We start from the raw sequence: 71,032 nt of genomic DNA, 5'->3' as shown, positions 1-71,032 counted from the left end.
ACAACAGAGTGGGTGCAGATGATGAAAATGATCTTTTAAAAGCACTGCCAGCATCCACATTTGAATTCTTCAAGCTGAATAACAGATGTCAAGAGAACGTAGGATGAAGGAGAGAAAGTTAATCTGAAACTGGATGAGATTTTAACATTAGGCAGGGGGAGAGCTTTCGGGTTTATGAAGTTAAGAAAAGGCACTTCCACAAGGAAGAATTACGGTGCACTGACTTGTCATTCCACGTGATGGCCAAACTCAATAGTCTGACACTGAAACGTAACTAACAGTGAAACAAAATTCAGGACAAAATAATATCAGAGAAAAAAATAATCAATAGAATTGATTGCGGATAGACAAAAAACATGGCCAATGGAATCACATTAACTAACCTATCAGAAAGTTGGAGTATTTAAACCCAGCAGATTAGGTTTTTATGGGGCCATGAATTAGTGTTTGACATTTGACTCCCAGCCACTCCCACACCCAAGAGCCCATGTGGAAATCAGGGCTAAGTTCTCCACCACGTGGCTGAAGGACACAAAGCCTGCCTGAAACCAACAGGTCAACCCCAGTGCCCCAGCAGAGCATGCAGTGCCCCAGCTGGCAGTGCAAGGCCATGGGTGGACTCCCCAAACTCAGCAGTTGCACTTAGTGCTACACTGAAACAAGAGTGTTCTGATGTTTTCCAGCGTGCACTTCCCTTCCAGGATGAGTATTTGTTAAACTGTTTTTTAATAACTTTTTCTGTCACAACACGAGGATACCATCTACAGAATCAGGGCAAGCTTTAAGGAATGAACCATATCCATATATGCAATGTAAACCTAATCAGACAAAGACAACAAAGCAGTGTTTGAGTATTAGAACCTGATATGCACAAATGAGCTTCTGTACTAACTGAAAACCAACTATATTTAATTAGGTCTCATTTGTAAAGACAATCATTGTAACTTATCTGCAGCAGTACAGAACAGCATGCTCCACCTTCAGGTAATGCTCCTCATTGGAAACAGTAAGAACTCTGCACCAGGGCCTGCTCACTCAAAGAGCAGAACTAGAGAGCACAGAATAAAGCATTACAGAATAAAGCATTTTCAGTTTTGTTTAGGATGATAACTTGTAATCAAGGTAGCAAAGCAGAAAATTATCTGGGCTCAGATATTCAATTCTGGAAGAAAATTCAAGTTTTTTTCTCTTATGTGCATGAGTTTTAAAATTCACTGCCATAACCAGCTATAGTAGAACTTAATGCATTGGTAACTAGTTCTTAATGGCTCTGCGCTCATACAGTGTGTCTCACAACTCCCAGTAACACAGGAGAAAATGGTTCTGACCCATAAGGGAGGATCTTGTCAGTTACTTCTAGCAGCACCAGGATGGCATTTCTAGGAGAACACAAAGAACTGAGGGAAGAGCAAATTATGTGTGCTGAAGCACACAAAGTGAGACCCTTGTCTCATTAAAATGAAGGCTCACTATGTAAGCAATTGCAGTTTTCCACCAAGCTTGCCCTTGAAGTAAGACCCATTTGCACTTTGAGACTTAACAGGCGCTACCAAAACACTTTTTCAGCTCCAGAGACCAACAAACAGCTCTGCACAGACCTGGCAGATGAATATGAGACAAACGCCTGCCATAAACTCCATGAAATGAAAACCCTTGAATTAAATTGCCAACTAAATAGTAATACTTCATTTCATTGGAGTGTTCTCACTTCTAGGGGTAGTGACAACCACATTCCCTCCCTGTGCAGAGTTCAGTGTCTGCATATTTTTTTGCTTATTTTGGGACTCAGCAAGAGCTGACGTGCAGACCAAGCACCTTTGCTTTCCCACTTCTCACACCTGTAATCTACTTTGTGATAACAGTTGTTTGTGAAAAGGCTCATGTTTCTAAAGGACAATCAAATACTTCTGGCTGAAGCAAGTACCAAATCTACTGACTGAACATACTTTTAAATATGATTTTGCTGCTAAATGAAAGTTTATTTTAGTAACTGAAGTTCATTCAAAAATAAAGGCTGGAAGAAGCAAACACCATTTTCAAAATCTAAGGAAAATTTAATCAATGTGCCTTAAATTACTTTTACAGTAACTACAATACTGACAAGCATTTTCAAAATGGTGTTTTTCTTGGAAGTACTTCAAGAGATTAACTCTGTCTACTAATTTGTGCACCATTAGGAAAAAAAACCTCTAGTTGAAGTCTTCAGAAATTCAAGTTAACACAGAGCTACTTCGACACCCAGATGTATTCGTATTTCAAGTGTGGCAGAATTACAGAAACTTCAAGTTTTAAAGCATCTGTTTTCTAATTCATGATTTCAGTTTCTGACATCCTGAAATACTGTCACATCAAATGAACACATAAATGATGCTAAAGAACTTAAGAGTGTATTTGTTAAAATACAGGAAGTAATTGCATACGTTCCGTGCACCTGGCAAGAGGGGAGAGTAATAGTTTATTGCTGCAGATTTATTCGAAGAGAATGCCAATCCCACACTGTCTGTGGCTTTGTTTACTTCTGCTAAGAAAAAATCTTACAGCCTGTAACCCTTCTCCCTCCCCTCTCCTTCGACCCCCCCCAAAACCTGAACTAGCCCCCTCCCCCCTCCCATCTTGCATAAGCAACCAAAAGTTACTTTTCTGAAGATATAGGAATGGGAAAAAAATTACATTAACTTGATAGGCATGAACACTTATTAAAGCTATAGACACCTCAGGTCAATTGAGAACAGTATTCAAAGTTCTAAAAAAGTGAACACAAGACATTTGTTTCCATTTTCCAGATGGTTTAAACCTGGTCTAATTTTGTGATGTCCCCACTATACAGGTGTTTGCAGCTGCTTCTGGTCCAATGAAATATCCCAAGTTGATGTCTTCAGTTTGGCCCACTGGAGTCCAATGATTTGGACAGTCTATTCAGAACACAGAAATGAGAGCAAAGACCCCATACAATAAAGCACAGGGATATGCTACTAGAAGTTGCTGTCCTTCCATTGCTAAGGCAGAAATAAAGATTTTGGAAGCAGAAAAGCTGCACCAGCCAATGATCCCAGCTGTGAAGATAATTCCCATCACTCCCCTGTAAAGATAAAAATAATACAAGAACTCATTCATGACTTGTACATACACTTACAGGAACTGCAATTGGATGCAACACCTTAAAGGCTAAAATCCTTTGAATTCAAATCTCTCTCTTGCTTTAAGAAAAGTCACACTGATTTCCTTTTGTTTGAAAAAATGGATTTCGCATCCAGGTAATTTACAATTACCTTTTAGACTTGGCAGGTACAAAGATCTATCAGATTCAAAGCTGACTAAAAACAATACCGTCATTTGACTCTGTGCATTTAAAAGCTGCTGACTGACTTAGAAGCAGTATTCCCACCTTCCTTTTTTTCCCCACCTGAAGAGTGTCAATGCTTGTAATTTTACACTTACTACAAATTCCTGTCATATCCAAATTGCACGCATCTTCACCACTGAACATCAAGATTTCTTTTAATAGATGCCTTTATCTCACAGGAGATGACTTTTTCCCCCAATCAAATTACAGTTTATGTACTTACTGCAATGAAAATACAATGGCAGAAGTGGAGAGCAGGATCATAGGAAGAAGACAGTATCCAAGGACACTGGCAACACAGCCAAACGAGACACCTGTCATGCTCATCAGGTTCAGGAGACAGAACATCCCCACGCATCCAATTGCACTTATTCCATACACGTAGCCAAACTGAATTTTACCAGCCTGAAAGTCAAGCAGAGCAGTGCATGTTAATTACCAGGACAGGTAATGCCCCTCACGAGAAAAGAAAGAAAAAGGAAGAATGAATGCTTACAGAACATCCTTATTTTCCCCAATGTCCCCCCAATCCCAACACATTCAACATCTTCACACAACCCAAATTCCAGCACAACAATACAGCCCAAACACCCAAGAAGCATGTTTTTCCTAAGATCACATATTTCAATAGACTTTGATCGTGTTGTTATTGTCTGATCTGGGCTGCAAAAGCCTATGAGCTTTCAAAAACCAACTTGTTAGTATGTTTCTTGCAAGATTTCTTGCAACAACAACCTTTGCAGAAGTAATATTTGAAGATTTAAGAAGTTTGGAAATCCTTTATACATCAATAAAATTCTTTATTTGGGATTTGCAGTAGACTCCACAACATGGCAGTACAATGTAGATCATGAATAAGCAGCAACCTTATCACACTCTGCAACTTCTTGTGGGGAGAAAGCACAAGGGGACATGACAGGCCCCAGCCCCTGCACAGATGTGTGGGATCACCCCAAAGCAGTGCCAGAGCAGGCTCAGATGCTAGCAGACACTTTCTCCCTGTGAGGGTGGTCAAACACTGAACAGGCTTCTTAGGGAAGCAAATGCTGCCTCACAGCAGTCAGGGCTCAGGAGGCGCTTAAACAACGCCTCCAGAAACATGTTTGTAACTTTTGGTGATCTGTGTAGTTTCAACTGAACTGTTCTATAGGAGTTCCCTAAAAGGCTGAAGCTGAGCTACAAAATACTGTATACTACGAGCAGAATTAAATTCTACAGATTTTCAAAAAACAAAGAGTCAAAATCAGAACTTGCTTAACTTAAGTGCGTTACTTTGTAACATGCGCATCCTTCATCAACATCTGTTTTTCCAACAATATGATCCTACTATCAAAATGCCACAATTTCAGCCCTGCAGAAAGACAGGGCCATGAGGAGAGCAGCACTCCCCTGGTGCACAGCTCCTGTGTCTGCCTCCCACTGCCTTCCAAAGTAAGGTATCTATAGCTCAGCTCTCCCCTCCCCCCAAGCACTTCAAAACCTGCTTTAACCCTTTCTTTTTTCCCAGCCTATGTTTGCTTTCTCTCACTACACTCTCACATTCTTACTATGTATTTTTACTTAAAATTCAGGTAAAAATAATAAAAGTAACATTGTCAGGGCTCAAAACACCTCACAGGAGAAAGTGATAATTTCTCAGCAAGAGTACATCCAAATTTACCTATTATGAACATGCTCATTAATTCTGCTGTCCCAGTTGCCATAAATGAAGTTAGTTATAAAAGTAGTTCCCCTTGGTGCCAAAGCACTGCGCTGCAGCAAAGTGTAGTTTCAGAAAGAAATAAATGCAGTGCCTAAAGACATTTAGAGAAGAAAACTGATGAAGAATACTGAGGCTTCCTATGACAAGGAATCCTACCTGCTGCTACTTTGTCACTTAATAGTTGACACTTGAGTCATTAAAGCACGATGTAATTTCAGTGAAGCTTAATTAAAAAGAAGATTTCATCAGATGCTAACCTACCAAGAAGCATAAACTATTTGAAAGCAGATTTACTTTAAAAGTGTTTCAAGACTGGCTATTCATACCAGCAGACAAACCAAATGTATGAAGTGTAACAGCATTGGTGAAGTAATAACAGGTGAGCCTCCTCACCTGGAGGAACAGTGTAGAAACAGTGAACAAAGTATCACATAAAAGACACAGGGAAACAAAATACAAGCCTCAAGCACTGAGCACAAGTGCTAGAAAAAGATAAAAACAAAAAAAAGAATATATGTTTAAATATTGAATGTGTACATTTTCCCAAGTCCTGATCAGAACCAGGTGCTTCACAATGACAGCGCGTGGTTCTGAAAGTCAAACAGCTCCATCTCCTAAAAGCTACACGTAAAATCTGAGAACATGGGTCACACATCTGTTCTGTGACAAAAAGGATCCACATTTCTCAAAAACAAAGCATAAAATATGCATTTCAGTTAAATAAACATCATGCAGGAAGCAACCTCTAAAACCTTCATTTAAACCCTGCAGAAGAAAAAGGATAATTAACTTATTAACTGCAACGAGAATTGTATTAAGCCCCAGTTCTTCTTCCACTGAGCTAGAAACACTCACCCGGGATGCATTTTTTTGTGCCCTCCAGGCTAAGAAGTCACTTCCAACAAAGTCACACATAACTTGGCTTTTTCCCCCAGCCTCTCCAGGCATGAAAGCATAAAAACTAACAGGAAACAATTAGTATCTTACCAGTAACAATGTGACTCCGAAGGCTAGACAGAAGACCATTGGTCCAGCCAAGTCAGTCTCATTCATGATGCTGCCATCTGCTACTTTTAACGGGTGCAGAACTGTTAGCGTCTTCTGCCAGATGTGGTCAAAATTGATCCCCAATTCTACAAGTATAATGAGAAGAATTATGCATACATACTTTTCCCCACCTTCTCCTCTTGCCCCATTTTCTTTGCTGTACTTTTCCCTGCCACTCCACTCTAAAGTCTTCTCCAGGATTTACCCTGCAGGAACCACAGAATGGAGTAATTCCACCTCTCCTTAAGCTGCCAAGTACGCTGCTTCTACCAATTCCAGGTCTCATACACACTGAAGTGACAAGCTGGCTTCTAGAGAACCAGATAAGAGCACAAAAGCAGGGTTCTGTGTCAGACCAAAGTTCAATTAGACCCATACACTGCTGTCCTTGTATGTGACCTAAAGCACATACATACAAAAATATCAGAACAAAATAAGCAGATTCCAACATTCCCCAGATTTCCAGTGATTTCTGGCTCAAAGATTTCTAATTCAAAGTAGTTCCTCTATACTTAACTTGGGCTTCTCTTTAATAAACCACCCATCCTACTAGTGAATCCACTTGAAAACACAGTCATCTAACACTGATGTCTCACGACACATTTTACAGCTCCCTAGAGCTGGAAATTATTTCAAGTCTCCATCCACACAATTTCACCACAGCTGCACACGCAAACCTAGTTATGAGCACAGTGATCGTCTGCACACCTTGGGCCCTGAGGAGCATCTACATAAACAAAAGCATTCTGTGAATAATATACACAAGCCCAGATGGGTGGAAGAAAAACACAATTCTAAATCAGCAACTAAAAGAGCCTCTTCAGTTATTTGGTAATTAACAATGATGCATGAGTTGGAAACTCAAAGCATCCATCCAGGCACTCACTATATATCCATTCTGGCATTTGGCAGTCTGTACTCTGGACAGGAATGTCTGCAGTGTTTAGCACTTGGCTTCAGCAATGAAAGATTTCAGTTCCAACCAGAGAATTAACTGAAACTAACAGCACCAATTTGTTTCCACACAAAGCAGACAATTTTAAGTATTGTTTAATTTACAATAGAAAAAAATTGAGCATTTTATCATGTTGCACAAAGTCCATTTAATTTAACCTGCCTTCCACAGAACAGCTATTGTAAACAAAACAATGCTACAGCTCTGTCTAGAAATTCACATAAGAACATGCATTCTGTATACTGGAATACAGTTAAATAAGATAATATCAACCCAACTGCTCACTTTCAGAAACAGAATCTACACCCTGCTACTCAAATCACTCAAACTGAGGACCACTGGAAGGAGTTTTTGAATTTGGCCATAAAGCACAAGTTATACCTTCTAATAGAGGAGGCTCATCCTCAAAATTACTTCCATAGAACGACTGTGCTGAAGTTGAAGTATATGTCTGTGTTGGCTGATAAATCTGCCCTGTGTAAGGCTGCTGCTGCATCATCTCGGGAGGGACAAATCCACTTTGTTGAGAGTACTCGTAGCCTCCATACTGCCTATAAAGAATTACATCAGATCATGGATGCATAAAGAATTTGACTTTAAACACCTCCATGCAAAAATCAAAGCTCATACACAGTAAGCAAACAATGCTGCCCATCTTCTTGTTTTAGTTACCTTCCACAACCCCTCTGCAGATCTAGGCCTGCTGGGCACTTAGCTACTTTCTTCTATTGAAGCACTTATAAAAAGTACTGATCAGCTAAAGACGACATGTTGCTACCAGCTAAATGAGTAAATACTGCTGCATGTGTTAGTATTGCTTTTTGCTCTCAAGTCGTAGGTCTGCACAAAGAAGCACTACTACTGCAGCACATGGGCACGTAAGAGTAGGAAAAGTATCAGAGACTAATTCATTTGTACCTTAATCACTACTGACATCTCATTTGATGCCATCATTAACTCATGCTACCACTTCTGCCCCCCTCTATATTTTAAAAACATTATTTAAAGGGCACATATTTAAAGGAAAAAAAGTAAAATGAAATTAAGAGCCCTGTTCCTTTCCACTGCTGCTTCACGAGTGCGAGTTTGCATTACAACGCAGAGGAAGGAACTACTAAATGGGAGTTAAATTCTTAATGATGTCTACCTACAAGATGCGATATGGAAGAAGAGCAACTTTCCAGTTTCTGTTTCACTTTTTCTCAGGTATTTACTAACAAGTCAATTCATGCCACCTTTGGACTTTCATTGTACATTTCGTGCATTAAAAAAATACACATTGCTGCACATTGTTTTAATTAAAGAAAATCCTCATTAGAGCCACGTTCCATTCCTTAACGAACTGCCAAGTTACTCCAGACACCGACTGCCTCCAGGGCCGACCACAGAGACTTCAATAAACATCCCTAACGGATTGTGAGCTGCAGAAAAGAAGGCCGGTACCAACAGCCGACCATAAGGAAGGCCCCGCAGCCCCGCTACCTGCCGTAGGGCCTCCCGCCGCCGTACTCGTAGGGCTGCGCCTGTTCGTCGATGCTGTAGCTGGTCTGGAAGAACTCCGTGTTGAAGCTGTCGAACCCAGACATCGCCGCCAGCCGCGGGGCGCTCAGCCCGGGGACACACGGATCTCCTCACGGGCAGCGGCCCTCAGGGCGCTCCCGCAGCCTCAGGAGCCGCTCCGGGAGCCGTCCGCCGCGACGGTCCGACAGCAGCGACTTACTCCAGCAGACCCGTCCCGGCACCCGGCCCACCGAACCCACCGAGCCCACCGAACCCACCGAACCCGGCACACTCCCAGCCGGCCCGCACCCGCCCCGGCCCTGCGACGTGTCAACGCGCCGCGCGACCGCTTCCGGGGGCAGTGACCTCGCGCATGCGCACAGGAAAGGCGGCGGAGCGCCCCCCACTGCACATGCGCTGCTGGCAGCACCGCCCTCTGCCTGCGTGGCGCCGCCAAGTATCGCGTTGCCATGGGAACGAGGCGCTGGGAACATGGCGCTGGGCCTCTTTGGTGTCATGGCGCTCCTCCTGCGGGGCTGTCCTCATGTTTTTAAGTCTCCCTGTAAGAAATGAGGCCTCGGAGCTTCTCTTCTGTGTCCTACCGTTTTGTCTAAAATCTGAACGAGAGCAAAGCCTTGGCTCACAGATATGCATGATCTATCTGGTTGTGTCCATTGGGCGCTGGAGCCTGAATAGGCAGAGCCTCCTTCACTGTTTGCATCGCTGCTTGTGCTGCGTGTCAGCTGTAGGGCAGAACAGAGCTGATGTGCCTGAGGTGGAGCTGTGAGCTCCCCGCACCAAACCACTGTGATGTATGGTCACGTTCTCCCCTGGTGCAGCCACCAGTGAAATGTAAGCACTTGTGGTTATAAACCCTTTATCTGTGCTAATCATGGAACTCACAGGAGCCCAGCGGGAGGTTTGGGCTGTGCTCCCAAGGGGCAGACACAGGGATGAGCAGTGCCCAGCCAAACCCCATCCCTTCAGCAAAGGCAGAGGTGGAAGTTGGCAGTGTGGGGTGCGTGGTGGCAGGGCAGGACAGCATGCTGCACGGCACTCTGTGCCCTGCTGTGTGTGCAACTGGAACTCAGTCTGCAGAGCTGTGAGGGGAGGCAGTGGGGCCCATTTTAATGGGTGATTGCCCCAGGAACAGGGGAGAACTGGGACAGGGTTTGGGCTTACCCTGTGGAGAGATGCAGAGGGGGTCATGTGCCATGCACCTCAGCCCTCGTCCATTGAAGGTGGTGGGTTTTGTTTATTTTGCTGGTTATGCATTTTGTTTTTTTTCTCCAAGACCAGAGCTTAATTACATGAGGTGGTTTTGTCTCCAGGCTCAACATCTTACCCCAGGATCTTCCTTCATCTCCCAGTTGGAATAGAATGTGCTGTTCACTGCATGAATGTGAGAGTTTTGTGTGAAAGGGACGTTGCTGGTGATGGTGATACTGAGAGAAAAGGAAGTAATTGCTGGCATTCAGGTAAATAAAAGGAAAATTTTGCTGAGACCAGATGAAATGTTTGCTAGAGCCATGGATCTTCTTGTCTGTACTAAAGAGCAGCTGTCAACATTTACCTTTTAGTAAGCTGCAGAAATTAGGATTACCATGAAACAGAGAGGGAAATAAAAATAAAAGAGACAGCCCAGAATAGAGATGAAATAGCCATGGTTTGGGAGAGAACTGAGGAAAAGGTCTATAGGTGCTGTTACATGGCAAATAGAAGAAGTGGGACAAGAGAGTCTAACTAAAGAAGAGACTGATATGAAGGAGCTCCCTTCATTCACAGACCAGTCTTTGCCAGTCACTCTGTTTATCCATCTAGTTCCATCATTTTGCTCCTTTTTTCATGCATGGCCAGGAGAAAAGGTTATACGCTGGCTGTTAATTAGAGTTTGTTTTTATTAACTACCTAAGGTACTGGTACAGAGTGCAGGAAAAAATAGAGATGCGTTGTTGACTCAGATAGGCTTTGTTATAGACAGAATCAGGGAGAAGCCCAACTGAGGTAATTTAGGTGAGGCTTCTGAATGAAATGAAACATAATTGCCACATTGTTGTTGTTGCTGAACAGGTAAACAGTGATGAGGTTTAGAAATGTGTTAGTTGTGCATACATAAACAGCTGCAATCCCATTCTCGATGCTTGCCAGTTGGTTACACATACTTCTGCAAACTTGAGTCCCTGTTTTCAAGTACATTTTTTTTTCTTTCGTGGTTTTTTTTTCTTTTATTATTATTATTTTATTTTATTAATATCATTTATTTATTGCTTTATTTATTTATTTCAATTCATCACGGCTTAGGGCACAATTGCAGTTATTTTGTTACAAACTCTTGGATGTAATCTTCTTCTAGCGAGATTACTGTATTTAAATTATAGTGTTGTTATAAGCTTCTGCAAAAACGTAACTTGTGGTGTGGTGTATACAGTATCTCCTGAGAACAGCCTCACAGAAAGCATGCATGTTTGTAGAACTGAATGAAATAATGATGGGGGAATTATAGTCACAGATAAGGCAGAGATCAGTGACTGTGGCATAAGCTGCTTCCCGCAAATTTATACTTTAGGTAATTTAGTGTTAGAAGTCTGACAAGATCCAAGCTTTCGTGGAAGGGCTGTGGAGTATGCAGGCTGATGTTGATGGCTTAGTGCCTCTTTGCTGAACTGTGTGACTTTGTTGCAGTTCACTAGACAGTGAAATGAGACCCAAATCCCAAGCAGTGGGCTGTTTAATTGTGATTTGCTGGTGAAATGCTCTTTGGCTAGAAATCTATTTGGATTTGCTTAGATTATTAGAATTTGCTCTCAGCTTAGGTTTGAGCTTTCATTAGTTATCTCTCTCTGTTTGCACTGAGCTTCTCAACATTTCTTTAGGGTATCAGTTGTCAGCTTCAGCTTTGCAGGACAAATTCACACTCATCTGTGTCAGAGTGTAGCCTAGTACAGGCCTGAGGGTCCAAGAGAAGGCAAGACATTGCAGCTACACAACCATTTCCTACTCGCATGACTTAGGAAGTGCATTGTGCTGGGCAGTGCTAATGGAACGGGGGGAAGTTTGTCCTTGGTACAGCTTTTCCACCAACATATTCTTTCTGGAGCTATGCATGTGAAAGAACCCCTCGTTTTCTGGTGAAGCAAAAAAGGAATGATTTTGTAAGGGTGCTGCATGAAAGGGATGCTTCAAAACAGTTAAGGAGATGTATCGATTTCTGCCAGTATGTGTCTCACAGTTCACAAGTTTTTTGCCTATAAGCCACTCAGAGACGAGTGGCTGCTAATGATGAAGTTTAACCAGCAGATTTGACAGTGCTCCACCTTGGAAAATACAGCACCTTTTACAATGAATTTGCTTTGGATTTGGTGTCTAATAAAAGGTGTAAACTGTTTTCTTTGCTGAAGCTATGCCCATGTTCTGTGTCTTACATGATAGGGGGAAAAATGTTGTCTCACGTTTTCTGTTTGAATTCTCTGCCTTGCTTACACTTGCTTAAGCCTGCCTATGCTTACACACTGAGCAGCCATGAAAGCTGTTCCTCCTCTGCCTTTTTTTGATGAAAGGGCATTATGCACTTGAGTTATAAATAAAAGATCAAGGGCAAAGCTGTATAATGCTTTACCATGTTCTTTGTAATAAACCTTACTTTATAGCACTCACTCTTTTGCTAGCAGATCTCTTTTTGGGGAGATTCTATCATTCAGTGTTTCCCTATGCTTGTTCTGCAAGGTGAAAGGTTTGTTAGGTCTTCACACACACTGCTGGATTTCAGCAGATGAGATCTGCACTGTGTGTAATTCGCACTGCTGGATCAGTGGATAACATGTTATTTTATCTCACTATTATTCTTTTTCTTGCCTGACTCAGTTCTAGGGAACTTAGTTTCTAGAGCTGCCTGGGGGATGTGAAGGCTCCTTCAGTCTAGGAGTTCAAGAAATCTTTCACGAAAGCATCTAGGTTAAAGGTCTCTGCTACAGCAGAGTTCCTACCAGGACATGGTTACTCTCAATAGATATGGATTGAGAGTGGGTTGAAAGTGCTGCCAGCTGCCTGCTGCATCTGGTGGTGGGTCTCTCTGGAACCAATGTCACTTTACATTGCTCTGACAGTAAGCCTAAAGCACCTGCTGGGGACAAACATTTCTGCTTCTCTTTGTCACATTACTCCCCTCAGCAACGGCGCTCTTTTCTGTGGTTTAATTGAGCCTTACCCTGGTGGAGTGTTGCTTTGGTATTTAGACAGGAGGCTGCTGAGGAGCACTGGATGTTGAAGAATATGTAGCTGAAGGCTCCTTGGGTGGCATTGTGAAGTGATTTCCAAATCAGAGCATCAGTCTGGAACTGAAAGTACAGCATTCCTTTTTTTTTTTTTTTTTTTTTTTTTTTTTTTTTAAATCTATTGTGTTTAAAAATCCCCCAGAGCAATGCAAGTTCCCAAGTGGCTTTTTAGCTGAAATCTTCTGTCCAAAATCCAACTTCAATATTTCTTTCTTCTCAGAATAATTCCTTCAATTTCCACTAGAAATTATTGCAGTATCTCTGAGTGCCTCAAAGTTCAGTGCGGTGCAGCTAAATGCTGATAAAGAGCTCCTACATTTCTCATTATGCGTGGGTGGCTTGACTGGTATTTATAGCTTGTGCTTTTGCACTTCGAGATGGGAGGTGAGATGCGTACATACCATTGCTACTACAGACCAAATTGAATACTACCCTTCCTAACATTCATTGCAGTTTCTATAAAGACGCTGACCCTAATTTAGCATCCATGAAATCTGATGAAGTCAGTAGTCCTATGATTAGTGAAAGCTTGAGTGCTAACAGCACTTTGTCATAAGGAAGGGCCTCAAACCTGTGAATGATGTCATATCACTGATGCACTGGGTTTTAGCATAGCTCTGCTGTGACCTCTGGAACATACGCTTTAAGCTTGGGCTAAATTTTCCCCTATCTAAATTGAAGGTTACGTAGGCATCTCTAAAAGTGGGACAAGCTTCTTCCTTCTGATAGATGCTGCTTTTCTTTTCCATCACAGAACTATAACTGCACTTGAGGTGAGCTGCTTTAGTTTTACAGCTGAATAGGTAAGGCCCTTCGTGTGGTGCTGACACATATTTTACATTTAGGTCACTGGTGTATTTGGCCCAGATTTTCAAGTTTCTCTTGTCTCAGGCAGTGTTTTGATGGATTTGGCCACTGGCTTGTATTTAGCAAGGAAGCATCACGTGATGCTTCTACAATTGAAATCACTGCATCAAAGGAAATTGTATTATAGTAAAATGATTGGAACATCCTGTGTGAAGAAATAAAGGTAGGAGTTGGATTCTTTTCATTTATTATTTGAAAAGTGCAGATGCTTTTCTAAAGCTGTTGTGATTAAAATTCTAAGGTTTTTGTTCTTTTCAAAGGACAATTCTGATTATAATTATTCAAAAAGACTTGGAGTTTAAGTATGTCTGTATTCACTAATCACACGGTATTGATGTCAGAATACTTCACAGAACCTTGTCAGGAATCACAGCTCTTTATAAGACTCATCCCCATGCTGTTGCCTGTGCATCAAGCCTGCCTTGTTTCCACTCTGCCTTCAGGACTTCTGCCCAGGGGATTGTATCAGTCTCCCTTGGGCACTTGGATCTGTCATGCTGTGTGATCACAAATGACTTTGGTGTTTGTTTAGACAGGATCAATTTTGTACTGGGCACAGTGAATTGATTATCCAAATCTTGCCAATAGAACAGCACTGGCTTCATGAAAATTGATTTAAATATTATTAAAGCATATTAACTAACATTAATAATTAAAGTATTTGAAAAAGATGATAGAATACTTCTTACTTTCAACCAAGGCAGCACTAATGAGTTTAAATCCTAAAGGAAGCCTATCATTTCATCTGCCTGGTCATGCAGATATTAAAGCCTGTACACTTTGACTCTACTAGACTTAAATACATGGTGAAGGAATCTAAGTTAACGTGTCCTCACACCAACCCTTTTAAATCCTCATTGTAAGCTTTACGGTTCCCTTGACAAGTTCTTCAGCTGGTGTGTGGGAACAGCAAGTGAAGATGCACAAAACGGTCTTTTTCTGAGATACAATGTACAGTCCCTGCAGCAGCCCCATACTCTGCTGGTTTGAAAATTAGAAGTCAGGTCCAGCAGTAAGAGAGAACCTTGGCTCAGGAGCCTCACAGCTGCTTCTGAATTAATGAATTGATTAAGGTCAAAAGCAAGGGTTTGATATACTACTTAACTCTCAGGCTTGAAATTGAGAAGCTTGTAAGCACACAGATCAGTGCTTTCCTCCCTCGGGCTATAGAACTGTACTCTTTAAGTTAATGTCCTCCTCCGTCCCTCCCTTCCTTCGTTCCTCCTGAAGTATCTGCAACTTCAGTGCAGCCAGCAGAAACCAACAGCTCAGTAACTTCCTTGCACAAAGATTTGACTCTAAAACTTCCCCTTTGGGTTTTCTTTGATGTGTGAATGAAGGGCTCTTTATCAATACATTCATCATTCCAAGTATCCCAGTTTTAATGAGAACTGGTGTCTGCCAAAATACACAACGCTGAACTTTTCTGATACTTTTCTGACACTTTTCAGACGATGATGTGTAATTATCTGTGAAATCGACTGCACGCTGTGGTGCCCATTTTGTGCACTAGTTGAGCAGCCCGGTCACTTCATTTCATTTTATGCTGCATACCGTATTTGTTTAACCCGAGACAAGTAGTTCACGCTGAGCAATGCTCACGGTGCCCAACTGGTGGCCGCAGCCCACGCCCAGCAGCGGCAGCCCGGTGCTCCGAAAGCCCATTTTTTTCTGGCATTTTTCAGCTCGCCTTTCCCGCAGCGTTTGCCCTGGTAACAGCACTTGGGAAGAGCCGGGAGCAGGGCCAGGACTGGACGCGAGGTGGCGGTGCCAGCACGGCCACGGCCGAGAGGAGAACGGGGCGCGGCGGGAGCCCCTGCCCCCGTCCTGCCCCCATCCCCATCACGGTCCGGCAAACGAAGTGAGTGCGGCAGCGCTCCTGCCAAGGCGCCCCACCTCCTCCCTTCCGTCCCCGCGGTAATTGCACAGCGCCTCGTTACTGGCTTCTGCCCTTTCTGGGTCACTGCTGGGGAGATGAGGAGCGCGAGCGGCACGATAAAACCGCACTCCTGCCGGAGAGCCACGGGCGAGCGTGCCGGGAGCGCCCACCCACCGGCTGCTCCCACCCTGCCCGCCTGCGTCGCTGGGTGAAATCACCGCCTCGCCTGCGCGGAGCCGCGGACAGGCACGTGTCGGCGGGCGGGCAGGGGCCGGGAGCTGCCGCCTGGAGCTGCCGAGAGGAGCGGAGCGGGAGGAACTTTACCCGAACTCGGGCGCAGAGGGCTGCGGCAGCGGCGCCCCGGGGGCGGCCAACCCGCGCGGCGGAGCGCGGCCCGGCGCTGTCCGCGGTGCTGGCGCTGCCCCGGCTTCTGGCGCCGTCTCCGGTTTCGGCCCGGTCCCGGCCCGACTCCTTTAGGATGATGCAATCGGCATCGCCCTCTGCGCTCCCGTCCTCGCGCCGCTGAGCGGAGCTGATCCGAGCAGAGCAGCGCGGCGGAGCGCGGGAGCGGCGCGGCACAGCGGGCGGCCCCGGCGGGGACATGGGAGCGCCGCGTTCCGCTCTGCCCGGGTGGCTGCCGCCGCTGGAGTCGCTGGAGCCTTTCAGCCCTTAGCGCGGGCTGCGGGGTTTCTGCAAGTCATCTGAGGCAGCGTCCCCCGCAGCGCGTTCCCCCGCTCTCCCTTGGCCCCACTCTCAAGGATCCCGATCGGATTTATTTGGGATTTTTGTGCTTTTCCCCTCCCCCCTCTCCCCTTTGTGCTGTGTGTCTTGTTTTCCCGTCACCTGCCGTGGTTAACTTTTTCCATGACTCGGTTTAACTCTCGAGATCTACACGAATGTTGTTAAGAGCACTTTTCTTGCCTTTGCTGTCCCTTGCTGGGATTGGATCTGATACTATCTGGACTCTATGTGCCTGTATGTGTGTTCTGAGTGTCTTGAAATTTTGCTTTCCTTTACAAGAGCTATGCATTATTTGTAACCAAGGTAAGAGCTGATGTTCTCATTGCCTCATCTGCATGTTTAAATTAGATGTTTGTTTGAAGATAAATTACACGTATTCTATAAACTGCAGGGTCACAGTAAGCCCTTGCATTGATTAGTGTTTCTGAAAAAGAAGGGGAGAACTTGGAAAAATTCGATATATTTAGAAGGAAGGCTAACAGCTTTCTAGAATGAGTTGTTTTTCTCTATTGCAATTGCTGGCATGCTTAAGAGGTTAATTTGAATCTTATTTTGTTTTCCCTTTTAGAAGACCAGTGAATTACCATAGGCTGGGCTTGACCTTGATTTTGATGGCTTTGTTGGAAGATCTAATGATGTGATTGTGTTTCATGAAGGGATTTCTCTCCAGCCCCAGTGGCTTAGGATATAAGACACTTCTATCACGTTGCTACATATGGACAATTCAGATATTTTTCTAGACATACCTTTTGGATTTTTTTTCTTTCCTTGCTTCCCCTTCCTCCCATTTCACCTTAATACTGGAGCCTTATTCTAGACTTTGATGTGACTGACCATCCTTCGTGCTGCTGTTTTCTTTTTTAAAGCACAATGGCTCTAAGTGGCAACTGCAGGACTTACCTCCCTGCCCGAGAGCAGGGGTCTGGGCTGCAATCCTTCCCAGAGGTTGTGGAGCTAAACGTGGGTGGCCAGGTTTACTTCACTCGCCACTCCACCTTGGTTGGCACCCCTCACTCCTTGCTGTGGAAAATGTTCACCCCAAAAAGAGACACAGCCAACGATCTGGCCAAGGACTCCAAGGGAAGATTCTTCATTGACAGAGATGGTTTCCTTTTTCGCTATATTCTGGACTATCTCAGGGACAAGCAAGTTGTTTTGCCTGACCACTTCCCTGAAAAGGGAAGGCTCAAGAGGGAGGCTGAGTATTTCCAGCTCCCAGACTTGGTGAAACTCCTGACTCCTGACGACAGCAAGCAAAGCCCCGATGATTATTGCCACAGTGACTACGAAGAGGTCTCCCAGGGCAGTGACACGAGAATATGCCCCCCTCCATCTCTCTTACCATCAGATCGAAAGTGGGGATTCATTACCATTGGGTACCGGGGTTCATGCACTATTGGCAGGGAGAGCCAAGCAGATGCCAAATTCAGGAGGGTCCCAAGGATTTTGGTTTGTGGAAGGATCGCTTTGGTCAAAGAGGTCTTTGGAGAAAGTTTGAATGAAAGCAGAGATCCAGACAGAGCTCCAGAAAGGTACACCTCCAGGTTTTATCTCAAGTTCAAGCATCTGGAGAGGGCTTTTGACATGTTATCTGAGTGTGGATTCCACATGGTGGCCTGCAACTCCTCTGTGACGGCATCCTTTGTCAATCAGTACACTGATGACAAGGTCTGGTCCAGCTACACTGAATATGTCTTCTACCGTAAGTACAAGACATTTCTGAGGGAAACACAGCTGCCTGTTTGAAGCCTGTCTCTTCTGACTGTGCACAGTTAGCAAAGCATGAGAAGTGCAGATTTCTTTGTATCTGCTGCAGATTGGAGCTTTATTTTGATGAGGTGATATGCTTCAGTTTAAGCTTCCAAACTGCAAGGCCAGACTGAACTCAGTGGCTTGGTCTTGGCTAGGTGGCAGCACAGACTGCCAAAAGCACCCCATCCCTGTGCCTGAAGATGCTGTATCTCTGGCTGTGTAAATCTGATGGCCTGAGTGCAAGCAGGATGCAATGTAAGCCATGCAAACACACTGCAGATTTAATTACAGAAAACCTTCACATTGAATTCAATTTACAAAGGTAATAGCTGCTTGATAATAGTCAAGCATAGTCAGCCAAACCATCTGTCAACAAGCCTGACACACTTACATGCAGGGAAGGGAAAACAAAATCCTGTCCCCCTGGCTGCTTTTCAACAGGGAGCCTTCTCATCCAACTGATGTGCTCTGAAATGAGGGCTTGGAGCAGAGAGAGGCAAGTTGCACTGCCCTGTTATGCAACATGCCTATGAAAAAAACAGTCCTTATAATGAGAAGTATCTGCCCTGCTTACTGCAATCACATTGGATCACATACTGTTGTGGTAATTTTAGCTGATCGCTCTAGCAGGCTCATTAACTTTCTAAGTTGATATTCAGGTAGAGGCACTGTTACCAATGGAAACATGAAGACGATTTTGATTCTGTACTCCTATATCAGAAAATCATTCCTCAACTGCGATGCATAAATGTGTGAGAGGTTCATGAAGATGTTCTTCTCCATTTTCATCCCAAGAGGGTGAAGAATGGAACATTCACTGGTCATTTGTACAAGCAGACTTCAGCTAGCTGCAGCTTTGGACAAAGGGATTTAAAGAGGGTTAAAAATTACTTGCTTGCAGACCTACTGTGCTGTGTGCAACACTTACAGTTGGTAGACTTGGTAATATGGAGAGCTGACAAAAGTTTTAGATGGAAGATGATGTATCAGGAATTGAATGGCTTGTGTGTAATATTGGATTCAGCGCCATCTACTCGTGTCTCAGCTCAACAGGCAGCCCTAATCTGCTTATGTAATGATGCTTAAGTTAGCATCCTGAAAAGCCATATGTATTTTTGACATGCATAGATTTACTTAAAATTGGTTTTCTAGCTGGATTTCTCATCACAAGTTTCAGAGGTCTTAGATCTGCTTATAAGCTAACAAGGATGGATGATTCCTATTCTTAGGCTTCTCATGTTTGAAGATCAGAGTCTTGTGCAAGACAGAAAAGAACAATTCATGTAGTTCAATAAATGAATTAGAAGGATGTGGTGCTCAGAGATATGATTTAGCAGATGGTTGTTAGAGTTAGGGTACTATGGTTGGGCTGCATTTGGACTTGATGATCTTTGAAGTCTTTTTCAACCTGAGTAATTCTATGATTCTATGAAGTGTAAAATCAGAAAAGTTTCTCATGGGCCCAATGTTTTACTAATTGAAGAGAGTGTGAAAGTAGACTTGACACCAATTACCGAACATGGACTAATAATGTCTATATTAGTCACATTTTTATCTTCAAGCATTGCTCATTGCTTCCACATCATTACAGATAGGGTACCAAGATAAGAACATCACAAATTTTGGACAGTAAAATTTCAACAAGCATCACAAAAATCTTCTGTCACCAACACAGAGAACTCCAAATCTAATTAACATTCTGTTATAATGGAAAAGATTAGCACAGTATTAGCACAGTGGAAGGGCGATACAGGAATATAACAGCAAAGGGACCAGCACAGATAGGATGGTATTTCAAAGGAAAGTAAAGGCACTCACCCATCCCTGAAGATCTAGGCTTACAGAAATGACTCCACCAAGGAGGGACCTCCAACCAAAGACCCTTCCCCAGTGGCAGTCAGCCCTTAAATGGGGGTCTAAGAGAGGTGCAACCAGGCTCCACCCCTTCCTGCCCCACAACTGAATTGCGTTCACCTGTGCTCCCAGGGCTGACTCCATCCTTTCCCCAGGTGCTTAATCAGTGGTTCAGGTCAGGACTCAACCATGTGAGTTCCTGGAAAGGTTTATCCAGTTGAATAACTTTTGCATTTGGCTCATACCAATTTTGTAAATTTTTGACACTGATGCTGTTTCAAAGATGGGTTTTTTGAAGGATCCTTCCCTTAGCAAGGACTGTGATTCTTTTGTATCTTGACCCAGATGTCTTTATTACCCTTTGCAGTGGTTGCTGCTCTCTTTGACAGAGATGCTGCTGGGCTGCAGGGCTCACCAGCGGTGTGTGTGAGGCTGGGCTGCAACAGAAGGGCAGCACAGTGCCTCCAGCATTCACCTGCAGCGGCAGAAGTCCCTTTCCAAATCTTCCAGTCATATCTTTTTAAACTTTGAGGACCAATAAAATTGACATCTGGTTTTCTAGTGGAACATTACAACAACTCTGCAGCTGTTTAGTCATAATTATTTAATTAGAAACTGCCAACTGTGTCTGTATAAGGATTAATCCATCAAGCTGTTGTGATCAGGTTAATGGTCCTAAGCATGGGAGGTGTCTAATACAACTGGATAGATGTGTGCAGAGCAGCTTAATAGCTCATGTGAAATGTGCGTTTGAGGGAGTCCAGAGCTGGGGAAGGATGACTGTTTCCAGAGGAGAAGGAATAGAAGGGGGCAACAATGTTTTGATGCACCAAATACATTGTGTGCTCCAAATGCTCCTCAGGAAGTAAATTTCTGCTGTTGGCATGAAGATAAAGACCATTCTTCATATACAAATCCTTTTGAAAGTAAAGCAGATGGGCCAACAGGGATGTAAATCATGCAGATATTCACATGGGGACAGTGTATGCTATTAACAAAAGTGGACAATTAATATTGTATGACATTTTCTCCCCTTGTTCAAGTTCAGACGCTCCTAAAGCTAATGGGAGATTCGTGTTCTCTATGGAGGCGATTTTCCCAAAATGCAGGGCACACGGAAAATACCCAGAACAGCAGACCTGCAGCTGTTTTGCTGAGTGGATGGTGAGATGGGCTGCAAAGCCTGCACACAGGATGACAGTGCAATCCTGGGAGTGCAGCTGGGCATCACTCCAGTTTCAAATAGGCCAAAGCAAAGGAGGATTTGGAGACAGGCGGTGCAGGTCCATTAGGCCCATAATTAAGCAGTTCTCTGAAACGTGGTAGCTTTGCAGTGGGTAGGCAGGAGCCACAGACTGTGCATCTGCTCACAGGTGGAGTTATGCACCTGAATTTTCCCTCCAGATTCTCTTACGTCAAGGAATTTTTTAAAAATTAGCACTAAAGGTTGGATTTCTCAACTGGATATTGTTATGTTTTTCTCTGCTTTTTCAGTGATGTTGAAGTAAAGTCCCATCTCCAAACATTCCTTTTTGATGAGAATTATCGCCTGTGCTTGGATTTACATTTTAAAATGGAGTGAATCAAAAGTGCTCACTGGCACAACTGGTGAATGTTGGGGGGTGGTGGTGTTAAAGCAGATGGGCTGGCTCAGCCTGGCCCTATCCTCGACAGTGGCAGAGGCAGGCTCTTTCTCACCGCCTCCCATAACCTACACAGCAGCCCTTTTTGCTTGGATCCCAGCACAAATCATTGCCAGGACTGCTGGTGACAGTCCTGCACACGCACGCTGTGAGTACCAGAGTGCAAAACAACAGGTTGGGAGTGGAGGAGGCTTTGGCTTCAGGCGGCAGGTCAGCATCACGTCTGGGTGCATGCATGTGTCTGCAGTGCGTCATGGTAGTGGAATGGGAGGGGGAGAAACTGCAGCACAGCCCCACTGTGTATTGCTGTTGCCCCCAGAATCCTGATGTCACATCCCTTCCTTCTCTCTGTGTTGTTCCTCACGATGGCAGGCTCTCAGAGAAGTTCATGGTACAGAGGAGAGACTTTGATGCCAGCATATCACATCAGCTCTTGCCCCTGCTCCCAGTGGCTGCGGGGTGCACCACAAGGAGCCAGTTGTCCTCTGCTCAGCTGGAGCAATGAAAGAGGTGGAGAGGAGAGCTGTTAGGCAAAAGGAAGCAAATATAGAAGTACAGATGGAGGAAAAAAATTCACACTCAGTCTGGAGGGAAAGAACTAGGGAAAAGATGGAGGTACTGACAGCTATACCAGGGTGTGGGGAGGGAGGATTTGTTAGGAACGTCAAACCGTCAGTTTATCACAAATGTTTCTCTGCAACAAGCAGGTGGAGACGGGTTGAGAAAACCTCCTTCAAGTTCACTACAGAAAAGAATGCAGAGATTTAGACAGATGGCTGCCCCTACCCTTCCTGAGGCCATTTTCCAAGTCAGAGCAAGTGTGAAAACAACCGAACAACTGGCCTGGTTTCTTACGCCTTGCCTTGTGCTGGCCACTTCACATCTTTCAGAGCAGCTTGAGCACCTGCAAATGATGCAAAGGAACTGTGAGGTATTCCTGGCAGTGAAACTCTGAGAGGGAAAAATGACTTGACAAGGCATTTTCTCCTGAAGGTTGTGCACTGCTTCCAGCACAGGGTGCATTTTGCCCTTCTTGTCTTTCTCTTTCAAGAAGATGCTGGTTATGTGTGACTGTCATCTGCCTGGTAGGAGGCTGAGATATTTCTGAAGTAGGTTTTGGATTTTGCTGGGAGAAACAGACGAGTCCTATTGGGTGGGGCTGGGCAGGAGGAAAGGTGAATGCCAGAACGCCCGCAGCCAGCCCTGTTGTACATGTGAACAGAGCTGAGAGATCTCACGCTGATGTACATGTGGCTGACTCATAAATTAACTGCGTGGTAGAAACTTGACTAACAAGACTGAATCCTCTTGTACAGGGACACCCACAGCTCTGCTGTCAAATGGTTAGATGTAGAAGATGAGTATTGCCTATTTTCCTACATCTTTACGATTTTATGTTCTTGTAATTTGTTCTGTCTGTTCTTAAATTGGTAAAGGAAAAAATGACCCAGAAGACAACAGAATAAAATCTAATCCAATTAATTCTACACTCTTCCTTTCCTGTTGACAGGAGTTGTTGGTTTCCAGGTAATTATTGTCATCATCAGTGAATCTGGTCCACCTTGCTGAGCAAACCTTTCTGAATTTTCACATGGATGCTCATCTTCACATGTTGGGGGTGCAGAGCATTGTGCTGGGTTTGTTAGTGTGTTTGTGGGTGGACAAGAACCTTGCTGTCAGCTTTTTGGTCAGATTCGAGTGTTGGTTGATTCTTTCCTACTTTGTTGTGGCCTGCAGAGGTTGTCAGTCTGATTAGAGTTATTCCATAGATGAAAAACGCTATTATTTATTGGAAACCAATAACATCAATTCTGATTGTTAGTCTAAGAATCCTCAGCTCAGTGGATAAGTGAAACACAACTCAGTCAAAAAGATTGGTTGGATATAGAGCTCTGAGTTCATTCTAGCGATGTATGGCAGTGAAGTTCAGGAACCAACACGGATGGCTCTGGGTACTGCCCTGTGTCCCTCCCTGGTGCTCATGGCTGGTTTTTTCCCATCCCTTTGGTAGTCTGGATGTTTGTTATAGATGTTTGGAGTGGATATATAGATCTATTATCTTGCCTCTCTAAGGAACATCTCAGTGGTGTACATCTTGCTCTGATGCAACCCCTGCTTGGCAGCCAGACAGATTTCTTGCCCCATCTGTCCCACACTTCCACAGGCCTCTGCACACAGTGGATTGCTGAGGTCATATGAGGAAACCAGTGCTATGGTTGGGGCTTTGGCCTAGTTAAGTTGCTCGATGTTTGTGGTTTTCCTGCCTTTTCAAACCACCTTGAGGGCTGTGCAGGCTCAGTGCTGTACAAGTAGGGGAGAAAACAAGGGTATTTGCACCGAGTTGGATGGTCCCAGCAGCCTGTCCTTGCTGCAGTGGGCAAGGGCAGCTGGAGGCAGAGCCCTGCAAGGTCTGTCCTGTGCTGCTCCGCAGGCAGAGAAGGGCTGCAACACACAGAGGGGTAACCAAGTGGAGTGGCCATGTAGGACAGCTAGCCCTGCACTGTACTCCGCAGGTGGGCAGATCAAGCTGGATGCTTTCTAAGAGCGATGTGCACAAGATCCTACTGAACCATTCCTGTAGGTGGCTGATCAGAGGAGGGTTTTACTGTAATAAATGGAGGTATGTGTCTGTAGGTACCAGCCTGGTGCTGCTGTCCCGGGGCCATAGGGGCAGGGAGCACTGCCTGCAATGGCTGGGGTGACAGCTTGGCACATGGGTGTATGGGGCTGTGGAGCTGGAGGGGAAAATGTCACAGCTGAGAGTGAAGGGTTCTCCGAGCAGCCACTCTGCAGCCTTACAGTGCCTGATGGGTTCAAATCTTAAAACTTGCTGTTACTTGGGAATAACGAAATCAGAAAGAGCAGGGTGTAAATATGACAACATAACACGGATATTGCCATTCAGCGAATATCAGCAACATATTGTATATACAGACAAACACTTCCTTGCAGCAGGTTGGTTTTTTGGTTTTCTTTTCAAGTCATCCTGGATTTGTTTAAATTTGTAAGCACAACATTTTCTCAGTTTCTTCTCCTTTTTTTTTTTCGGCTTTTCAAGTTCAAGGCTTACATTCATATAAATACAGAGACAAGAAGCAAAATCTAAATTACATCTTTGAAAAGAGGAAGAGTAATCTCTTATGAATCTTACCTAGAATGATTTTATTTTTTTTTTAAAGGAAGAAAATAGACCTAAAGGAGTTGCTTCTGTTATTTCTGAAATCTAACGATGAATGAGTTGGTTGAGCGATTTTGCCCAACTCTTTTCAGAAGGCATGCTCAAGCTAATACTGGGATAAACGAAACCATTTGTGCCATTATCATGTAAGCTAATGTTAAACCAATTGCTTCAGTTTACATGTTTCAGGTACACTAGGTTATGGTGGGTCTTAAGGAGGAATGGATGTGGAGCTTTAAACCTGCTGGTGTAATTGAGCTCATTATTTGGGTAACGTGAGGAGTGTTGAACACCTGCAATGCTTTGCAAGTCCATACAGATTCAAATCTGATGACTCAAATGTTGTATCCAAGCTTGGTATGGAAGATACCATCTCATCTTACTGGTCCAGTGTGGGAGACTGGATTTATTTCAGAGCTAACAGCCCTCACTGAGGCCTTTGTAAGAATTTTTAACTTCTCTTTTGGAGTCAGTGGTTCTTGCTTTTATCTCTGCTAGTAGGATCTGGATGGGTAAAGTAGGGGGAAACTACAGCAGAGTACCATGTCAGCTGTTTTCTAGATTAGTTTCTTGTATTAATTTTCCAATTATTTGTCTTTTTAAGTGAGACACCCAGGGCTGTGATGATACTTTTTACATTTCAATAGCTGATTATGAACATCGTTGGAATACCCATAAATATAAATTGTTTGATTGGAACGTGTTCCTGTTGGCCACTTTGTATTGACTGCCCATCATGTAAAATACCCTTCTGTCCTTAAGTGAGTGCTGGTGTGAGCACTGTGCAGCTGTAAGAACTGCATGGGCTTTGGAAGCTAGTTTGTAAATTACTGCTGCTAAAAAATTGTTAGCACTTCTGAGTCTTCTAACAAAGCTATCAGCAATTTGTAGGAGCTCATTGATTAGCTGCTAAGGCAGCTAAAATATTCCCTTACCCAAAACAAAGTGGAGACATTTATGTCTATCTTGCTTTGCAATCCCCTCTGAAAACGTGGTGAGCACCAACTGCTGCTGTGCTCACTCAGAGCCTGGCTTAGGGGTGGCTCAGTCTGGCATCCTGCTGCCCTGGGGAGTGCTAGGACAAATCCCCAGATGTTTACTTTCAAATATGATCACGAGTTTTGAGTTGTGTTTGTAGAATGGGATCACTCGGGAGGAGAGCATCAGGACAGGCACAGCACCCAGCAGAGCCCAGTCTGCCATGGATGGGGGGCAGCAGTGCCCTGTTCTGCCCATGCCTTTGGCCAGGGCTCAGAGCCTGGCTTATAAAACTTCTCTCTTTTGGAGGAGTCTTATTTTAAGAACTTCAGATTGAATTTCTATCAAAATGAATCAGAATACATTTTTGCAACAGAATTAAATCAGGCTGAAATAGAACCCAGAGGAACATGCTGATTTTGACTGAATATTGCAGTTTAAATATTCTCAAGGCCAAAAACTCTGAGCAAAACTTTACTGAGTGAAAACATGCCATCAGAGAACCTGAAAATGTCTTAGTTTGTGCTCCTACAAAGAGAATTTTACTGAACTTTTCTCGGCTCAGGGTTTGCACCAGTAGTGTGGGGAAGTTCAGTATTTTGTTCTGTATAGGAACAGAGGCTGAGCTCAAGCCTGGAAGGAAGAGGCAGCTTTTACAAACACTCTCTGCATACTCACATCAAAATGTGTAAAACGGGTTATCAGCTAAAATGTAACACCTGCATGAATAATGGGTGCTTTTGTATGAAGTTTGGCAGTTCTCTCCCTGTGGATATTCACAGACCTGCAGCAGGCTGTTCCTGGGGAGCATCAGGCCCTGCTCTCACCTCCCTCCACCAACCCTTGCACACCACTGCTCTTGCTGCTGTACCCAAATAGATTCCCTGCAGCACACTGAGGTGTGCTCATGTTTGCTATCGGCAGGAACAGACCCAGGATCAAACTGAGCCTGGATGCAAAGAGGAGCCATGGCTCCCATAGCACCTGCGACTGTTGGCAGAGCTGGATGCTGTCCTTTAATTCATTTCTCTTCCAAACAGCACCCTGTGCTGCTGAGCTATTTCTTGGTTTGGGCTGTGTGTTACAGATGAGATGAGCTGAACTGATGCTGTGCTACAGATCTGCGTCCTACAAAGAGATGAGGTTGTGGAAAGCCAATCCGAGCTGACAGTTCAAAACCCCTGTGGGGACTGGAACCAAATCCTGGATCTAAACATTTTCTCCTTTGGGAAAAATGGCTGCATGAAAACACGGCAGTTCAAAAACAGAAAGATAATAACAGAAGGAAGTAAAAAGTCATCAGCTCTGTGGAGCGGCTGCTCCACCATGTGCTGCTCTGAGCAGCACTGGGCTGGGAGCACTTGGTGATGCATGGGGCAGAGTGCTGGAGGTGTCTGAACGTAGAGCACTTTTTCTGGTGGCTTCAGTACAAACTGCACCTGCTTGAAGCGTGCCCGAACCCAGCGACAGATTGTGGCGTGTGTGCGGGTGGGAGCCTTCCCCCAGGTGCATGGGATGCTGCCTCCTCACCACCGCCCGCTAATGGGCACGTGGGAAACCAGTCATTTTCTGGATGAAAGCTAAAAGCTACATGGCAGACAGTAAATAAATAATTGCAGGGAGCTATTGCACATAGATTTCTTTGAGGCACAGAACTTAATTAAATTTCACGCACATGCTCACGTAGTTCCATTGATCAGGAAATAAACATGTGCTATGTCTTGGAGATTTACTCGCCCGGCAGTGTTCTGCCATCCTCCCCTCTCCTGTGCCAGTTTCATTCATTCTACATCCTGCAATGCCAAAGGAATGCTTTTCTATTTTTCTTTCTTGAAGAAATTGATCGTAAGACATAAAGAACATGATATATGCTTTGTAACTATACAGGATTGCCAAGCAAAAAAAAAAACAACCAAACCCAAAACGGAAGAAGGCTCGACAGATACTACATTCATTTCCATTTTACAATGGATTTTTTCCCACTAGGACCAATAAAATTTATGTGAAAGCTTTCAACAGCCTCTCCAGTACTAATTAGTTAAAAGATGGCGTAAATCTCGCTGGGCTCATTTATCAAGGTAGGGTTTTTTTAGACTCTTCACAAAATTTATTTTTGCCGTCAAATTCAAACTCAGTCTGAATTCCCAGTGCTGACTGTTGGCCCTGCACTGGGATCTCAGCACCTGCTCCTTGTCCCAGCACAGTGCTTGAGGTGCTGCAGCCCTCCAGCAGCCCCACCACACACTGCGGTGAGCAGCCCTGGTGCAGCACTGGCTGGCTAGAGCCGTGCACAGTGGCAATGGACCTCTCTTTGGGGAGGGCTTTGTTGAAGTAGCAAGCTTCGGAGGATGGCAGTGAACCTCTGGTGCTGAGAACATGGGGTGCAGCATGAAGAGCATGGCAACTGGGTGAAGGAGGGTCTTCTTCCCTGTGCTCTGCCCTGGGGAGGGCACATCTGGACCATATAGCACAATGTGGGGCTACCCAGCTGCAGGCAGATAGGGATTGCTGGAGAGAGACAAGAGGCAGGTGCAAAGACAGGGGCTCTGGAGCACCTTCTGGTGTGGACAGGATGAGAGCCCCAGGGCTGTTCCCTTCATGGAGAGAAGAGGTCCCTTCCAACCTCTATGGTTCTGGGATTCTGTGACTCTTGGACATGCTGTGAGAATGCAGAGAATGTTCTCCATGCCCATCAGACCTAGATGTCCCACCTGCACCTGCTGAGGGCCCTCCCACCAGCTCTGCCCATTCCCCTGTGCTGGGCTCCTGCATTCTGCCCCCAGGGGCTGCTTTTAGCTCCCTGCCTCACTTAGGCATGTCAGGGAGCTGTGGGTGAGTGAGGAGACTGCCTTCCTCACTCACATAACTGTGATTTGGCATATTGGTACAGTATTAAAATTCCAGTTGAACAGATGGTGTCAAGATTTTAACTTATGCTTATGAGATGCAGATGGTCCATGTAGTGAACTTGAACACCAGCTATTTTTATTTTGAACAGGTTAAGAACAAATTACTTTTTGACTGTTATTATTGCTCTCCTCGTTGCTTCTTCTTTTTCTGTGTGTGTGCTTGCACATGCGCCCATGTTCTCAAAATCTCTTTTCCTCATAAACTGAAAGCACTCTGCTCTGCCCACAGCTACCTCCCCCCAGCTGCCCACCACTCAGACACACATGGAGCAGAGCTGGAGGAAGGGGCAGCTCCACACCCCACTGCTGCCTGGGGCAGGCAGCCTCTGATGCTCGGGGAAGGACTCATGCATGTGCCAGCCTTTGTCCTGCCAGGGCCTGTGGTTCACTGGCTGCTCAGTGGGATCTGTTTGGTGCTGCTGCCCACTGCCCCTAACTTGCCCTGCGCCCACACATGCTGTTGTGCTTCCATCTGGCTCCACAAGGTAATTACATATTACATGGAGCAGAGCAGAGGCTCTGCTGCTCTGAGTCTTCTTGTTCCCCGGATGTCTTCAGGTGATGTGGGCTCCAGAGCCCACCTGACATCCTTTTTGTCTCCGTCTCCTTATCTTCTTTCCTTCTGGGGATCATTGGGACAGTGCTCCCATCCCTGGGCTGAGAATGCATTATTACCCAGCTCACTGCTAACCTGGGAGTGCATGTCTGAGCTCTGCCTGTGGTCAAGTGATGGGAAAAGCAAAAATAAATCTTCATCAATTGCCTGTCCTTGATGCATTTCACATTTACATCCTGACAATAATATCTGAGAGAAGGTTTCCACGAAAGATGATGAAAACATATGGTAGGAGGGCAAAACCAACAGCTGCAGGTGGAGGCATGATCAGGTTCATTTATTCCTCCCTCATACCTGCTGTCATTACTCAGTGCGTTGCATGCAAAAGGCAAATATCACAGCTCCTGCCAGACCCGCAGCCTTCAGATGCTGCTCCCACCCCAAAAGACTGTGGGTGGAGCAGGGAGTGATGCCCAGGAGGTGGGGGCCTCCCCAGGACCCATCCCATTCCACCCTATAGGTCAGCCATGATGCACCCAGGGCTCTTGGGATCTTCTGAAGTGCAGAAATTGCAACCTCCCACCTATTACTGATAATCAGTGTTTTTCAAAGTAATCCTGGCTGGGATGATGCTGAGCAGCCCAGTGGTAGCCAGGGTTGTTATAGCAGCTGAAGAAGTGGCTGCCTGGCCCCACTGGGTCAGGGAAGGCTACACAGAACTGCTCCCATTCTGCAGCTCTGTGGTACTCACATCCTGATGGGGGTGGGATGTGGGATGAATAATGAATATTTCATGAAAAGCCATTACAAGACTGTATGTGAAGCAGCTGACATCACTGCACCTGCACCGATGCTTCCTCATTGCAACCAGTGCGTTTTTCCTGTGCTGTTGTTACCAGAACGGGGAGAACCAGAGTTAGACCACCACGCATCCCCCAGCTGCCTGCCTTCCCCCAAGTGCAGAAATATCAGAGCTGTGTTGCTGCTTCTGAGGGAAGGGATCTGTGCTGATACTGCCTTGCACTTCGTGCACAGCCTTCAGGAGCCCACCACTCCCCTGCCTGTCCATCCCAGCACAGAACAGGATTGGGCTCCCTGCTGCTCCCAGAGCTGCTCCTGCAGAGCAGACTTGTATGGAGCAGCCTGGGAGAGACAGTGACTGAGGCACTGCAGTGCTGTGTGTCCTGGGTTTGAACAGATTTGAGAGAAGCAAAATATGTGAAATATTAGCTGGAATACATTTACTCAGCTGTGGTGACAACTTCAGTTGCATACTGTAATTTCTGTTCGCAGCTTTACAGAACCATAGCTATAGAACAGATTGAGTGTTGTTTAAAAAAATGATCAGAAGTTTTGTTTGCAATCACGCTGTAACTCTTCCCTAAATACAGGAAGCGTTCTAAATTGGTTTGTATTGATAATGGCATTGTAATGTCTTTTCTAGCTTGTACAGATCGTTGTTATAATGTGCTTATTCCCAAGAGACGAAGTAGTTGAGGAGAACAGATTATGTTAAACCTTAAAGAATGTTTTCTTAGGGAAAAATCACATTTCCTTTAAAATTGCTTTGCATAAGGTTATTGGTATCTGATGGTTTGCATTTCCAGTTATTCATGTCAACTGTACTCACTGCTAGAGCACAATGATCAGTCTCTTGGCCATGAATCCTGCAGCTGTACATTCACAAACACATATGTCTTCAACCAGGATGGTGCAGGCAGTGTAGTACAGATGGGGCAGTGCAGGCAGGACAGGTGCAGGCAGGCAGGGAAGTGCAGGTGAGGTTGTGCAGGCAGAGTGGTGCCTGAATCTTTCTCCCTTCCCCCTCCATTCCTTCCTACCTCTTTCCTTCCCCTGCAGGGTTCAGGGAATGCAGCTGTACTACCCCCAGGGCCGCGAGTAGGCAGCCTGCAGGGCACAGACCATTACAGACACTGTATTTCTAATCCAAAGCATTTTCCTTTACTCCTATTTGAAAATGCAAACTTGGAGACACTTGTGTGCTCATCAAAGTGCTTCTCCATGGTTTTGCCCGTCATCACAGCTCCATCACATCCTGTGCTAACTCTGTGTGTGGTGACACAGCCACTTCTGAAAGACAGATCCACTTTGAAAAACCCACCTAGACACAGTTTGCCAGGAGCTGTTTGGCTGTACATGGCTCACAGCCGCACTGAGCAGCTCTGTGCACATCCATCCGCACACAGCTCACACAGAACCGCTCCCTTCCATGGGACAGGGATGCACCCACATGTCTCCACGCAGCCACTTGTTCTTAAAAACATCCTCAATCCTCCAAACCCACCACAGTTGTGTCTCCAGACAGGTGGATGAGGATACACATCAGCTGTCGTGAAGCGCTCATACAAACGATGAGTTGGCAATGCCCGTGCATAGGCAGTACTCTACTCTGTTTATGTTCATTGCAATAAAGAATATGACAAAATCCTACAGAAACAAAGCTTCATCTGATCAAAAACTGCTTTAGTTGCTCATTTTGTTGATGCTCTGATCTCTGGTGAATAAGTAGTTGGATGAAAAACAGAAGCCTGCTGCATTTAGAGTCACTGACAGCTTTGTTCCCTGGAAGCAATGGTTGACCCCACAGAAAGCAAAGAAACAAGTATTCTTACTTACCAACAGATTATGTGTTAGATCATTTAAGCTCCAAAATATTTGGTTGCTTTTCACAAATTGTGCTGCCTCCTTGCATCTTTCCCTACCTAGTTGATCTAAGGCTTTTGAACTTCTGACTGCACTGTAAAGTATCTGCAGGTACGCAATGCTGTGAGCTGCAGGCTCTGCTGGGAAGGCATGCTTGTTTGTAAGGGTGTGTGTGCAGATTGGGAGCTCAGTTTTTTAGCACAACTCAGGCTGTGTGAACATTGAAGTGATGCTGGGCCTGAGCAATTCCATTCCCAAAGGAAGCAAAAGCAGCAGCAGCAGAATGGGGCAATAGCCACAGCAAGCAGCTGGGGTGCGTGTGCCCACAGCCCCTGGGGAGGGTCACAGCTGCGCAAATCTGTGTGAAGTGATGCAAACTGAAGGCAGTGCTGTCAGGCAGTGCTGCGCCTTCTAAAAATAGCGTCCTGCTTTCCTGAAGTCATTCATTTTTTATAAACACCTCAGCTTTGCATTTGTTTGGCAGCAGTGCAGTGTTCCTGCATTCTGTGGGCATCGTTTCAGCTGCAGGTATCTCACAAAGGCTGCTTTGAATCATGCAGTGGTCAATAAGGTCCTCCACCTATCGCTCATTAAGAGTTTTCTTTCAGCTATTTGTTGAACACAGCTGCTGTGGTGGCTAATTTCTGTTTGCAGCTGTGGTTTATGGAGGTCAGAATCACCTCTTGGTGTGATTGGGTTGAATTGGAGATGTGGTGGGACTCAGAGTTTCTTCACTGCTTTGAGTGTATGTGTGTTTTCAGGGGTGACCTGCTTTTTGTGTTCTTGTAACCTAAAAACACAACTAAAAGGAGCTTGTTTGTATTAGGGGATGAGCTTCAAGTTCTTCCACCTGTTGCCAGTTACGAGTCTGGTTTCTTCTACTGAATTCAGCAACTATTGCCATGGTAGCAATATAAACTTAACTTTCTGCAGATGTAATCTGTAGCCACATACAAAGTGTAAGAAAATCCAAGCCAAAGGAGCTACTGCCAGTAAAAGGAAAACTTGCTTGCACCTCAGAGGCTCTTTCTGACATAAAAGCATGTATGAGATCAAGCTGATAGACAGAAGTGCAGGGTCTTCCCCTGACTTCTGAAGCCATACTGCTTGAGATCATCAGTGTGATGAAATGGCCATGAATCCCAGTGCTGCTCCCCAGCCCTTAGGCAGCCATGGGTCACAGGCCCTTTGGGGCTGCTTCTGGGAAGGCTTTTGGGAGATCCCATAGAGGTGCTGGGGCTTCCTGGAGACCATACCCTGCCTGGGGAGTGGGGCTGTAGCAATTAGGCAGATCAAAAGGATGGGAAAAGGCATTTCACCAGAGATGTAATGATGGAAAGATCAGCACAATAAAAAGGTGTTATAAAGGAAAGAGATTACTTACCCATATCAGAAGATTCCAGATTAGCAGGGAAAGCTACACCATAGAGCAATCTCCAGAAAGAGGCCCTTCCCCAGTGAGCAGTTGGCCCTTAAGTGAGGTGTAAGGGAGGTGCAGCCAGGCTCCACCCCTTCCTATCTTACAGGTAAATTGCCTTTGCCTGTGCTCCCAGAGCTGACCGGGTTCTTCCCTCAGGTCGTCAATCTGTGGTTCAAGGTGGGACTCAACAGTTCCTGTATGGGGTGGTGTAGGGCTGTAGACAGGGAGGTGCAATGGAATGATTTGGATTCTGCAGCTCCCCCCCAGCTGCAGCCCACCTCTCCCCTGAGTGCATAGTGATCAGCAAGTTCTCAAGCAGAGTCCAGTATATCTGGGCTATCTCCAAAAATGGTTTTGTTTGACTTCTACTTTGCAAACCATCAGCTCACGTGCCCCTCAAATACAGGCATTTTTCAGATAACATAATTCACATGAAATGATTTCTTGAAATTCTTTAAGTGCGCATTAAAATGCAAATCGCTCTTCTTATTAAAGATTTCTGGAGGTTCTCTGACAACACATTTAAATGCAAATCACTGAAACGTAGACTCTATATTAAAATCCAAACAAGTGTGTGATCCATGGGCTGAAATTAGAATGGGACCCCACTATGCATCTCTGCAAAGCCAGGGCCACCCCAGCAGCATATAGAGGAGCTCTGGATGGAGCAGTTTGGTGTTCTTGGAGTGGGGAGGGTCTGGCTGCACCCCTGATACCATGCATCCCCCCTGTCCCTGCAAGTGCCCATCTGGTATGGATATGTGGTGTGGGTTTGTAGCAATGCATGGCAGAGATTGGATGGAATGTCAGATGGGGACCCTGTGGGTACAGGGGTCTCTATGTGCTCAGCTGGGGCCCTGAGGTCATCCAACAACCTTGTGGCGAGCAGGGGCACAGCTCCTGACACTGCCCTTGTGTCCAGACTCAGGGGTACCCCTGAGGTACAGCCAGGAGTAAGAGGCAACAGGACAAATGAGTACCCTGAATAAGCAATGGGCTGCATCCAGATTTCTGAGTTTTCCCCCAAATTATGCAATGTAAGGTTAAAACTCTGTCCTCAGCCAAACGGATGGTAATGATTTGATGAGGTTTTAATGGGAGTGCTCTGAAACCAGCTCTGAAAGCTGCTGGTGCTTTGGGATGAGCTCAGCTGCATGCATCTGAGCTGCTTTGACTTTAAAGCGTGATGATCCATTAGGAACAACAGGCTTTAAATGTCTTTAAAACTGAATGAGGTCTTTTTTTCTCTTGCTCTGCTGCACTCATTAAGTTCCTGCAGGAAGATGTGAGAGGACAGAAGGCACTTTTCCATCACCTCCACCACCCTGAGTTTATCGCTGCTTCCCAGGGCTGTGCTGGGAGTGGTGGAGCAGAGCAGGGTGCTGGCGCCAGGCTTGGGCCTCAGGGCAGAGGTGGGTTGGAGCATAAAGATGTGGAATCGGCACCAGTGTCGTTCAGTTCTGCACAGGCTGAAGGCAGAAGGTCACTGCAGCTCAACTCTCACCTTACGCTGCCATGTCTGTTATGTTACTGGCTGATGTGTAGCACACTTGGAAACATCTCCCTGCTCTTTCTCCCCCCAGAAGGGGATCCTCCTCTCGTGCTGAATATCTCACAAACAAGGGTTCGTGTACTTAGGGGGAAAGCTCTGCTTTTCTCTGATTTTTTTGTGTAATTTGATGTGCTAATCAGGGCTTTTAAAGTCAGCTCTATCAGACAAATGCTTCTTGATGACGATGAGCAGAACTGAGATGTGTGGCTGCTGAATGGATCATCAGTGAATTTTAATTTTAAGGGAAAAAGTGTTTTTACATCTCCAAACTGTTATTAAAAGCCAGAATAGTGATGTTGGACAGAGAGTCTTACCAGGAAAATTGAATCCAGCATAGAAAATGTACCTGGTTGCTTCCCCCTCCTCCAAACAGTGTTGTGTTGCATGGAAATAAAAGTCATGCCCCAGTAATTGTGAGTGATGCACAAGGGCCGTGCAGCCACCGGGATCCTTCAATAGCTGAAAAAGAAGGGAAGCTTAATACACAGGCAGCTCCTGTATTCTTGTGCTGCTCATCTCTGCCTTTCCTGGAAATCCTTTTGTGCTGGGGAAAACTGGAAATCAGATCATAAACTGTGAGTGACAGAAAGGAATCGTATGTGCCCGTGGGTGGGTGCCTCAGAGAAAGGGGAAACCTGTGTCCAAAGGGAGCTCTCCAGTTCCTCCTGCAGCTGGGTGCTGGATAAAGGCTGCTGCTGCTGCGCTGCTCCCTGGGCTTTCATGTGACACCAATGACACAGTGAAGAAGTGCATGGCTGTGGTTTTACCCCCTTAGCTAGAGAGGAAGACCAGCTTCTGCAGCTGACTGCAAACACTGAAATCCCTGACGTGTGTTCTTCATTATGAGCTTATGGTGCCTGGAAAATCGGGGAATCAGATTTGCCTTGACATAAAGTGTGTGAGCCGCAGCATACAGTGCAGATCATGTTGGAAAATGACATTATTTTTGAGCCATTTATCCATGGGTTTCATTGCTAAGTAGGTGCTTTCTCATTCAGAAGAAAGAGATGTGGCAGTGCCTGTCCTGCTGGGTGTCACAAACACATGCTCTACACCAAGTCCATTGCTTAACCTTGCTCTCTCCCTGCTGAGATCCACATGTTCTGTTCCTGGGCTGGAAATGCCTTTTGTTGGTGTTGGGAATTTTTCCCCACCCCTCCATTCTGGGGCAGAGGCATTGACCATAACAGACATCATCCTCAGTCAGACTGCCCTGGGAACACTGCCCTAACCACAGTGTGATGGCCTCACAGCAGCAGTCAGTACTTAATGAGGGCTCCATGGAGCTGCCTTCTGGGCTCTGGGGTAAATTCCTAAGGAAACAGTTTGTAGGAAATATGTTGGAAAACTAACACTGTGTTTATCAGCACATTGTTAACATTTCCTCACCCTAACAATCGGAATTTCCACGACTTTTTGTTTCCACCTTGGTACAGGAGAGCACAGGCAGCAGCAATGCATTCCCCCATCACCAGTGGCAGTGCTGCTCCCCAGGCTGCAGCTTCCCCCATGAGTGGGAAGAGCAGAGAGGAGTGCAGGCACATGGGTGAGCAACTGCTCAGCACTGAGCCAAAAACGTTCTGGCTTAAGATTCCCTTTTTTCCTTTTTTGAAAAGGAGCAAACTGCATCGTGAATCTCTTTTGTAATTCTCCCTTCCCTTCTCCTTCCCCTCTCCTTGGCCATGCAGTGCAGCGTGTGATCTCCTCCTTTGTTTCCCAGTGTCTTTTTTCATTCTGTGTCAGTTTCTTTGCTGCATGAAAAACATTCCCTTCTTTAGATGCAGGCTTGTGAGTGCTAAAGATGCAAAAGCTTCACTTTCCTCATACTTACTCTGGATAAATAGGAAGGACCCCCCCCCACACACAATTTTTAATGAGTCCCAAGTGAGTTGCCTTAAAGCCTAATGTTCTCTTTATTGCTTCCTATGAATAATGACAGGTGGAATCAGCAGGTTGCTTGGCTGGTGTCACCCGGGGCAGAGCTGCTGCAGGTGGGCGGGGTGTTCCCAGGGCTCACTCAGGCCGCTGAGGTTGTTTCCCATTCATCTCCCTGTTTGCAGGCATTGGGACCAGAGGGTGCCTCAGCCCAGGGTGTCTCCCATAGCCAGAGGGGTGAGTTCTGCAGTTCTGGGGGTGAGAATTTTGTTTACATGGAGCTGCTCATATAGTCATGATGTTGGCCATAGCGGTGAAGTGTGTGATGGTGCAGCAAGAGAAGTGGAGCTGCTCCAAGTCCCTCTGTCCCCAAAGGGTGGAGCCGGGCAATCTTTGTTGGAAGGGAAAATTCTGGAGCTGGAAGCTGTGCTATGAGTCACTGGCACAGATCATGCATTAAAGACGTGTTGGTTGGTGAAGTTCTGCAGGGACAAATGAAAGGCAAAGACAAAGCAGGTCATTCCCTGAGATCTGTGTAGAGCATTAACAAAGGTGGTGAAGAGGATTCTCCAAATGCCTTTTGTAAACATGTGGGTCTCAGGATGGCTGCGGTTGGCACTCCATAATGCACTGCCTCCTACCCATGGGTGTCACCTGAAGGGTGGGGACACACGCACACTCATGCTTCCCATCCAGGAGCATGTGCATGTCACCGGGCACAATGTGAATGTGCTGGTGGGCAGCTCCACATGCTTGGTGGCCGTGTGGACCCCTCGCTGTCCCACACTGCCTTCCAGCACTGGGCACAGTGCACTCTTGCTGGGCTCGGTGCAGCAGAGGTGACCGCGTCCCTTGGTAGCAGACAGGGAGCTGCCTTCCATTTACCACTGCTCTGATTTGCATTTATAGCCCTAGCAAGTGTTCAGGACAAATGGATCTAAAAAAGCAATCGATGCCAGTAAGCTGTTATTCTAGAAAGGCCATGGGCATCACAGTAGACCTTCAGCTTAAAAAGCTTTTGAGGACCTCAGCAGACTTGTGATAAGGTCTCAAATTTCATCCTTATTTTCTGCACTCATGCTGTTCAGCCCTTCAGCTCTGTCCTTCGCTCGTGTTATCCAATGCCTTCAATCCCTGACCACAGACAAGGACAGGGAATGGGCTGCCAGGTCAGCACTGATAGTGCTTGTACAGAACAGCATTGGTGCCAAACCTGGTGGGGGGCAACCAGCACACAGCAGTGGATGGGCTGGGGGGCTGTAAGGTCCCTTCCAACCGAAAACATTCTATAGTTCTTTGATTCTTTAATGTAATTATAATGTATTTTCATTCATTGACCCTGTTTTACTTGTTAACGTGTGCTAATTACTCTAGTTCTGCATGTTGATAATTGCTTCATATTATGATAATAGTTTAAAGATCACAAATGATACATGCATCTTAAAGCACATTATTAACTTGCTCTGTAGCCCACCAAAGAGTTTAAACTCAGTTTAAAGCTCCCATCGCCCGCGTGGAGATAATATTATAGCTGTGATAAATGTAATAAAATCTTCATCTCCATCCCCCTTCAGATTTCATAGTCACTGCCTAATTATTCTTTCCCATAACTAGTCTCATTCTGATCTTGCTAACTGAAACAAAAAGCCAATTTATTACACTGTTTGGAACAGCCCAGCAGTAGCCACGTGGCAGCTGGAGCAGGAGGCCCCATGCAGCAGGGCTGCTGCAGCCCACACACAGCAATCACTGCTCAGAGCTGCCTTGCTGGATAAGCCAAGAGGTGATAGCCTCATGGTTCAGGTTGGATACCAGGAACAATTTCTTCTCCAAGAGCAGTCAGCACAGGCACAGCTGCCCAGGGAGTGGGGAGGCACCGTCCTGGAGGTGCTCCAGAACATGGGGATGTGGCACTGCGGGATGTGGTCAGTAGGGATCATGGGCTGGGCTGGACTGGGGATCTGAGGGGTCTTCTCCAGCCTTCATGGTTCTGTGATTCCACAATTCTGCTGGGATTTGGCAGCCTGGGGAACTGTGGGTGTTTGGGAATCTGCTTTGGGCTCACCCTGAGCCGACAATGTGCTCGCACTCTTTTTATTTTAAACCAAGAACAGCATCTCAGCTTCTGAAGGATGCAAGCTGGAAATACGTAATGTTCTCTCTTCTCAACTGCCCAAGTTTGCAAAGACTAAAATAAAAAGTTATCAAAAAATATGCATAATTACTGAGTGTGTAGCACCATGGGAGCGTGTTTGGCAGTGTGTTCTCCAACAAACAGGAAACAACAACAACAAAAAAAAAGAAGCTGTTAATAATTATGATTTAAATTAACCTGGATGTGTCTAGTTAAGCAGACCTACAATGTTCTACTCAGAGCATACTCAATCTTACTATATTTTTGTCAGAAGTTTCTTATTATTTTTATAGATGCTACTTTGGGTTTTCTACAAAATTTTATTTCCATTAATCACCTGCAACTAAATCATGATGAGGCATGGCTTTCACCTCTATAAAATACCTAAACTTGAGGGGCATGTGAGGGCTGAGAGTGCTTAGTGGCCTCTGCCTGGGCTGTGCTCTAAATCAATGCCTTCTGTTGGCATGTGCACTGGTTTGGCACAAGCAGTGGACACTTGTGTCTATCCTCCTAAGTCACATTGCTAGAGCTTGTAGTTCAGGCTGGCAAGGTAGATATGAAGCCTGGTTTGGTAGACACAGGGCCTTAAAATGTGGGAGGTTTCATTAGGTGTAATTAACAGCAGGTGCTGATCTCCAGCAGGCTCCTCCCTAACAGCCCCATGCAGTGCAACGCCAGCAGAAATGCTCCCTGAAATCAGTCAGAGACCAAAGTAGGACACTTTGCCTTTTTGACATTGATTTTGTTGAGGCCATATCAAGTGTAGTTTCTATTACAGAAGGTGAAGAATTCAGAGAACAGTTTCAGCTTATTGGTTTAAAAATAAATGAATAAGGCATCTGATGTAAGGAAAAATCTCCGCAGCTAATGCAGAAAGGTCTTCTGCTATTTAAACAAGAAATGCATTTTTGTTTAAATAAAGAAGAGAACAGACTATTTATTACTGTTCAGAAATCTGGATGGTATTAGCAGCTGTGTAAATTAGTTTAACTTAATTGACTTCAGCAGAAATAAACTGGCTCATCTCTGCCGAGAGCTTGGTTACATGGGACTTAATTGATTTTTGAGCTGATATTTTTATTAGTAGTGATGTTTAGGGTTCAGACAGTGCCAATCAACACAGCAGCCTTTTGAGGCAAATGCACTTACTGTATTTGTATAAATCAAGGTAGGCTGATAAAAGACCAACTATGAGGACTGCAGGCAGCCCACGGAGAGGTGAGGAGTCTCCTTCTCTGGAGAGATTCAAACCCACCTGAACACTTTCCTGTGTAACCTGCCACGGGGAGCAGCTATGGAGGGCTTCACCTTCAGCCCAAGGACCTTGCAGTGGGTGTCTGCCTCTGGGCGGTGGGCGCTGACCCCCAGCAGGGCTGCTGAGCATCTCTGGGTGCTGTCTCACCCCCACTGGGTCCTGCTGTAGCCAGTGAGAGTCAGGGCTGGGAAGGTGGAAGAAAGAAGAGAAAAACAAAGGAAGAAGCTGTATCGCATCAGTGCTCATTGACTGTATTTAGTCTTAAACTGTAAATTTGGTGTCATGTGTGGAATGCTGTATCTGGCAGCAGAACTGTGTTCTTTGAGTAATTGCATTATGTACTTCAGTGCTTCTTTGATAAGGTGTAATTTGTGGGAGGTGATAGGGACTTGGTAATCCCAGCGCCTCAGAGTGGCTGTACAGGGGAGGATGGTGCTGATGAAAGAGCTGTGGGCTGGCCCTGGGGGAAAAACCCACGTGTCATGGGGAAGTGTTGTGTGCAGCTTAATTGGGGTGACCCTTGCAGTTAGCACCTGGTGCACTGAAACAGCCTGAAGTGTAGGAACACATGATTAGCTTCACCCTTAGAATAGTGTGTACTGAAGAGCCTGCAGCCAGAGGCAGGGTTTTCCATGCAGGAATGGAGGAGGAGCAGGGGGTGCTCGGTGTCCTTCAAATGCAGCCATAGCTGCAGTCCCACAGCTGTGGGTGCTGTTATGCTCAGAGACTGGGACAGAGATGGGGATGGACCAGGACAGCTCCATGTGCTGCCTGCTACCAGCTGTGATGTGGTTCTGGATTTGTGAGCAGTGGAGGTGATGAAGGATGGAGGCACAGGCAGTATTTATGGAGGGTAACTCATTACCAAAGTGACCCTGGGACCACAGCAGCACACTGCAGCAGGGTTTGTTACTTCCCCGCCCCCCAGTCTGCCCTTTGCTGGTGGGCAGCCCAAGATCTCTGCAGCTTTGGCTTTTCCCTCATGTTTGGGATCTTAGTAGTACCATGCAGGAGTGACAAAGCCCTGCGCACACAGGTGGATGTGGAGTGTTGTTTTCTCTTTTATCATTACTGTATTAAATGCTGCTACTTTAGAAACAAACATTGTGCAATAATTTGGTTGAGTGCCAAGAACAGCATCTGCATTTGCATTCTGTGAATTAGAAAGCAATCTGTTGCTGGAGGGAAGCTTCTTGCTCAGTGGAGCTCAGTGTGCTCCTGAGGTATTTCATGGAATAGTACCTGAGGCTTTTCTTCTCCTGTGCCTCAGAGAACAGTACAGATGTACTGGATAAAACCAGATCTTGAATGAGGCATTTATTGGTACAGTATAGTAGTTGGACAGATCAATACAATGGGAAAGGCATTACAATAAAGGTGTGATGACAAAAGGACTGGTACAACAGAGACGTGCTATAAAGGAAGAAGATTGCTCACCTGTATCAGAAGATTTTGGGTTAGCAGGAAAAAGCTCCACTAAAGAGAGATTTCCAACCAAAGACCCCCAGGGCAGTCAGCCCTTAAATGAGGGGGGTCTAAAAGAGGTGCAGCCAGGCTCCACCCCTTCCTGTCCCACAGCTGAATTGCCTTCATCTCTGCTCCCAGAGCTGACTGGCTCCTTTCCACAGGTGCTCAATCAGTAGTTCAGTCCAGTACTCAACAGCTCCTGTACAGTACAGCAACAGAAAATGGAGTAGTTCTGAATGTGAGGTGTTTGCAGTTCAAGCTTTAAGTACATCTGCAGTGGTCTGCAGGAAAAATCACCTTGTGACATCTGCATGGGCACCCCCAGTCCTGGGGACAGCAGGCAGTCAGGCAGGGCTGGGGCAACTGCAGCTCTGAGCAGCAGTGCCAGGGGCTCACCACCCTCTGAGTGAAAGATTTCTTCCTGACATTTGGCCTTAATCTCCACTTCTAGTTTAAAGTTGTTTCCCCTTGTCCTCTTGCTATCTGTCTGCGTAAAAAGTCATTCTCCTCCTATTCATCAGTTCCCTTCAGGCACCAAAGGCCACACTGAGGTCTCCCTGGATCCTCCTCTTCTCCAGGCAGAACACCCTCAGCCTTCCTCCCCAGCAGAGGTGCTGCAGCCTCTGAGTACCCTCCTGCCGTGCCCTGGACCCACTCCAACTGCCCTGTGTCCTTCTTGTGCTGGGGCCCCAGGCCTGGATGCAGTGCATATTCTTTGTAAAATGCTCAAGGGTGTCTGAACCTGTAAATAGTACTGCTGCAGTGGGTGTTGTGGTCTGTGCTGGGTAATGCTTTCCCCAGAAACCTACAAACAACCAATATTTGTAACTTACTTCAGAGAACTGAAAATGATTTTTTTCTCCCTTTCAAATGAAACTTTGAATGAGCACTGTGGAACAAACCCTGGGGGCTCTGCATCCCCACTGTGACCACACAGACAGCCCAGCAGCAGCGAGTGCAGTGCCTTTGGGTCCTGGTTGGGCTCTTGGCACTTGGGGTCCCACCCCTTGCTGGACTACCTGCACCATGAGGAGCAGGTCCTGGTTTCAGTGTTTTTTTTCAACAGCATCCCTGGAGGTTTTGTTTACTTCAGCTGCCTTCCTTGCTAACTGTGCCAATGCATTTAGCTGAATCCTTGTCACGTTGCTTGAGCTAAAATTGAGATGCAAATGCATAACAGCTCTTCCCATTTTTATTTTTTTTTCAGATGCAGAGAGCAGGCATAGGGGAAGATAAATCGCTGTAGTTCCCTTCAAGCACATGCTGCTGAGAAACAAACAGTAAAACATCAAAATAACACTTTTTCTCCCCTTTCACTCTTTTTAAAGCAAGAATATAATTACAGTGCACAGATCTCACAAGAGCACAGATCAAAGCAATTAAGTAATGGCTCTCAGCGCTGTGCAGAGTGGCAGCACCCAGTACTGCCAGGGCTGGGCCATGGCTGCACCACTACTGCCAGGGCTCTGCACCATGAGGAGCTGTGGGCACTGCCTGCTGCCACCCACATCTGCTGCAGCCCCAGGGCTGCAGGAGGGCTGGGAAGGGTGGATCTCTGCTTGCATGGCCTCTATCCAATGTTTTGCTGTGGAAAGCTATCATTCATGGATGATGCTCTTTGGGATTGGTACTTTGTCTCAAGCTGCAGCAGGAAAGCTCACCCTCTGTGGCACGGGTGTAATTTGGTTGGAAAAAAAAAGCAGCTTTAAAACTGATTTTTTTTTCTGAAATGAACAAGAATATTAATTAAAATATGTAATTGTAGTGTTCCTTAGGAATCAGTGATAGGATGCACGATTGTTGCTCTGAATCCTCTTGATCAAGAAAAGAGCCAATAAAACAACACAGTAATCACAGAGGTGAAGACTGGAGGGCATATGACTCTCGAGGACCTGAATGTCATTGGCTGCCACTCCATCTTACATGCAGCAGCCGTTTGTGTCTTTCAAAACATGTCTGAAATAGGAAAACCACGAATCCTTCCTAAATCTGAGCAATGTGAAAGGGTGCAATTTGTGTGCCGTGATTGCGTGGAGGCTTAGGAGGGGATTTGAGCTCCTATCTGGGCACCTGCAAAGCTTGAATTCCTGCCATCACTGCTGGTTGGCTGAAATAAAACTCCTGCCAGAGATCTTGGCTGTGCACAGCTTCACCTTAGCTATTTTCAGCTATCCTCTGTCTGGTTTAATCACAGACTCTTCAATGGTGCTGGAAATTATACTTCAGCAGTGTGCCCATAACACCACCCTTATTGTAAAGAACTTTTTAGTCACATCCAGTCTAAATCTTCCATTATAGTTTGAAACCATTTTCTTTTGTCCTATCACTCAGACCTTCCAAAAGAGTCTGTCCTCTTCCTTCCTCCAGCCTCAGGGAGAGCAGAATCTCCTGCTCATACTACTACTGGGAGGTGGCTTTGCACCAATGCACCCTCTGCACTGAGCACTGTTTCCTATTGCCCTCTTGGCACCTGCATGTGGGGGCATTGCCTGGGGGCTGCGGGCTCAGCCCATGCAGAGCTCTGTGCCCACCCGCTGGGTGCCAGCCCCCACAGCTACCCAGCACACCAGGTAGCTGAGGAGCAGTGCTATGTGCTGTTACCATAATTTCGGGTGCCAAATATTTTACTGTTCGTTTGAACACAAGGCTTTCCTTAATGCTTTGTAGGGCTTTGAAGTTAAATTGCAGTTTCGTCAGTTGCATGATAAATCACTTAGCAGAATTTCCCAGGGGACATAAAATCAAGTTTGTATTTTCCTACCAGAACATCAGCCTCATTGCTGTGACGGGGGAGAGCTCAGGGACATCTCATACTTCCCCAAATTCCAACTTCCCATGCCAGCACTCCCAGAGCTGCTGTGGGCTGTTGCTGCAGGTTGGTCCTGGTTTTATTGTCCAAGTGGTGCAGTGCTGGTGCAGGCTGGGAGCACTTCCCAGGAGCTTTGCCCCAAGGAGAACCCTCTGCTCTGAGCCCTGGTCAGACCTCCAGCTGCCTCCTGAGCAGTCTTCAGGGTGGTTTTAGCAGCACATTCAACATGGGAGAAAGCTCAAGTGAACATCCCAGTGCTGCCAGCAGGCTCATAACTAAGAAATAAAATGAAACAAATGAAATTCTGCTGTGAACCTTGCAGTGTCTTGGGGAGGTGGTTCTGCTGGCTTCCTTGAGCTGGGGACAGCTCTGGGTGTGGGGCTGCCAGGGTGAGTGGGTGGGGATGGGGGGCAGAACAACACCTGGCACAGAGGTGAGGACCTGGGGGCCCAAAGAGATGGGTGCAATCCCAGTGCTGGGTTTGACTCTTACAGTAAACATCCCAAAATAAAGATATCGGAAAACATGTCAGACCAATAACCATATCATAAATATGGATTTGTGCTACGATGGATGAATATATCTGCTGAAGTATTTCTTTAAACAAATAAATTCACAGCCTAAATTATTCAATGATTAATATTTGAGCAGTTGCAATGTACGCGGAGTTACCTTAATGTGTTTGTAGGCCAAAAGCAACTCCGTAACACATCGTTTGTGCACTGTTTTTTACTGTTGTTAAATATTAAGGAGCTGTCGTTCACATGCACTGGGGCCCCATCAATCAGTTTGACTCTGTAAAGGGGCCTTGAAGCAGAAGTAAATTACTTTGGTGCTTATTTTATGGCCCTCAGATGCAGAGAGAGAGCTGTGAGAAGGTAGAGCATGTGTGTGAGCTCCGTTCCTTTTGCTGCCTTGCCTTGCCTGCCTTACTGGTGGGTGGCACTCTGCCATCAGCCAGCTCTGTGCCCTCACAGCTCAGCCAGCTAGCTGTGTCCTGGCTGCAGCGATGGATGGAACTAGGTGATCTTTGAGGTCCCTTCCAAGCCAAGCCGTTCTGTGACACTTTGAGTCTCTAAGCAGAGCCTGGAGGCACAGCCCTGCTCTGACCTGCTCTGGGCAGCACAGTGCTGCTGCAGACCCAAGGTTGGGCTGTTCCTGCTTCACTGCCATCCAGTGTTGCTTTTTTTTCCCAACTCAGCCTGCGTTGTGATGGGCCCTGCTGGCTTCCAGGCAGTGGAGAAGTACAGTGACTTCTGCAGAAGCAGTGTGTGCACACTGTGCTCCAGCTGAGACACTGTTCTCCTCCGAGGTCCCTTCCGTCAGTAGTAATGCTCACATTATTTCCACAGGGATGGGATCAGGCTGTGATGGAGCTGTGAGTTCCATTACCAACATTTCCTCTGGGTCAAAGGACACTTATTCCCATTTTCCTGTGTTTGATGCTTTCCACATTATGGCTCGTAGAAAAATCCTACTGGCGTTATTATTTTGAATACATTTGTAATGCTCTGGGATTTCTTGTCAGAACATTTTTCATCTGCAGGGATGCTGGGCTTATAATCGCTGAGATTTTCTACTTTCTTATGAAGAAGTTGTATGGGATTTAATAATGCAGATAGCAGCAGGCTCTCTGTAAATGACACTAAAACCCTATAGAGTTCATTAGGAACCACTAAACAATCTCTAAAGAGTTTTTCCATCCTCCACTAGAAACACACTGAGGAAAATTTCTAATAATCTATTTGATTCTGCAGAAAAGGAACAAAAAATAACCCTATTTTCTCCTACAAATGCAGAGTAGGGGCTGTATATGGAAACAGGGCTTTGCTTCACTACGGGGCATGGCGGCCTGCTCAGCACAGTGCTGGCCTCATGGAGTGCCCCTGTTGGAGTGCCAGGCGTGGCTGCCTGCATCAGCCTGGTGCTGCTGCTGGAAATGCTGTGAGCAAAGTGCTGGGCTGTTCCAAGCCGTGTCTGGAGGGTCTCCTGCTGCATGAATTCATTTAATGCAAAAGTGCTTTGCTCTAGATGCTAAAATGGATAAACCACGCCATTCATTTCCTAAAGTTCAATTCTCCACTTATAGGATAGTAAATAAACCAAGCTAACCCACAGCAAGATTAAACTGTGAGATACGGGGTTTAAGGCAAAACCCACTGTGGCTGGAAACGCTTCTCTCATATAAACAACATTTATCTCTACAGAGCAGAAGGCTGTTTTATGAGGTTCAGACAGGAAAAAGAAAATAAAAGCTTCCAGAGAGAGTGTCTTAAATAGCTCATAAAAACCAAATGTGTGCTCCTCTGGACAGGGCCCTCCCATCCTCCTGAAGTGCAGTATTGGCCCTGGGTGCTGAGGGCTCCACTCCCCACTTTGTTCAGCACAGCAGTCTCAGAGAGCTGCTTCTCAGAGTTGGGTTACAGATAATTAATGAGCAGCTGCCTTACAGGGCCCCCTCCATACGCCCTGATTGCTGTGTATCCCTGATGTTAGCCAGGGCTGAGTAGTGGGTCCACGGAGCAGTGGGACCATGGAACAGTGGGGCCAAGCAGTGGGGCTGGCTCGGAGTGTCAGCAGCCGGTTATCAGCAGCTGCTGTGCCAGAGCCATGCAGTGCTGGCCTGAGGAAGCCATCTATGAAAAATGGAGCTTGGTTCAGCGCTATTGGAAATGCACTGCAACAACAAAGAACATGAGTTATGTATTAGCACCTGCTGTGCTATACCATGCAGAGCTCTCTGTGATGCTGAGCACTCCATGGGTGGGGAGCACACTGTAGACCTGCTGGCAGCTCTGCAGTCAGCTCTCCTCTTGCTGCACTGATTCCAGGTGACCAGAAAATCAGTTTGGGGACATATCCCTGCAGCACAGCACCGGCACATGTGCAGCCATGCAAATAGCACTATGGACTTTGTTTTGTCTTCACATTCGGACATTTCAGTGCCTAAAGGCAGCCTATAAGCAAAAGAGAATGTGGTTCTTTACACTCAGACAGCAACAGAACAAGGGGAAATGGCTTTGAACTGAATGGAGATTTAGGTCAAACGTTAGGAGGAAATCTTCATTCAGAAGGCGGTGAGGCCCTGGCACTGCTGCCCAGAGTTGGAGGTGCCTGAGGCCGTGGATGGGGTGCAGTGCAGCCTGAGCTGGGGTGGGCAGCCAGCCCATGGCAGAGGTGGAGCTGGGAGGGCTGTAAGGTCCCTTTCAATCCAACCATTTCATGGTTCTATGACATGATCCTATGATTCCAATGGTTCATAGCACACCGTTGAGCACACCCATTGCCCAGAGCCATGCCATTCCCTGCTACGTCCTTCTGGCACCTGGTGGCTGCTGGGTCCTGTCCAAGTGCTGCCATTGCCAACACATCATTCAAGTATGAGTTTATTTTGCTATTTTTTCTATCTGCAAAAGCAAAACCTTTCCTAATTTCTCTTTAGAATCTGTGATGTCTTTGGACAACCCTTCCCCATACTGTAATAAAAAACAGCAAAAAAAAACAGGCTCCCCTTCCCCTTCTGCCTTTAGCACCATACCACTGTCAGTGCTCAGGTGTCCTTGGAGATGTTGGCTCCAGCTGCCCAAAGAGATGGTGGTACCATCTGGAAACTCAAAGAGGAGGCAGATGTATTTGTTCAGTAACATCAGAGCTGCCACTTTAGAAAGCTTTGCAAGCAGAAGTCCAACAAGAGACTGAGGTGCTCCATTTCTGAAGATCTGGAATCCACAGCTGCACATTTGGCTGTTTCTGCCCATGAGGCAGAGGGCTGCCAGGAGGCTGCTGGAGCTGCTTCTGCTTCTGCATCCCGAGAGTGTTCCGCACCGATGGCATCTGCAGGAGGTTAAGGGATACACACATTATTCCACATTATGTTCAAAGTAATGACGAGTCTTAAAATAGCTCTCAATTAGCAATTGATTGCAATTAATTGGAACAACAGAGATTGACACGATGCCTTCATATCTCTGGAGCATTTATCTGTTAGGAGTCCTAATTTTTAAAAATTCAAGAACTGTGGCTCCCATATTATCATAACCATCTGTTGGCAATTTGCAATGTAAGTCTTCCAGGGAGAGGACACCCGCGTTCTTTGTCTTTGCTAATTAAACAGGTTTTAGAAGGGGCTCAAGTTCAAACGTAAATGGTGAAGGGCAGAACAAAGGATAACCTTGGAGCAAGTTTCCACCTGTATGTCTGCAAATGTGTGTATTTGAATGTGTGCATCTCTTGGTGTTTTGCAGCAGCTCAGTGCAGGCTGGCGGGGCCATGGTGCTGGCAGCGCCCACAGAGGGGCCAAGGTGCCTTGTGGCACTGAGCCGGCTCTGAATGTTTGCATTATGCACTGGGGGAGTCTGGAGCAATGCTTGTATTAGTAATTCTAAAATTAGGGCACTGAGAGGGGTGTTCTTTCTGATTGGTTAGCCTAGATTGGTTTTACCTGCATTTTAATTAATGGAGGATTTTAACTCCTTTCTTAACAGACAACAGGAGCATGTTGGTGCTGAATGTCTGAGAATTCAATCCACAATCCACCTGCATTGCATCACTGGGCCCTGACTTGGGAGTCTGTGTCCTGCTGGATGCTCTGCCTCCATGTCCTGAAGCAGGGCAGACCCTGCTCCTTTATTCCAACTCCACTTTCAAGAACTTGAGTATAAATTTTAAGTAACAAGACTGTATTAGGATAATATGTTAAAATCACAGTAATAAAGATACAGAACAGTCTCAAAATGGAGGAGGCAGGACTGGATGTAAGGGAAGATGTTCTAGTGGCAGCTGGTGATTCCTGGTGCATCCAATTGAAACAAGGTGGGGATGTCTGAGAGAGGGCAAGAAGAGTAAATGCTATTGGAGGAAGAAAACTTTTGCATCATTTTTTCATTTCACTGTAATTCTCTTGGAGAAAGATAAATGCCACAGTCCTAATGGCCAAATATTATTTCCAATTGCAGTATTTGGAAAGGAAAGGGACTGCATTTCAAGCACAGAGTGTTATAGGGAACAGGAGGTTCAGGTTGGGTATTAGGGTCAATTTCTCCTCCAAAAGAATGGTCTGCAGTGGCACAGCTGTCCAGAGAGGGGGGGGGTCACCATCCTGAGGTGCTCTGTAAAGTGGGGCTGTGGCACTGGGGGATGTGGTTGGTGGTCATGGTGAGGTGGGCTGATTTGGGTGTCTGAAGGGTCTGGGAAGGAGCCAGATGTCTGCGGACATCAGAGCCTGGTGATGACTTTAGCAGTGAGCAGGATGTGGAGGAGAGGAGACAGCTTGGACGGTGCTGGCCAGAGTGCAGATGAACGAATTCAGAGCAGTGCTGTTGCTGCTGGAGCCTCCCCTGCTCTGTTTGTCTGAGGAAATGGCACTCAGAGTCCTTGATCCAAAACGCACATAAATCTGTTGCACATCCATTCTGCTGCCAGTGCTGGTACCAGAGCCAATTACTGCATGGCATTTGTCGTTGTTCCTGAGTTTTACCTTGGTAATTTTATTTGGACAGCAGTGTTTTCCGCTGATAGATCTGGCTAGATTACCAACTCAGAATGTATTTATTAAAACACCAATTAGACCTCGGTCTCTCATCAATCACAATACCTTTAATTCATGCATGGATGCAAAACCCATTTGAGGCATTGTGCATGCGTGGATGAGTGGTTTACATCAAATATGGGCTACCATCACTTGTCTGCAGGCCTTGGCCATCCAGGCTTTATTGACCTGCCAAATAATGTGTGGTAGTTTTCAGTGCCTCAGTCCTGGAGCTGGAAGGAGCAGGAGTGGGATGTGGGGCACTGGGCTGCCTCACTGCCACCGATTCTGAAGTTCTATTTAGTGGCTTAGTGGCATGGTGGGGGTGGGCTGGAGGCTGGCCTTGGTGATCCTGGTCATCTGTGGCAGCTTCATTCTGAAATGTCACAACATTATAGATCTGAAACTAAAAAGAAAATTGGTATTAAAACTAACATTATAAGGTAGATGTCAAAACGAAGGGAGCTGGTGAAGAGCTGAGTGCTTTCCCAGTGCAAATGTCATCAAAGTCACCATCTGCTTTCAGAATACCGCAGCTCCAGGAGGCAGTGCCAGTGGCAAGGACTTACCTGGGAAGTGCCCACCCCTTCAGCTCCTGTTCACTGGGCACTCGTGGTCTCAAGGCTGGCTCAGAGGCTCCTGCTCTTGCTGGGGCCATGTGAGGATGTGGCCCCAGTACTGTCTGTGTGTTCACAATGCTCTGCTGTGGGGTCCCTTAGGGACTGGTGGCACTCACATCTGAATAACTGATGTTCTGGTGAGCTGGCACAAATCGTACTTCTCAGAGCCCATAGAGGCAGGCAGCAGATGCCCCACACGCTGCAGCCACACTGCAGGATGCTGCTGGGCACATGGCAGTGTTCTTGTGAAGCTCCACTCCCGGAGCAGTGTGGCTGTGCTGGGGGTCACAGTGGGGAGCCATGTTCCCCATGCTCAGGTTGCAAAATTCCAGCTCTGTGTCTGCTATGGGCTGTGCAGTGCTGGAACTGGTGTCCACACACCATTTCTAACAACAAAAATCAACAAAAAAACCACACATTTTCATTGCTTTCAGACTGCAGGCTCCGTGCACATCTCATACTATGAGTGTTCCCTGCCCATGGGGTTGCTGCATGTAGCAGCTCAGGTTTCCCATTCCCAGCTCGCAGTACATTTGCTCTGAGAGGGAGAGGAGAAGCACGCGGCAGGCACTTGTGTGTCAGTTATACATCAGAGGCTTTGCTGCTGCTTCAGAACCTTCTAATAATTACTATAGCTAAGGCAGCAGGAGAGAAATGTTCTGAGATCAGGGAGAGAGGCAGCAGGGCCAGGCTGGGATTAATGAGCCCCTTTTTTCCCAGCACCACTCAGCAGGCAGGTGGTAATTACTGAAGCGTGTGGTCACATCAGTGCAGTGTGTGCATCTCTGCCAGGACAGGGGCTTCTGGGGGCCCAGTGCTGCCCTGCACTGCCCTGTGCACAGTGCATGTGCCACGTGCCTCTGCTTGGGAGCACTGGGGGTGCCAGGACTGCCCCATGTGGGATGAGACATCGGCACAGGGGCTGCATGGTGGAAGGTTCCATGCTTTTGTCACAGCCATAAAAACAATGAGGAAATTCAGTTTGACTATTACTGACTTTCATCAGACAAGTCAAAGAGCAGGTCCTGAAGCAAGCCTTGAATTCAGTTCAGGTACAGGGACACAGACTGGGAGACTCCTCCACTTCTGAGCAAGGAGCAGACAGTAGGAGGCTTTCAGCTGTTTGTTTCTTTCCCTGGTTCTACAGTTGATGTGTATTGTGCTTGTGGCTGCAACAGGGCTGGTCTGAGGGCTGAGTGCTCTGTAGCTGTGCTTTGCCTCCTATTTGATGAATCTGGGATTCTATTTAGGGACATGATTTGGTGGGCACGACAGGGATGTGTTGGGGTTGGGCTTGGTGATCTTGGAGGTTTTTTCCAGTCTTTATGATTCTGTGATGCCCATTTGTGGCCTCCATAGAGAGCTCTGTTTGTGCCTCCTGCTGCAGGGTGGGTGTCATTGACGCAGCATCCAATTCAGTGTTGTAGCTTTGATTTGCTACTTTCAGAAATGGAAAGTAGTTCTATTGTATCCAATGAAAGCATGAAGCTGCAGTGAGCACAGGCTGCAGTGACAGTGAGCATTGCCCTGGGCAGGCAGTGGCATTGCCTGCATGCTTTATTCCCATGAGACCACCTCACTGTGCTGGTGCTCTGTGCCACTGGGCACACACATGGCTCCAGGCAGTGCATGCAAGGACTACAGGGAGCAGGACCTCAGCCACTGCAGCCATCAGGGAGCTGCTTAACCACCTCCCTGCACCATCAGTACATCTATTCCTGTTGAGCATCCCAAATGTGCCCAGGGCATGGGGCAGTGCCATCAATGGGCATCCATGAAAACTGTGGCATCAATGGCCCCAAGGGCTCTGCTCCAGGAGAACTGTAGGCTCAGGGAGCTGCCTGCAGGCTCTAACCATGCTCTCTCCCTCCAGGTGAGCCATCCCGCTGGGCCTCATCCCACTGCGACTGTTGCTGCAAGAATGGCAAAGGCGAGAAGGAGGGTGAGAGCGGCACATCCTGCAACGAGCTGTCAACATCCAGCTGTGACAGCCAGTCGGAAGGCAGCTCCCCACAGGAGACCGTCATCTGTGGCCCCGTCACGCGACAGCCCAACATCCAGACGCTGGACCGCCCGGCCAAGAAGGGCCCCGTGCTGCTCCTGCAGCACTCTGAGAGCCGGCGCAAGAGCGACCTGCTGCGGACGCTCACCTCGGGCTCCCGTGAGTCCACTGCTGGCAAGAAGAAGGCTGTGAAGGAGAAGCTCTCCATCGAGGAGGAGCTGGAGAAATGCATCCAGGATTTCCTCAAGATCAAAATACCAGACAGGTTTCCAGAAAGGAAGCATCCCTGGCAGTCGGAACTGCTGCGGAAGTACCACCTATAGGTGGGATGGTACCCATTGCCGTTACAGTGGGATACGGGGCGATACGGAAATAATTCCCGATAGTAATTATGTGTTAGGTCACAAAAAAAAACAAAAACAATCCATCTCTATAGTACTGCCTAATTTGCCTATCTCACCTTAACATTTATAGTCGTAGGGTAATGATATTTTTCCAGTTGTGGAAGCACAATGACAAATGTTTTTCTATGTCAACTCTGAGTCTTACACAAGCAGAGTACCTTAAGGGCACACAGGGCTGGCAGCGCACGCTGCTTTGCTCTCTGCGGGTGTGCAGCTCCGTGTCCAGGGGCAGCAGGGCTGTGAGAGCAATGTGCTGGGACAGCATTGCCTTCAGCTCCTGGGTGTGGGTGTGCACATATATATATGTGTGTATATACATCTCCGTGTATATATATGTATATATATATATATCAGTATCTATTGCTGACAGATTGCCTGGCTCCCTCCTGATCACTGCACTTTCTCAGGAAAGAGCACTGTTAGCAGCTGTGGATGGTCGGCTCTTTGCAATCTCTGTGGGCTGCAGCAGAACCCCCTCGTTCCATCTCTCCTTTCCCTTTTCTGAGGCACCGTGAATGCAGTTCCCTGCAGACAGGGACAGGGCTCTCTGTTGCTGTGTTCCATGTGTTTCTGGTGCTCTCTCTCCATTGTCCCTCACTCTCGCTGTGTCCCCAGGCTGTGTGAGGGCAGTGGGCACAGCCCATGCTGGTGGCAGGGCAGGCACAGCAGGCTCCCATATGGTACAGAAGAAAATACTGGAGATGATCAGCCTGATGAGTCGTGCTTAATGCTCTGATGCAGGGAATGGGTCTCTGGGTCAGCAGCAGTGCTGTGCCAGCTGCGTGCATTCCAGAGAACTGGAAATGAACCGCATGGAGTGTCCCTGGGGCTGTGGAAAGGGAAGGGTGCGGAGTGGCACAGCTGCAAGGGGGGAACAAGCCCTGGGGTGCTCAGAGAAATTATTCATTGTCAGACAGCACAAAATAGTGAGACATACAGATATGGAGCTGTGGGAATGGATGGCTTGTCTCAGACTTATTTAGCATCTTCCAGGCTCCAGAGCTCCTGAATTTGAGACTGCCATGGGAGATGATGTCAGTGTGCACAAGTTATCATTGCTGATCCTAAGGCAGTTTCAGTGAGGGGCTCCTCTGCGCTTGCAGGGCTCTGTTGTTCCCACATCAGGGAGCTTTTGTTTTGCCAGGAGGACCATAAGGGCTGCACGAACAGAGCATTGTACCCATGGTGTGGGGTACTGTATTGGTGAGGGTGCACGTGGGCCAAATGATTTTTTTCCCCTATACTTTTCCCCTATATTTTTCTCCTATATGCACCACAAAGATGCTTAACGGTGCTCTGGTGGACAGGCTGTGGGGTTTTAGTTCCATCCTGGGACTTGGTTTGTTCCTTTCTTTGCAGAGGGCAAAGAGAGTGTGCAGAGGGCAGTGCTGGGCTGCCCGGTACTGGCAGTGACTGTGGAAGCTGGGAACCCCCCCCTCCCAAGTGCCCCCAGGCCCAGGAGGGACCCCCTCCCCCTCCCTGCCCCACAGCGCTGCTGCATGTGGTGTTCTGAGTCCCTGACATGTCAGCCCCATGTGTACCATGGTACGAACTACTTGTCCAGTCCTATGGATAGATTATGCCCCCGCGGGGTTTTGTAGATTAATAGTAAAAGAACAACAACGACAACAACAACAACAACAACAACAACAAAGCACTTTTAAATTATTTATATTATAAAAAGACATTCTTTATTTTTCTTGGCATCGATATCACTTAGCTACAGTGACCAGTTTGTAAGAATGCTACTGCAGATTTTAATCTATAGCAATGACCAAGCACGGGATGCAGCTCTGGGGGCCGTGGTGGGGGTGGGGGCTGCGGGCGGTGCCTCCCCAGCCCCGCTCACCTCACAGCCCAGACCTCACAAGGCACGCAGTGACTTCGCCACGGTGGAGTCCATCTATTGCACATCGACGTAGGTTAAGTGGCACCCACCGAATTACCTCTTCTACTCTCTGACGTGGTTCACTTGTATATAAGTGTAATGTCAACTTGTTTACAGGTTACTTTGTGCTTAATTGTGGAAGAAAATCTAAAGTTTTAATGACAAACATAAAGGAACCGATTTGACTGGAAGGTGTTTAACAATGAATGTGCTTAATGCAGTATAGACATCATTGGTTGTGGTCTCACACGAATGCATGTATCTCCGTGTCGTCAGTCCCCACCAGTGAGGTTATTGGCAATATTCTGCGGTCTGTGAATAGCAAATACGCATACACTGCTGTGACTCTGACAAATATAACTCAGTTACTGTTTCTACTGTGGTATGTAAAAAACAACAACAGCAACAACAAAGTAGCTTTTAGCCTGCTGTATTTCCCTGGGACAGATAACACTGAGAGAGCATGGAAATGGGGAGGGAACAGCTGTGCCGGAGCATGGCCTGGGGGCTGCCAGGAGCTGTGTCCCTCTGGGGGGCATGGGGAGGCGCTGGGGGGGGGCAGGGGGGTGATGGTTGTAGCAGGGAGCTGAGCTCTGCCTTAGGAGCCTGATAGGCACAGGGCAGTGGTGAAGAAATGGGTCCTGCATGGGTGGGTGTTAGCAGCACGCTGATGAGAGTGCACACATACTGTGAGAGCACAGACAGGGCTAAGTGGTTTGGTGCCCTTCACCTGTCACATGAACACACAGGAACGTGTATTGGGTGCCTCCATGCCTCCTTGCCCACTGTGATCCCACACTGCTCCACGTGTACCAGGTCCTTGCAGAATGGGGATCACTTTCCCCCAAGGTTTTTGGTTTTGCCCCATTTGTACCCACAAGAAGCTGAAGGCATCATAGAACAACTGTGAACTTCAGTTCTCCTCCCCTCACCTTAAGCAGAGATGGGAGCACCAACACAGCTGCAGCTCATCTGGAACAGCTGGCACTGCATTGGGTTCACCTGATGGAGCATCCCCAAGAACAGCATGGCGGTTCTCCTGTGCTCTGCAAGACACTCTGCGGTGGGAAGGCTCTGTCACATTGCAGGGCTGGGGCAGCTGCGGTTGGGGGCGGCCCACCTCTATACCCCCCTGCAGGGCCACTCTGGGTGGAAGCTGCTGGCTGTGGGCTTCTGGTCATCCCCTCCCTGCATGGTTTCTTGACGTCACTGCTTTGCACCACCACAGCTCCAATGGGGTCAGAAATGCTGGGGTGGAAGAGCAAAAAGAGCAGCAGCTGAGTGCCCGTGTGGCTGCACGTCCTGGGAGTAGGGTTTTGAAACTATTTTTAGTCTTTGGCTGTTCATCAGCAGAGCCCATTCTGACGGCACCTCCTGCACTTGCACCTCCCACACTGCTGCACCTCCTGCACTTCTGCACTGCTGCACTTCCTGCACTCCTGCACTGTTGCACCTCCTGCACTCCTGCACTGCTACATCTGCACCTCCTGCACTGCTGCACAACTGCACTTGCACCACCTGCACGTCCTGTACTGCTGTGTTGCTGCACCGCCTGCACTGCTGCCTGGAGCAGCACTGAGGAGCACTGTGTGCTCATATTCATCTTCCATCCAGAACTGGGTGCTGCCATCAGGTTCATTGGCTGTATCACAGGGTCTGGGGCTGCGGGGCTGTGCGCATGAGGAGCCAGCAGCAGCTGCTCAGTGCTGCAGAGCAAAGCCAATTAGCAGGGCTCCAGCTTCCTGATAATAATTCTTAGGAAAAGAGGAACTGTTCTGGAATACATTATTGTCTTCATTTCTTTTCATGTGCAAAGAAATAAAAAGCTTGCCCTTCACTGGAAGCTGGGGTGAGGACGATCCAGTGGTAATGAGAGAAGCTCCACTCAGAGGCAGCCCTCTCCCTCCTAGCACACAGAAGGGGTTTCTGATCACCTCCTACTTCCCCTGATGCCCCTATATGCCAAGGGGCAGCAGCATGGAGCCCCACAGTGCTGGGGCCTAACGGTGCCCAGGGGTACAGGGCAGAAGCCTCACACAGGGTGGATGTGAAGGAGCAGAGGCTGTTCTGATTGCAGTACCTGTATGACAATTTGTGCAGACTTAATTACCTCCCATACATACTGCACAAAGTGCATGGGAGGTAGGAGTGGTGTCCTTTGATACCAGCTGGTGTCACAAAATAATTCTAATCTGCCTTACAACTATATAATTAAAAGCGCTTATATATAGATCTATCTACACACACACACACGTGTATCTCTTTCCTATGCTGATGGACCCACGGCCGTTCTGCCTGGCAGTGGCACTGACCCACACGGCCAGAGCAGTGGGGCTGAATTACTGCTGTGCCCCAACACAGAGCACTGAGCTCAGCAGTGCCAGGAGGAGGAGGAGGAGGAAGAGGCTAAAGCCCCTCTGAGGGGGTGGGGAGATCTGTAAATACAGCAGGTTAAAGGCTGGCAGCGTGACTGCGGTCTGTATTTCAAGCAGATGTTTCCCATGTTTTGTAGAATCATTTTATTGGTAAATAAAAAACAACCAAAGACAAAGAGGCGTTGGGTGCTGTCTGTGACCCAGCCTGGGCCTGGGACAGAGGGAGAGGATCCCCGCGGGGTGCAGTGTGAGCCTTCCAAGTGGGGGGAGGGAGAGCCTGGATGTAATCCTGAGTAATCCCAGCCCATGAAGAAAGCTGAGCTGCCAGCAGCCGTGGAGTGGGGGCCAGAGGCAGCTCAGCTGCTGGGGTGGTGGGAAGCAGAGGGCAGTGGGCTCACAGCACATTGAGATACATCCACAAAGCGACATCACCGTGCATAAAGCAGCCACGGCCCAAAGAGAAACTTGGGAGTAATGGTTCCATTGGAGACATGGTGGGAAGGGGCTGGCTGTTAGACTCGATGTTCTTAGGGGCCCTTTTCAATTTTCATGATTCTTAACACCTAAGTCTCCCAAATGCAGCCCAAGCATATGAAGCATCCCTTCCAATGCCGGCAGCTCTATGATTCCATGCAACCCCTTCAGGCACTGCTTGCAGCTTAACACCCACCAGTGCAGATGGAATGAGCATCTCCCAGCCCAGTACTCAGGGTCAGGCAGCTCCAGGCACCACAGGAGCATCAGCACTGCCCAGAGCTCTGCACTGCACTGAGGCTCATTGGGCCAGAAAGCTTAAATATTCAGGAAGGAATGCAGCTCAGTGAGCAAGTGGGGCATTATTTCTGGTCTCCGTTTCTGCCTCAGGAGCTGCCTGTGCATTTTCTATTTATTAATGAATGAATAAAGCTCACAAACAGCGTTATTTCCCCTCCATAAGCAGCAGGCAAGCTCTCAGCACCCAACACCACGTCAGGCTGCAGCTCCCAAGCACTGCTGTGTGGGCCCTGCCAACCACAGCCCCAATGCCCCCACAGTCTGGCAAGGAAGCAGCACTGCTTCCCCCCCACTGCCTCCTCCCAGCAGGTGAGCACAGAGCCCAACCCGCACACTGTGCTCAGAGCTCCACAGACACCTGTGGGCACCACAGAGAGCTGCAGCTGTACCATGCTGGAGCCAAATTACGAGCAACACTGCGTGCCCCACCCCCAACACACCCACAGTGGTGTTTAATCATAACAAAATAAAGGCTTTGCTTTGATTTCTTCCATCAGGGTAACCATCCCCTCTGAGCTTCACCCACCAGTTGGTATCCAGTCTTCCAAAGGTTCCTGTGTTTTTGAAGTTAATGGAGTGCTAAATATTATGGCAAGACCTGGGTGCTGAACCCAGCTGCAATCACTTAATTGATTTGCTCCTTCAGGTGGCTCCTATTAAATATCCTCACATCTCCCTGAACGGGGTGTATCTCTGGGTTCTTCTGTGGAGATCAGGACTGCTGAGTGGGGGTGGGAGGGTTGCTGCTCCATCCTCACTGCTGTCTGATCATTCAGCTCTCTATAAGTACTGTACTGCTGTGGTTCCCTCTCTGAGGGGATGTGCTGGGTGGACTCTGCTCTGCTGCTGCTCTCTCCTCCAAGCAGAGTCCACTGCCATCCTGCAGCTGTGTTTCAGCAGTGCTGTAACTGATAATCTCCTCCAGGTTAAACCTTCAAAGGCATCCCAAGCCGTGTGTTTAAATGACAGCAGAAAAAATCCCCCTAACTCCTTAAAGTTAATGATCTTCATTTTCATTTCCACATATTTCTCTCCACATAATGGCCAGGTGCTAAATCTTCATGAGATTTTTATAGTTTCACTGAAGGAATATTTGCATAATTATTAGTGCATAATCTACTTTAATAGTCCCCCTGATTTTACTATTAGAGCCAAGCGTGTGGTGTCAGCTCGCAGCCCTGGGCGCACAGCTGCCTCCCCGTGCAGCGCTGTGCTGCTGGAGCAGTGCCTGCCAGCCTTTCTGAGCTGTGATGTGGGGCCTTGGCCGTACCATGGTGAGGAGGAAGGGGAGCGAGTGCCACGGGGGAGGACGCATCATGCTGCCCAGCCCCATGAGCTTGTCACAGTAGGTGTTCCTTCTTGTTACATAGGTGGAATACATGGGAATTTAAAGTATGAACATAGACCTGCATCACTCTGATTGATGTGGGGAAACTTCCAGTGGCACTTTTACCCAAACTCAGCAATATCTGCTGTGTGTGGGCACTGCTCAGTGCTCAGCGGCTCTGCGGGCAGCGTGGAGCAGTGCGTGGTGCAGAAGGAGCCGTAGCAGCCACAAATAGACTGCAGTTCCTTCCTGCCCCATTTGGAAGCTTCCCCACTGAGACTGACGTGAGAGCACAGAGAAAGCATCTCCTAAAATAAGAGCAGTGAGGTGGGGGTGCTGTGATGACAGCGATTGTATAGGGAGGAAACACAGAACTTCTAAGGCAAGACACCAACCTTCTGATGCCTTCCAGCCAGAGCACACTCGCTCATAAAATGTCATTTCCAGATATTTTTCAGACCATCCTCAGAGAGTCTGGTAAATGTTCCCTTCCTTAGGGCTTGACAAGGACGAAGGTTGTTGATACTGTGCTCAGAAATGGACAGAAATGTTCAGCTCAGCAACTCCCCTCTGGAGTGATGGTGTAGGGCTAATCTAATCTAGACCAAGCATTGGCTTTTAATAGTTACAATTCTGACACCAGCAATCCAGGTGTAAATCATACCTCCTCACAAAAGCCAAAGCCAAGACTTTCTGACTCATAAACCTGGAGAACAGATAATAAAAACATCTCAAAAAATATAGGTAACAGTATGGTGACAATACAATCTTGGGGCAAATTCTTTGTCTGCACTGTTTCTGACAATGTCAATATCCACTTATTGGTACCTTTAGTCAATAGAATCATGTTTCATTAAACACCCCCTGGGCTGAGCTGGGCTGCTCCTGCTGCCCCACATCCCCACAGGGAGACCTCAGCCACTGACTCCTTCAATAACCCCATTAGGTGCTGCTCCAAGCAGCGATGGCTAGGAGAGGTCTGGATTCATCATCTGATGGTGTGCTGTTCTGAGCTGTGACGCCTCTCAGTTATTTCAGAAGATGTTGTGTGACACCCACACGTGGATGCTCTGAGGCTGTGCTGTGCCTCAGCTCATCCATGGGCTCCGTAGGAGCTGTACTGGCCACGAGCACCTCTTTGCTGCTGACATCATCTCCATGCTGCTCTAAAACCCCACGCAGAACACCAGGTCTGCTCTTGCACAACAGCTGACAAACAGCATCCCCTGTCATCTTCCCAGCTCGATACAGGCAGCAACAGCAGAAGTCAGGGATTTTTTTTGAACAGGACCTGTCAGAATAAGATGATAAAATGTTGCTGTCATCTCCCAAAATTGTGCCTACTGTAATCTTCAAGTTTTTTCAACAGTTTTGATGGTACCTTATTTCCATAATAGCAGATAAACAACCATGTAGCACAGGGCTATAATTTCATTGATTGTTCCTGGCAACCTTGTATGCTGTGACAGCTCCTGCAGCTCGAGTGATTTGTCACTTGGATCTCAAGATGCAGCCCTCTGTCTTACATGGGCCCATACTTTATGCACAGCCCGCTGACATTTCCCTTCTCTAACGTGAAGGTGTGAGGATCCTGGGGACACGCTGCCTTGTTTCCCTGCTGCCTCCTTTCCCAGCTGCCCCAGCAGTGCCTGCTGCCTCTACCCGTACCCACCTGCACCCAAAGTCCTCCTGGGGACAGCAGGGACATATGGGTGCAAAGTGGGAACGCTGCCTCTGTGTCTGAGAGACAAACGATCTTCCTTTGTGAGTGGCACAGCTGTAAGAAATTAGGAAATAAGTTCTGGATAAATAGATTTATTGGTGCAATTTGGCTTTGCATGGTGTGTTTGTAAAATATTTATCGTTCTCCTCTACGGTGATGGAATGAGAACCAGTTGCACAACGTCTGGGTCTTCATTAGTGCAATAACACATGCAAGTCTGTGTTCTGCCTCCTCTTGTCCCTTCATTAAGCTTTCCCTCATGATAAATTGGCCTGGATCATTAGTTAATGATTGCCTCTTTAGTCTGTAGTCAGATTCCTCGAGTTAGCGGTGCTGGTTGCACATCTCAGACTGTGCACAAACCTGTATGTGTTTTTCTGCTCCATATTTAAGCCATCCCGCTATTCATCCCAAAGCCCATCAGAACAGATAATAAAGCACTTCGTGAACAGATGTGCCACTTACTCATCTAGTTCTATAACGATAACGAAGAAAATTTAATCTGGAGTGTCTTTGGAAGCTGATCTGAAAGACAGATTGGTATGAATAATAAAGGCACTACACGAGGATGTGAGAAGAGCCATGAGAAGGCGGTCATTCACTGCTGCACAGCGCTGCCTCTGATGGAGTCCAACCACATAGGAAAGGCAGCGCCTCTCGGGGCCGGGCTGCAGCAGGAGACGCTGCCTCTGCAGATGGAAATGCTCTGAATTGATTCCCCTTTAAAGAATAAAAGATAATTTCTCTTACAGCTGGAAGCAACATCTGACATTGCAGAATGCTGAAAGAATATGGGAGAGGGATGGGAGAGCTCAGGCACTCAAGGTGAGCGAGATAATGCAGAGCATTTAGCCAAAGCATGTAAAAAGGCAGAGAGGAGCGGAAATCTGTGAGAGGGACGTGCTCTGAAGGGCCATTCACCCTCATCAACTGTACATACATTTATCTGTGTCCTCATATCTGCTGCTATTGATTCCTGTCACTAGGAAAAGAATCAGGAGTGTGCTGCAGGTGAATATTTGCAGCAACTGCAATGGAGTTGCATAGTGAGTGGGTGCTGTTAACTGTCAGAAAGATCATTTAAAATCCCCAGAGTGTATTAGAAGGAAAAAAAAAAAAGATCATGTTTAATGTTGGTGAGATGTCCTGGGCTGGTAACAGCCAGCTGAGGGTTCCCCAACAGGAAAGGCACAGACAGCAGCGCAAGCTCTGCCAGTGCTGCTCTGAAAGGAAGAAAGCAGTGGGGCACCACATAGGGATGGGGAGGGGACACAGCCCTGGGTCAGCCCAGCTCTCTGCTCAGGAGCGATGTGAGCACCCACTGCTGTGTGACACTGCAGCTCCAGGCTGCCCAGCACTCAGAATGGGTCACAACTTCACCTTCCTGTGACAGAGCACATATTTTAATGCTTGGATCGTTTTACTCTTCAGCAAAAGACACAGCCCTGCCCAAGGACAGGTAATCACATGGGCAGCCCACAGCCACTGATCAGTGAGAGTGACCAGAGGGGTTAAGTTCATTCAGTGCAACAGGAGTCCCTGATAGAGGACCACAAAGCTACATCTCTTGGTGATGTGGGTGAGAGTTCAGTAACAAATTAGCATGAAAACTGATGGCCACGGCTACTCCAAGAGGGGCAGAGGAAGGATTACAGATGTTGCTCCTTTTGGAAATGAATGTGAAGCTGTGTATGCTGTCTGCCTGAGAGGGAACCTGGAGTATGGTAAAGTGGGTATGGAGATGTTGTAGAAGAGCATCCCTAAAGTTGTCATCGATTTTTCCACTCCCAGAACTTGAAGAGGCAATGGGTGATCCCAGGCAGTGTTTTAAGGGCCCCTCTGCCCAGGTGCAGGCCTTGCAGTGCTGTGTTTCACAGCTGGCAGCAGCACTAAGCAGCAGGGCTGGTGTGCACACTGATGGATCACGTGCAGTCTTAAATATTATAGGAGGGTGTATTTCATCCAGACAGGGAACTTTAAGCAGGACACAACAGACATTTTTCTTACAATATTAACAATTTACCACCTGAACTTTATCTTCTACTTGGATAATAACCACGAGACGCTGGGTAAGGGAACAATTGATTTAAGATCTCAATCAAAAGGAAGCATTACTCTTATCTGTATAGCCAAGCAATGAAGCAACAGTCATCCAGGGTTATGGTACATTTGTCAGTCCATTAGAAGCACAGACTCTATAGATCTATATATGGAACGGGAGACATTTGCTGAAATGACTCTTGCAAATATCTTTAGCAGTTAAGAGCTGGCGATCTATGCCTCTCACTCAATTTCCCCAGCATGTACTGAAACAGCACAGGAAAAAGATCCTTTTTCCTACTTCCTCATGCCCAGACTCCCCCAATTCTATGTGCCTATGTGCCTTTGTCCAGCAGTTTCACTGCAGCCATAACCCAGAGCTGGTCTGGGTGTCCCCACATGGAGGATGCAGGGCAGCCCACCCTCAGCACGGTGCTTGAGTCCATGACAGCTCAGCAGAGGTTTCAGTGTGTTGTGTTCTGAAATGTTTGGTGCTGGGGGTTTACTGGTGACCCCCTCCTAAGCATGCATGGCAGCCGGGTGCTGGAGGTCTGCTCACAGACTGAGGAGCATTTTGCATGGCTTTATTCAGTCCCATCCACTGCTGAAGACAGGGGAAGGATTCATCATGAGTTTACAGATGAGAAAAGCACATCAGGCATGTGCTGTGTGCCCACCTGTCTGTAAGTAGTTTGAAATGCAAAACCAAGAACTGCCGATTCCAAACCAACTTGATAGCAATTGCCCCCTGCATTCTGCCGTCTTTCATAGGGAATATACCAACGCAAGGCAGAAACATCAAATCCAGACAGCTCTGAATATTACATCGCAGTATGTTTGGTGACAAAATGAAATCCCCGAGCCCTTTTTCCTTCCCAAACTCACTCTGCTGCCTGCAGCATGCTGTGCTCTCCTGGCAGGGCCCTGTGCAGTGGCTGAGGATGCTGGTGCAAGCTGTGTTTATTTTTAACATGGCTGTTCTGCAGAGATAATTGTGTCAAGCTGAATGCACAGCACAGGGGTTACATTTCTATTCAGTTACCATGGTTGCTAATACTTAAAAAATTGCCCGAGAAAGGACTGGAATCATTTTCCCCATGCTGGGAAGTGTCCCCTTCCTCCTCCCCGCAGGGCGCAGTGCCATGCTCTGTGTCTGCAGGCACTGCTCAGCTCCCAGCAGCCATCCCCAGCACCTCGGCACTGTTTGATGCAGGGAGGAATCTCCCTGCTGCTACCAGCCTGCAGCCATGGGAGAAAATCACAGGCATGGCCCTAGCAAGAGCCTGGAAGAGCAAAGTGAATGGGGACAGAACTGCTGCTCCATACGCAGTGCTGTTCAGTGACAAGCATCACCTGTGAGATAAAATCCAGAAGTGGGCTGAGAGCCATTCCTAAAGCACGATGGATCCAAGTGTACCCTGGTTCCAGCTGACCTCCATTCACTCCATTCACTCCTTCCTTTGCTCCTTTGACCCTTCCATGGTGACCCTTCGCCCACACGTGGGCCTTGCCTAGAAGAGGAAGTTAAACTGGACGATAAGAACCAGCCACAATGTTTGTATTGCAGCTTTCCAGCTGTACTCATTCAGTGCATTAACACACCCTCATAATCAGTTTCCAGCAGCAGACATTCCCAGGCAGTGCTTTGTTTCAGAACCTCTTCCAGCCCAGCTCCATACAAACCCATACCTGCACCCCACATGTTACAAGAGAAACCAAGAGGTGGATTTAAAATTATTTTTATATTAAAAACAAAGAAAGAGCCCACTATTACAAATTCTTTTGCATTGATGTCTGTGTCCTACCGAGGGACAGCTCTGAGCCCTCTGCAATTTGAGAAAAAGAAATGGCAGTATTAAATTAAAGCTATATATCGCACTTCCCCACAGAATAATTCCTTTGAAGAAAAGGCACAAAAAGGTTTCTGCTTTCCCTGGTTTCCCATAAATGAAGTGCTACAGACCACAGCTGGGTCCTGCAGGTGCCATCACACTGCTGGGTCTGCCTGTGGGAGCTGCCCTGTGCTGGGGATGTTGAGGCACCTCCTTCTGCTTTCTGAGTCTGCCAAGAGGAAAAAAAGCAATTAAACACCCGGCTTGTCGGCCTTGCAGTGAGGGAGCTGTGGAGTTGAGGCTCACCTGGCTCTGCTGTTCCCTCTGAAATGAGCACATGGTTTATTGCTACCCATCCATAAAATTATTCATCATTCCTTGCAAAATTTGGTATGAATTCATGTGAAAAGCCATTACACGCAACAATGTTCACCTTCCATTACTCTTCTGTTTCTGCACTCCTATGGTCACTGCTGCTGGCTGTGCTCAACCACTGCTGCCCCCACTGAGCACCCTGGAGGGGCAATGAGTGCCTGGTGGGGGTTTGGGCAGAGCTCTTTGGGGAACACTGCTCCCTGGGCAGCTCTGGGGCTCCAGCTGCGGCCTCCAGACACATGAGGTGCACAGAGTGGGCTGAGTCATATGGAATCCCACCAGCAGTGCATGGAATGTGTGCCCCAAGCATGGAAGATCCAGGTCATGGCAGTGCTCTGCGTGCAGCATGTGGCATGGGCACGTGCTCCAGTGAGAGCTTACACACCTGAATCCAGTGCTTGTTCCACTTTCCAGAACTGCAGGAGCAGCTGCACCAGTGCATGTGGGGACACAGCCAGGGAGCACTTCACAGCACACCGCCTGTGTTTGCCTTCATGCCCTTCTGTGGTAAAGCAGAGGAAGGCTCAGGGAGGGGCCCAGGGGCACAAAGGGCTGAAGCACCTGTTCCTGTATCTGCAGTACCTGCGGCCACTTGAATTATTCAGCATTGCTCAGCGCATTGCCATGCAGAAAGTGCCTTCCTACACAGAGGAAAATGCACAGATACTGAAAATTGTGCAGAGCCAATGCAGGATTTAGTGCTCCTTCTGCACCCCAGGGGACACTGCTCTGTTCCCATCAGAACACCTGAGCTCAGCAGCCATCTGGGTTACAGCTCCTTGTGGATGCTGCTCTGCACCAGAAGAACAACCCAATGGGACACTCTGCTGTGCCCACCTGATGCTCACTGCCATCCACCCCACTGCCGAGTCCTGGTGTGCAGATCTCTCCCAGCCAGGACAGGAAGGGACCCCGGGTGCTGAGGCACAGATCAGAAGTGAAAATGTGGGGGGAGAGAGCAGCCACACAGCATTTCCCATCAAATCAGCTCAGAGAGCTTCCATGGCTGTTCCCCAAGGCTCAGGGAACTGCTTCAACACAGAGCTCAGTGCCCCCATTTAGGTGCCCGCAGTGCTCCTTTACACCAACATCTCAGTGCTGTACCAAACAGACCTCAGCTGTGCCCTGAAGCCGCTTTGGATTTCTGAGGTATTTTCTGTGAACAAAAGAGGAACTGCTTTTTTTTTTTTTTTTTTTTCCTTTTTTTTTTCTCCTTCCATCAGCAATTTTCTACAGTAAATAAGAACAGGAAATGGAAAACCTTGCAGCAAGCCCCTGAGTGCAGAGGCTCTTACATGGGCTCAGGTATGAGGTGGGCTGAGCACAAATGGATGAGCTGAGCCAGTGTGGGAGATAAGAGCTGAGCGCTGCCGTAAGGAGGAGGAATTAATGGAGTGAAGGGACAGGAACGAGTCTCGATCCTGAGCCTCGATGAACAGCAGAATGGGGATGTGACAGCTTTCAGAATATCCTCCAGAACCATGCATGGCAATGGAAAGTACTTCCTCTGTCTTAACACAATGATCTCACCCTAATGTGGCTGCATGATAAGGCAGACAATTAGTTGGGCCTTTTCCCCATCCTGTTCCTAAGTGCCACACATAAAGGAGCACATCCTGCTGCTGTCAGACCCACAGGAGCAGGGATCAGCCCCTGCGAAGCAGCTCCTCGCAGAAGGGAGGGGAGTGATGAGCAGCAAAATGTGATGAGTGCAGAAAGCCACGCAATGACCCTGAACCACCTCCCAGCCCCAGGTTAACACTGACAAAATGTAGTCATGGAAATGTCCCCAAATATATCAAAATTAAATAACTGGAGCCATGTAACAGGTTGCTGCTGGCAGCAAGCAGCACTCGCCGGGTATGTTGGTGCTTTCTCACGCTGTCTTGGTGCTTCAGAATGGCTCATCTTCACATAACGGTCCCTTTACCCTAAAAATGCATGAGAGGCACAGCAGTGATGAACCTGCTGGAGAAAACCAGCTTCATTATCAGGCAGTGAGATGGTCTTTTGTGAGATCCTATCTAGTGCCTGCAAAGCTGGAGTGCACCAAAATAGTTGTTGAATTGAGCACAGTGCCTTGTATGTCCCCTACGGCTGTTGCTTCCCTGAGACAGTCAGCAGAGGATCAGCTCGGAGACCAACACACCAGGATCAGAGCTGCAGAGCTGCGGGCCCTCCTTGTGAGCACTCACTGCCCCAGAGCCACGGATGGTTCATGGCTCCATCTCCCAGTGTGGGAGTGCTCACCTGAATGCGGGAGTGAAGCTGATTGGAACAACCCTTTGCATTTGCAAGAAGAGAAAAGGTTAAAAGGGGCAAAGAGAAACCAACCACCAAGGGATCATTTCTAGCAGAGCCATTGCACAAGAGCTCAGTTCAGTTCTGTCAGGCTGCAGCAGGGTGGGCAGGCAGAGATGTGCAGGTTGGTGATCCCAAACCCTGCAGCATGGGGTGCTCCCCAGCCGGGCTGTTAAGCCCAGCTGCCCCGATGCAGCACCGGCCATCACCATGGCACAGCCCTGCAGGCAGCAAGCAAGGCCCAGCACTGCTCTGACTGTGTGCTGCTGCCAGCCACAGCCCCACTCTGAAGGTTTGCACTGCCTCCCACCTGAAGCATGCAGGCACCCCTCAGCCGTAACATTTCCCACTAAACGAGTAACTTCTGCTGAAGGTACTTCCCACTTACTCGCGTCTGAACGTTTGCTTTCTTTGTTGTTGCATTATGTTTGTAATGAATTTCCATTTTGTACCTTGTAAAGAAATCTCTCATTCATCACACAAACATTGTGCCACGTTTCTTCTGCTTAACTCAAAAGCGGAGAATGTAATTTTCAAGTAGAGACAAAAATGATGTTTTTGAAGACTGTTTGGTGCAGAATAATTCAAAGTAGATCACAGCTCTTCTGCTACAAGATCCTTGATCACAGTTCCTTCTCTGCTACAGCAGCACTGAAATCCAGGTTTCTGGGTGACTGATGCAAAACCCAGCAGGGAGATACCCAGAGCTGCTGCTCCTCAGCACTTCCAGCTGTGGGAGGAGGGGAATGCCCACAGGCAGAGCTCTGCAGGCTGGTGCAGAGCAGTGGTGTGTGCCAACCCGGCACCAGGCAGTGAGCAGTTCTGCCTCTGCTGTGCCACCTATTGTGATGCTTACTGTTCTGGAGTTAAATTGCTGTTTTGAATGTTGTTGGCCCCCACAGTTCAAGATAGGACTAATTGTGAGTAACAGTCTGTACTGTTCTTTTATCAGATTTTGATTAGAGTGAGGCATTGTACTTGGAGATTCCCTGTGCCAAGTTATTCTCCCAGCTCTGGAGCTCACATCCCAGGCTGGCCCTCACTTGGAAGGGTAGAAAGAAAGTGAAGGAAATTACTTGCTCCTCTGGTCTTGTCCACCAGTTGTGGGTACCGCCTGGCTCTCTGTACACTGCAGGGCTGGAGCAGCAACCAGCACTCAGAATCTGATCACAGCCATCAGCCTTCAGCCCAAGCCCAAAGCAGGGCTCTGACATCCACAACATGCAACTGATGTGCAAATGGGCTGCAGTCCATTGGGGAGGCAATGTCTGCCCATCAGAGGCATGAGCGGATCAGTGCTGTGCAAAGAGGGCTCCTGCAGAGGTGCATGGAGGAGCTGCACCACAGCAAGGCCAGGGGGACACATGGGGACGTTGCCCTATCCTCACACGCTTTCCCACTCCCACAAAGCTTTGAGGATCACATCAAACCTGGTCAGCCAGATTTTGAGCAGTGCCACAGCTGGGTGGTGACGAGCTGCTCACACCTGGATCTGGATAAATGGTTTCTGCTGTGAAGAGACCTCAGGTGTTAGAAGCTGCTGCTCATCTGTGGCTTTAAAGCATTCCAAGGACAAACCCGAATGCCCCACAATGCGCCAACACCTAAATGTGATGATCTTGCTGCAAAATCAAACACTCAGTGCTGAATTTCGGTAAATTTGTTTGAATTTGAATTTTTCTGAGTGAGAAAAAAGGTGATATCTCAGAAACATCCCCCATCCCTCCCACCCACACCCAGCACTGCTTCCAGGAACCGTGCCATGTTTATTTTTAGCTGCCCGTTTTCACATGAGATTCAGGCCCGAATCGCTCAGGCTTGTGGCAAACAAAACACATCCAGCACTGAGCTGTGGGCAATGTACCCACACTGCATTGCTCCCTGCAGGAGGCTTTGCCCAAAGCCCTCTTGCTACCCCCGGTATGTGCAGCAATGGCAGCAGCTGAGGGGAACACCAGGGCATAGGCACAGCACCCCCGGGTAACCTGGTGCACAGCGTGGCAAAGGAACACCCCATCCCCACTGATGTTATCATGACTGGGAGCTCGTTCTTCACTTTGGTAGATGCAGCTAAAGAGTCAAGGTATCTTTAAGCCCTCCCTTAAAGCACTGTAAATGCCACAATCATGCAGGCCACACTCACTGGTGACTTTGCACCCAACAAACATGACAGAGGATCAGCAACCACAGTAAGAACAGGTGGGTTGAGCACAGGGACAGGGGCACACTGGCTGCAGCGCAAGCAGCACAGAGTTTTCTGAGGGTTCCCAAACTGCCAAAGGGCACAAAAAACCTGGTGGGCTACAGATTTATCCCTTCCTTTGTTCTAAACACAGTGAGGAACAACCCCAGAACACCTCATGCTTCATCTGCCACCTGCTCAGTTATCTGGATCGCCAAGCAGCAATGGGTGCTTCTTTCCATCAAAGACAATACCACACCACGGAGCACAGCACACACTGAAGGCCACTCAGATACAGGATCTGTTGCTGACATTTAGGGACACCCCAGTGAATGCTGCAGCATCTGTGCCCAGGGCTGGGCTTCGCTCTGCCTGCAGCTGCAGCTCAGTGTTGCTCTGGAGGCAGCAGGTGCTCCCCAGGTCACCTCTGGAGGTGTGGTTTAACTTAACCTCCATCATGAGGCTGTGGGAATTGTTGGTGTTGCTTTCCACTAAATTCAGCTTTAAAAGGTACAGAGGGATCCAAGCAGGCCTTGACACAAGCACTGTGCCTTCCCAGGAATGCTGTGGGGGTCCCTGCAGTGTTTCTCCCTCACATGTGGGAGGCAATCTGGGCTCGGCTCTGCTGCACACCATGCTGGATGTGTGGCAATCCAAGCATCACTCTGTGGAGTCTGGGACAGTTTTGCTATGGCATCTATGTGAGAACGGGATTTATGGCATAGGAGTAAGAGCTATCTGAACATGGCCCATAAAACGGGAAGAATCATATTTTTCTCTTCAGCAAGTAACTTTTAACAGCTCTGTTGGGTGCTTATTTGCAGTCACAAGGCAAAAATTTTGTCTCTGCTGTTTATGACCCTTTTACTCATTTCTGCGACAGGAGGGTGGCTCAGAGAGGCGCCAGGGATGCTCTGTTGCTGGGTGTGCTGTGCTCCGGGGGCTCTTTGATATGCAGCCTTCTGCTGCACTAATGTTCCCATTAGTCTTGATTACCTCTGCAGGGGGTGGTAAAGACTTCTGTAACAGCGTGTCTAGGAAAATCCTTCTTGAGTCTCTGTTATTTTCTTTGTGATATTTCCCAGATCCTTGACGAGATATCCTCTGGAGTCATTTCCAGCCCTCCTGATGGCCTCAGTTCCCATTTCCCCAGGGAGCTGGATGGCTGCTGTGGGGTGGAGGAGCAGCAAACCACTCACTGTGGGTCTCACGCGGCCCTGATCTTCTGAGTAAAGCTTCCGGCTGCTGAAAGCATGCAGGCCAAAACCCAGGAGGCAATCAAACACATGAGCTGCTCCAAGCACTGCT

General features: G+C 47.3%; 2 protein-coding genes across 3 annotated transcripts; one reads left to right on the top strand and one right to left on the bottom strand.

Moving 5' to 3' along the window:
• Positions 1 to 1,962: 1,962 nt before the first annotated feature.
• YIPF5 (Yip1 domain family member 5) lies at positions 1,963 to 8,937 on the bottom strand. The gene is made up of 5 exons (XM_072347913.1): positions 8,530 to 8,937; positions 7,429 to 7,598; positions 6,033 to 6,178; positions 3,567 to 3,748; positions 1,963 to 3,079 (listed from the first exon to the last, which is right to left on the bottom strand). Exons 1-5 carry the CDS (start codon positions 8,631 to 8,633, stop codon positions 2,917 to 2,919), a joined length of 765 nt encoding a protein of 254 aa, XP_072204014.1. The 5' UTR covers positions 8,634 to 8,937; the 3' UTR covers positions 1,963 to 2,916.
• Positions 8,938 to 15,548: 6,611 nt separating this feature from the next.
• KCTD16 (potassium channel tetramerization domain containing 16) lies at positions 15,549 to 57,322 on the top strand. Of its 2 annotated transcripts, none has more exons than XM_072347912.1 (3): positions 15,549 to 15,810; positions 16,874 to 18,007; positions 52,375 to 57,322. In XM_072347912.1, the coding sequence occupies exons 2-3, from the start codon at positions 17,176 to 17,178 to the stop codon at positions 52,824 to 52,826; spliced, it is 1,284 nt and encodes a 427-aa protein (XP_072204013.1). In that variant the 5' UTR covers positions 15,549 to 15,810; positions 16,874 to 17,175; the 3' UTR covers positions 52,827 to 57,322. The 2 variants fall into 2 exon arrangements, with proteins under 2 accessions (XP_072204013.1, XP_072204012.1); XM_072347911.1 differs by lacking the exon at positions 15,549 to 15,810 and adding an exon at positions 16,142 to 16,608 and having other exon boundaries at positions 52,375 to 57,316.
• The last annotated feature ends 13,710 nt before the right edge of the window (positions 57,323 to 71,032 follow it).

The sequence above is a fragment of the Excalfactoria chinensis genome, chromosome 13 (genome assembly GCF_039878825.1).
Source record: "Excalfactoria chinensis isolate bCotChi1 chromosome 13, bCotChi1.hap2, whole genome shotgun sequence".
In the NCBI taxonomy this organism is placed as follows: Eukaryota; Metazoa; Chordata; class Aves; order Galliformes; family Phasianidae; genus Excalfactoria; species Excalfactoria chinensis.
Note: the sequence above shows the minus strand (reverse complement) of the source record. Positions and strands in the feature narration are given on the sequence as shown.

Bases quoted from the DNA above. Each gene is read 5' to 3' on its own strand.
- KCTD16 (XM_072347912.1), top strand. From the start codon at position 17,176: ATGGCTCTAAGTGGCAACTGCAGGACTTACCTCCCTGCCCGAGAGCAG. The intron at 18,008-52,374 runs GTAAGTACAAGA...CTCTCCCTCCAG, and splicing joins CACTGAATATGTCTTCTACC to GTGAGCCATCCCGCTGGGCC.
- YIPF5 (XM_072347913.1), bottom strand. From the start codon at position 8,633: ATGTCTGGGTTCGACAGCTTCAACACGGAGTTCTTCCAGACCAGCTAC. The intron at 3,749-6,032 runs GTAAGATACTAA...CTTGACTTTCAG, and splicing joins TCGGAGTCACATTGTTACTG to GCTGGTAAAATTCAGTTTGG. The intron at 3,080-3,566 runs GTAAGTACATAA...TTATCTTTACAG, and splicing joins GCCATTGTATTTTCATTGCA to GGGAGTGATGGGAATTATCT.